We start from the raw sequence: 72,089 nt of genomic DNA on the forward strand, positions 1-72,089 counted from the left end.
CAGCCATGGCGGAACCACCTCTCAGACGTACCAGAACCACCTGCCGGAGAAGCTGGAAACACGTCCTGGACAAACTGGAACCACGTGACGACCACGCCTGAACCACCTGCCGAGCACGGCGGAACCACCTGCCGGACACGCCAAAATCACCTGCGGGCTACGCCAGAACCACTTGGACGACTCTCCGAAATGACCTGCCGGGCATGTTGGAACCACCTCTCAGACGTGCCAGAAGCACGTGGCGGACAGTCCGGAATCACCTGTTGGGCATACGCAACCACCTCTGACACGTACCAGAACCACGTGCCGTGCACGCTGGAACCACCTACCGGACAGACCGGAATCAACTTTTGGGCATGCCGGAACCACCAGTCAGATGTGCCAGAAACACGTGCCGGAGACGCCGGAAGCACCTGCCGAGCACGTCGCAACCACCTGCTCAACTCGCCTGAACCACCTGCCGGACACGCCAAAATCACCTGCCCGCTACACCAGCACCACTTCGGGGACAAGCCGGAATCACGTGAGGGGCATGCCGGTACAGCCTCTCAGACTGAACCTCGTGCCGGACACCGCAGAACCACCTGCCAGACAGACCGGAACCACCTGCCGGACACGCCGGAACCACCGGCTCGACCCGCCGGAACGACCGCTGGACATGCAAAATCACCTGCCGGCTACGCCGGAAACACTTGGCGAACACTCCGGAATCACCTGCCGGGCATGCCGGAACCACCTCTCAGATATGCCAGAACCACGTGCCAATGACCCCGGAAGCACCTGCCGAGCACGCCGGAACCACCTGCTCGACTCGCCAGAACCACCTGCCGGACACGCAAAAATCACCTGCCGGCTACGCCACAACCAGTTGGGGAACACTTCGGAATCACCTGCTGGGCTTGCTGGAACCAGCTGCCGGTCATGCCAAAATCACCTGCCAACTACGCCAGTACCACTTGGCGGACACTGTGGAAACACCTGTCGGGCCGGCCGGAACCACATCTCAGACGTGCCAGAACCATGTGCATGAGATGCTGGAACCACACCCCGAACAGACGGAAAACACCTGCCAGACCCGTCTGAACAACCTGCCGAGCACGCCGGAGCCACCTGCTCGACTCACTGGAACCACCTACCTGACATGCCCAAATCACCAGCCGGGTATGCCAGAACCACTTGGCGGACACTCCGGAATCATCTGCCGGACATGCCGGAACCAGCTCTCAGACACACCAGAACCACGTGCCGGAGACGCCGAAGCACCTGCCGAGCATGCCGGAGCCACCTGCTCGACTCGCCAGAAACACCTGCCGGACACGCCAAAATCACCTGCCGGGTACGCCAGAACCACCTGGCGGACACTCCGAAATCACCTGTCGCGCATGCCGGAACCACCTCTCAGACGTGCCGGAAGCACGTGCCGGACACGCCGGAATCACCTACCGGACAGACCGGAACCACATGCCGAGCACGCCGGAGCCACCTGTTCGACTCGCTGGAACCCCCTGCCGGACAGGCCAATATCAACTGCTGGCTATGCCAGAACCACCTGGGGGACGGTCCGGAATCACCTGCCAGCCATGGCGGAACCACCTCTCAGACGTACCAGAACCACCTGCCGGAGAAGCTGGAAACACGTCCTGGACAGTCTGGAACCACCTGCCGGCCAAGCCTGAACCACCTGCCAAGCACAACGGAACAACCTGCCAGACACGCCAAAATCACCTGCGTGTTATGCCAGAACCACTTGGAGGACTCTCTGGGATGACCTGCCGGGCATGCCGGAACCACCTCTCAGACGTGCCAGAACCATGTGGCGGACAGTCCGGAATCACCTGTTGGGCATGCGCAACCACCTCTGAGACGTACCAGAACCACATGCCGTGCAGGCTGGAACCACCTACCGGACAGACCGGAATCACCTTTCGGGCATGCCGGAACCACCTGTCAGATGTGCCAGAAACACGTGCCGGAGACGCCGGAAGCACCTGCCAAGCACGTTGGAACCACCTGATCAACTCGCCTGAACCACCTGCCGGACATGCCAAAATCACCTGCCGACTATGCCAGAACCACTTGGCGAACACTCCGGAATCACTTGCCGGGCATGCAGGAACCACCTCTCAGACATGCCAGAACCCCGTGCCAATGACCCCGGAAGCACCAGCCGAGCACGCCGGAACCACCTGCTCGACTCGCCAGAACCACCTGCCGATCACGCAAAAATCACCTGCCGGCTATGCCACAACCAGTTGGTGAACACTTTGGAATCACCTGCCAGGCTTGCTGGAACCACCTGCCAGTCATGCCAAAATCACCTGCCAACTACGCCAGAACCGCTTGGCGGACACTGCGGAAACACCTGTCGGGCCGGCTGGAACCACATCTCAGACGTGCCAGAAACGTGTTCATGAGATGCTGGAACCACACCCCGAACAGACGGATACCACCTGCCAGAACCGCCTGAACCACCTGCTGAGCACGCCGGAACCACCTGCTCGACTCGCCAGAAACACCTGCCGGACACGCCAAAATCACCTGCCGGGTATGCCAGAACCACCTGGCGGACACTACGGAATCACCTGCCGCGCATGCCGGAACAACCTCTCAGACGTGCCGGAAGCACGTGCCGGACACGCCAGAAACACCTACCGGACAGACCGGAACCACCTTCCAAGAATGCCACAGCCACCTGTTCGACTCGCTGGAACCACCTGCCGGACAGGCCAATATCAACTGCTGGCTATGCCAGAACCACCTGGGGGACAGTCCGGGATCACCTGCCAGCCATGGCGGAACCACCTCTCAGACGTACCAGAACCACCTGCCGGAGAAGCTGGAAACACGTCCTGGACAAACTGGAACCACGTGACGACCACGCCTGAACCACCTGCCGAGCACGGCGGAACCACCTGCCGGACACGCCAAAATCACCTGCGGGCTACGCCAGAACCACTTGGACGACTCTCCGAAATGACCTGCCGGGCATGTTGGAACCACATCTCAGACGTGCCAGAAGCACGTGGTGGACAGTCCGGAATCACCTGTTGGGCATACGCAACCACGTCTGAGACGTACCAGAACCACGTGCCGTGCACGCCGGAACCACATACCGGACAGACCGGAATCAACTTTTGGGCATGCCGGAACCACCAGTCAGATGTGCCAGAAACACGTGCCGGAGACGCCGGAAGCACCTGCCGAGCACGTCGCAACCACCTGCTCAACTCGCCTGAACCACCTGCCGGACACGCCAAAATCAGCTGCCCGCTACACCAGCACCACTTCGGGGACAAGCCGGAATCACGTGAGGGGCATGCCGGCACAGACTCTCAGACTGAACCTCGTGCCGGACACCACAGAACCACCTGCCGGACAGACCGGAACCACCTGCCGGACACGCCGGAACCACCGGCTCGACCCGAAGGAACGACCGCTGGACATGCAAAATCACCTGCCGGCTACGCCGGAAACACTTGGCGAACACTCCGGAATCACCTGCCGGGCATTCCGGAACCACCTCTCAGATATGCCAGTACCACGTGCCAATGACCCCGGAAGCACCTGCCGAGCACGCCGGAACCATCTGCTCGACTCGCCAGAACCACCTGCCGGACACGCAAAAAGCACCTGCCGGCTACGCCACAACCAGTTGGGGAACACTTCGGAATCACCTGCCGGGCTTGCTGTAACCAGCTGCCGGTCATGCCAAAATCACCTGCCAACTACGCCAGTACCACTTGGCGGACACTGTGGAAACACCTGTCGGGCCGGCCGGAACCACCTCTCAGACGTGCCAGAACCATGTGCATGAGATGCTGGAACCACACCCCGAACAGACGGAAAACACCTGCCAGACCCGTCTGAACAACCTGCCGAGCACGCCGGAGCCACCTGCTCGACTCGCCGGAACCACCTACCTGACATGCCCAAATCACCAGCCGGGTATGCCAGAACGACTTGGTGGACACTCCGGAATCATCTGCCGGACATGCCTGTACCAGCTCTCAGACACACCAGAACCACGTGCCGGAGACGCCGGAAGCACCTGCCGAGCATGCCGGAGCCACCTGCTCGACTCGCCAGAAACACCTGCCGGACACGCCAAAATCACCTGCCGGGTACGCCAGAACCACCTGGCGGACACTCCGAAATCACCTGTCGCGCATGCCGGAACCACCTCTCAGACGTGCCGGAAGCACGTGCCGGACACGCCGGAATCACCTACCGGACAGACCGGAACCACCTGCCGAGCACGCCGGAGCCACCTGTTCGACTCGCTGGAACCACCTGCCGGACAGGCCAATATCAACTGCTGGTTATTCCAGAACCACCTGCGGGACGGTCCGGAATCACCTGCCAGCCATGGCGGAACCACCTCTCAAACGTACCAGGACCACCTGCCGGAGAAGCTGGAAACACGTCCTGGACAGTCTGGAACCACCTGCCGGCCAAGCCTGAACCACCTGCCAAGCACAACGGAACAACCTGCCAGACACGCCAAAATCACCTGCGTGTTATGCCAGAACCACTTGGAGGACTCTCTGGGATGACCTGCCGGGCATGCCGGAACCACCTCTCAGACGTGCCAGAACCATGTGGCGGACAGTCCGGAATCACCTGTTGGGCATGCGCAACCACCTCTGAGACCTACCAGAACCACATGCCGTGCAGGCTGGAACCACCTACCGGACAGACCGGAATCACCTTTCGGGCATGCCGGAACCACCTGTCAGATGTGCCAGAAACACGTGCCGGAGACGCCGGAAGCACCTGCCAAGCACGTTGGAACCACCTGCTCAACTCGCCTGAACCACCTGCCGGACATGCCAAAATCACCTGCCGACTATGCCAGAACCACTTGGCGAACACTCCGGAATCACTTGCCGGGCATGCAGGAACCACCTCTCAGACATGCCAGAACCCCGTGCCAATGACCCCGGAAGCACCAGCCGAGCACGCCGGAACCACCTGCTCGACTCGCCAGAACCACCTGCCGATCACGCAAAAATCACCTGCCGGCTACGCCACAACCAGTTGGTGAACACTTTGGAATCACCTGCCAGGCTTGCTGGAACCACCTGCCAGTCATGCCAAAATCACCTGCCAACTACGCCAGAACCGCTTGGCGGACACTGCGGAAACACCTGTCGGGCTGGCTGGAACCACATCTCAGACGTGCCAGAAACGTGTTCATGAGATGCTGGAACCACACCCCGAACAGACGGATACCACCTGCCAGAACCGCCTGAACCACCTGCTGAGCACGCCGGAACCACCTGCTCGACTCACCGGTACCACCTCCCTGACACGCCAAAATCACCTGCTGGGTATGCCAGAACCACTTGGCGGACACTCCGGAATCATCTGCCGGACATGCCGGAACCAGCTCTCAGACACACCAGAACCAAGTGCCGGAGACGCCGGAAGCACCTGCCGAGCATGCCGGAGCCACCTGCTCGACTCGCCAGAAACACCTGCCGGACACGCCAAAATCACCTGCCGGGTATGCCAGAACCACCTGGCGGACACTACGGAATCACCTGCCGCGCATGCCGGAACCACCTCTCAGACGTGCCGGAAGCACGTGCCGGACACGCCAGAAACACCTACCGGACAGACCGGAACCACCTTCCAAGAATGCCACAGCCACCTGTTCGACTCGCTGGAACCACCTGCCGGACAGGCCAATATCAACTGCTGGCTATGCCAGAACCACCTGGGGGACAGTCCGGGATCACCTGCCAGCCATGGCGGAACCACCTCTCAGACGTACCAGAACCACCTGCCGGAGAAGCTGGAAACACGTCCTAGACAAACTGGAACCACGTGACGACCACGACTGAACCACCTGCCGAGCACGGCGGAACCACCTGCCGGACACGCCAAAATCACCTGCGGGCTACGCCAGAACCACTTGGACGACTCTCCGAAATGACCTGCCGGGCATGTTGGAACCACCTCTCAGACGTGCCAGAAGCACGTGGCGGACAGTCCGGAATCACCTGTTGGGCATACGCAACCACCTCTGAGACGTACCAGAACCACGTGCCGTGCACGCCGGAACCACATACCGGACAGACCGGAATCAACTTTTGGGCATGCCGGAACCACCAGTCAGATGTGCCAGAAACACGTGCCGGAGACGCCGGAAGCACCTGCCGAGCACGTCGCAACCACCTGCTCAACTCGCCTGAACCACCTGCCGGACACGCCAAAATCACCTGCCCGCTACACCAGCACCACTTCGGGGACAAGCCGGAATCACGTGAGGGGCATGCCGGCACAGCCTCTCAGACTGAACCTCGTGCCGGACACCACAGAACCACCTGCCGGACAGACCGGAACCACCTGCCGGATACGCCGGAACCACCGGCTCGACCCGCCGGAACGACCGCTGGACATTCAAAATCACCTGCCGGCTACGCCGGAAACACTTGGCGAACACTCTGGAATCACCTGCCGGGCATGCCGGAACCACCTCTCAGATATGCCAGAACCACGTGCCAATGACCCCGGAAGCACCTGCCGAGCACGCCGGAACCACCTGCTCGACTCGCCAGAACCACCTGCCGGACACGCAAAAATCACCTTCAGGCTACGCCACAACCAGTTGGGGAACACTTCGGAATCACCTGCCGGGCTTGCTGGAACCAGCTGCCGGTCATGCCAAAATCACCTGCCAACTACGCCAGTACCACTTGGCGGACACTGTGGAAACACCTGTCGGGCCGGCCGGAACCACATCTCAGACGTGCCAGAACCATGTGCATGAGATGCTGGAACCACACCCCGAACAGACGGAAAACACCTGCCAGACCCGTCTGAACAACCTGCCGAGCACGCCGGAGCCACCTGCTCGACTCGCCGGAACCACCTACCTGACATGCCAAAATCACCAGCCGGGTATGCCAGAACCACTTGGCGGACACTCCGGAATCGTCTGCTGGACATGCCGGAACCAGCTCTCAGACACACCAGAACCACGTGCCGGAGACACCGGAAGCACCTGCCGAGCATGCCGGAGCCACCTGCTCGACTCGCCAGAAACACCTGCCGGACACGCCAAAATCAGCTGCCGGGTATGCCAGAACCACCTGGCGGACACTCCGAAATAACCTGTCGCGCATGTCGGAACCACCTCTCAGACGTGCCGGAAGCACGTGCCGGACACGCCGGAATCACCTACCGGACAGACCGGAACCACCTGCCGAGCACGCCGGAGCCACCTGTTCGACTCGCTGGAACCACCTGCCGGACAGGCCAATATCAACTGCTGGCTATGCCAGAACCACCTGGGGGACGGTCCGGAATCACCTGCCAGCCATGGCGGAACCACCTCTCAGACGTACCAGAACCACCTTCCGGAGAAGCTGGAAACACGTCCTGACAGTCTGGAACCACCTGCCGGCCAAGCCTGAACCACCTGTCAAGCACAACGGAACCACCTGCCAGACACGCCAAAATCACCTGCGTGTTATGCCAGAACCACTTGGAGGACTCTCTGGGATGACCTGCCGGGCATGCCGGAACCACCTCTCAGACGTGCCAGAACCATGTGGCGGACAGTCCGGAATCACCTGTTGGGCATGCGCAACCACCTCTGAGACGTACCAGAACCACATGCCATGCAGGCTGGAACCACCTACCGGACAGACCGGAATCACCTTTCGGGCATGCCGGAACCACCTGTCAGATGTGCCAGAAACACGTGCCGGAGACGCCGGAAGCACCTGCCAAGCACGTTGGAACCACCTGCTCAACTCGCCTGAACCACCTGCCGGACATGCCAAAATCACCTGCCGACTATGCCAGAACCACTTGGCGAACACTCCGGAATCACTTGCCGGGCATGCAGGAACCACCTCTCAGACATGCCAGAACCCCGTGCCAATGACCCCGGAAGCACCAGCCGAGCACGCCGGAACCACCTGCTCGACTCGCCAGAACCACCTGCCGATCACGCAAAAATCACCTGCCGGCTACGCCACAACCAGTTGGTGAACACTTTGGAATCACCTGCCAGGCTTGCTGGAACCACCTGCCAGTCATGCCAAAATCACCTGCCAACTACGCCAGAACCGCTTGGCGGACACTGCGGAAACACCTGTCGGGCCGGCTGGAACCACATCTCAGACGTGCCAGAAACGTGTTCATGAGATGCTGGAACCACACCCCGAACAGACGGATACCACCTGCCAGAACCGCCTGAACCACCTGCTGAGCACGCCTGAACCACCTGCTCGACTCACCGGTACCACCTCCCTGACACGCCAAAATCACCTGCTGGGTATGCCAGAACCACTTGGCGGACACTCCGGAATCATCTGCCGGACATGCCGGAACCAGCTCTCAGACACACCAGAACCAAGTGCCGGAGACGCCGGAAGCACCTGCCGAGCATGCCGGAGCCACCTGCTCGACTCGCCAGAAACACCTGCCGGACACGCCAAAATCACCTGCCGGGTATGCCAGAACCACCTGGCGGACACTACGGAATCACCTGCCGCGCATGCCGGAACCACCTCTCAGACGTACCCGAACCACCTGCCGGAGAAGCTGGAAACACGTCCTGGACAAACTGGAACCACGTGACGACCACGCCTGAACCACCTGCCGAGCATGGCGGAACCACCTGCCGGACACGCCAAAATCACCTGCGGGCTACGCCAGAACCACTTGGACGACTCTCCGAAATGACCTGCCGGGCATGTTGGAACCACCTCTCAGACGTGCCAGAAGCACGTGGCGGACAGTCCGGAATCACCTGTTGGGCATACGCAACCACATCTGAGATGTACCAGAACCACGTGCCGTGCACGCCGGAACCACCTACCGGACAGACCGGAATCAACTTTTGGGCATGCCGGAACCACCAGTCTGATGTGCCAGAAACACGTGCCGGAGACGCCGGAAGCACCTGCCGAGCACGTCGCAACCACCTGCTCAACTCGCCTGAACCACCTGCCGGACACGCCAAAATCACCTGCCCGCTACACCAGCACCACTTCGGGGACAAGCCGGAATCATGTGAGGGGCATGCCGGCACAGCCTCTCAGACTGAACCTCGTGCCGGACACCACAGAGCCACCTGCCGGACAGACCGGAACCACCTGCCGGACACGCCGGAACCACCGGCTCGACCCGCCGGAACGACCGCTGGACATTCAAAATCACCTGCCGGCTACGCCGGAAACACTTGGCGAACACTCCGGAATCACCTGCCGGGCATGCCGGAACCACCTCTCAGATATGCCAGAACCACGTGCCAATGACCCCGGAAGCACCTGCCGAGCACGCCGGAACCACCTGCTCGACTCGCCAGAACCACCTGCCGGACACGCAAAAATCACCTGCCGGCTACGCCACAACCAGTTGGGGAACACTTCGGAATCACCTGCCGGGCTTGCTGGAACCAGCTGCCGGTCATGCCAAAATCACCTGCCAACTACGCCAGTACCACTTGGCGGACACTGTGGAAACACCTGTCGGGCCGGCCGGAACCACATCTCAGACGTGCCAGAACCATGTGCATGAGATGCTGGAACCACACCCCGAACAGACGGAAAACACCTGCCAGACACGTCTGAACAACCTGCCGAGCACGCCGGAGCCACCTGCTCGACTCGCCGGAACCACCTACCTGACATGCCCAAATCACCAGCCGGGTATGCCAGAACCACTTGGCGGACACTCCGGAATCATCTGCCGGACATGCCGGAACCAGCTCTCAGACACACCAGAACCACGTGCCGGAGACGCCGGAAGCACCTGCCGAGCATGCCGGAGCCACCTGCTCGACTCGCCAGAAACACCTGCCGGACATGCCAAAATCACCTGCCGGGTACGCCAGAACCACCTGGCGGACACTCCGAAATCACCTGTCGCGCATGCCGTAACCACCTCTCAGACGTGCCGGAAGCACGTGCCGGACACGCCGGAATCACCTACCGGACAGACCGGAACCACCTGCCGAGCACGCCGGAGCCACCTGTTCGACTCGCTGGAACCACCTGCCGGACAGGCCAATATCAACTGCTGGCTATGCCAGAACCAACTGGGGGAGAGTCCGGGATCACCTGACAGCCATGGCGGAACCACCTCTCAGACGTGCCAGAAGCACCTGCCGGAGAAGCTGGAAACACGTCCTGGACAGTCTGGAACCACCTGCCGGCCAAGCCTGAACCACCTGCCAAGCACAACGGAACAACCTGCCAGACACGCCAAAATCACCTGCGTGTTATGCCAGAACCACTTGGAGGACTCTCTGGGATGACCTGCCGGGCATGCCGGAACCACCTCTCAGACGTGCCAGAACCATGTGGCGGACAGTCCGGAATCACCTGTTGGGCATGCGCAACCACCTCTGAGACCTACCAGAACCACATGCCGTGCAGGCTGGAACCACCTACCGGACAGACCGGAATCACCTTTCGGGCATGCCGGAACCACCTGTCAGATGTGCCAGAAACACGTGCCGGAGACGCCGGAAGCACCTGCCAAGCACGTTGGAACCACCTGCTCAACTCGCCTGAACCACCTGCCGGACATGCCAAAATCACCTGCCGACTATGCCAGAACCACTTGGCGAACACTCCGGAATCACTTGCCGGGCATGCAGGAACCACCTCTCAGACATGCCAGAACCCCGTGCCAATGACCCCGGAAGCACCAGCCGAGCACGCCGGAACCACCTGCTCGACTCGCCAGAACCACCTGCCGATCACGCAAAAATCACCTGCCGGCTACGCCACAACCAGTTGGTGAACACTTTGGAATCACCTGCCAGGCTTGCTGGAACCACCTGCCAGTCATGCCAAAATCACCTGCCAACTACGCCAGAACCGCTTGGCGGACACTGCGGAAACACCTGTCGGGCCGGCTGGAACCACATCTCAGACGTGCCAGAAACGTGTTCATGAGATGCTGGAACCACACCCCGAACAGACGGATACCACCTGCCAGAACCGCCTGAACCACCTGCTGAGCACGCCGGAACCACCTGCTCGACTCACCGGTACCACCTCCCTGACACGCCAAAATCACCTGCTGGGTATGCCAGAACCACTTGGCGGACACTCCGGAATCATCTGCCGGACATGCCGGAACCAGCTCTCAGACACACCAGAACCAAGTGCCGGAGACGCCGGAAGCACCTGCCGAGCATGCCGGAGCCACCTGCTCGACTCGCCAGAAACACCTGCCGGACACGCCAAAATCACCTGCCGGGTATGCCAGAACCACCAGGCGGACACTACGGAATCACCTGCCGCGCATGCCGGAACCACCTCTCAGACGTGCCGGAAGCACGTGCCGGACACGCCGGAAACACCTACCGGACAGACCGGAACCACCTGCCAAGAACGCCGGAGCCACCTGTTCGACTCGCTGGAACCACCTGCCGGACAGGCCAATATCAACTGCTGGCTATGCCAGAACCACCTGGGGGACAGTCCGGGATCACCTGACAGCCATGGCGGAACCACCTCTCAGACGTACCAGAACCACCTGCCGGAGAAGCTGGAAACACGTCCTGGACAAACTGGAACCACGTGACGACCACGCCTGAACCACCTGCCGAGCACGGCGGAACCACCTGCCGGACACGCCAAAATCACCTGCGGGCTACGCCAGAACCACTTGGACGACTCTCCAAAATGACCTGCCGGGCATGTTGAAACCACCTCTCAGACGTGCCAGAAGCACGTGGCGGACAGTCCGGAATCACCTGTTGGGCATACGCAACCACCTCTGAGACGTACCAGAACCACGTGCCGTGCACGCCGGAACCACCTACCGGACAGACCGGAATCAACTTTTGGGCATGCCGGAACCACCAGTCAGATGTGCCAGAAACACGTGCCGGAGACGCCGGAAGCACCTGCCGAGCACGTCGCAACCACCTGCTCAACTCGCCTGAACCACCTGCCGGACACGCCAAAATCACCTGGCCGCTACACCAGCACCACTTCGGGGACAAGCCGGAATCACGTGAGGGGCATGCCGGCACAGCCTCTCAGACTGAACCTCGTGCCGGACACCACAGAACCACCTGCCGGACAGACCGGAACCACCTGCCGGACACGCCGGAACCACCGGCTCGACCCGCCGGAACGACCGCTGGACATTCAAAATCACCTGCGGGCTACGCCGGAAACACTTGGCGAACACTCCGGAATCACCTGCCGGGCATGCCGGAACCACCTCTCAGATACGCCAGAACCACGTGCCAATGACCCCGGAAGCACCTGCCGAGCACGCCGGAACCACCTGCTCGACTCGCCAGAACCACCTGCCGGACACGCAAAAATCACCTGCCGGCTACGCCACAACCAGTTGGGGAACACTTCGGAATCACCTGCCGGGCTTGCTGGAACCAGCTGCCGGTCATGCCAAAATCACCTGCCAACTACGCCAGTACCACTTGGCGGACACTGTGGAAACACCTGTCGGGCCGGCCGGAACCACATCTCAGACGTGCCAGAACCATGTGCATGAGATGCTGGAACCACACCCCGAACAGACGGAAAACACCTGCCAGACCCGTCTGAACAACCTGCCGAGCACGCCGGAGCCACCTGCTCGACTCGCCGGAACCACCTACCTGACATGCCCAAATCACCAGCCGGGTATGCCAGAACCTCTTGGCGGACACTCCGGAATCTTCTGCCGGACATGCCGGAACCAGCTCTCAGACACACCAGAACCACGTGCCGGAGACGCCGGAAGCACCTGCCGAGCATGCCGGAGCCACCTGCTCGACTCGCCAGAAACACCTGCCGGACACGCCAAAATCACCTGCCGGGTACGCCAGAACCACCTGGCGGACACTCAGAAATCACCTGTCGCGCATGCCGAAACCACCTCTCAGACGTGCCGGAAGCACGTGCCAGACACGCCGGAATCACCTACCGGACAGACCGGAACCACCTGCCGAGCACGCCGGAGCCACCTGTTCGACTCGCTGGAACCACCTGCCGGACAGGCCAATATCAACTGCTGGCTATGCCAGAACCACCTGGGGGACGGTCCGGAATCACCTGCCAGCCATGGCGGAACCACCTCTCAGACGTACCAGAACCACCTGCCGGAGAAGCTGGAAACACGTCCTGGACAGTCTGGAACCACCTGCCGGCCAAGCCTGAACCACCTGCCAAGCACAACGGAACAACCTGCCAGACACGCCAAAATCACCTGCGTGTTATGCCAGAACCACTTGGAGGACTCTCTGGGATGACCTGCCGGGCATGCCGGAACCATCTCTCAGACTTGCCAGAACCATGTGGCGGACAGTCCGGAATCACCTGTTGGGCATGCGCAACCACCTCTGAGACGTACCAGAACCACATGCCGTGCAGGCTGGAACCACCTACCGGACAGACCGGAATCACCTTTCGGGCATGCCGGAACCACCTGTCAGATGTGCCAGAAACACGTGCCGGAGACGCCGGAAGCACCTGCCAAGCACGTTGGAACCACCTGCTCAACTCGCCTGAACCACCTGCCGAACATGCCAAAATCACCTGCCGACTATGCCAGAACCACTTGGGGAACACTCCGGAATCACTTGCCGGGCATGCAGGAACCACCTCTCAGACATGCCAGAACCCCGTGCCAATGACCCCGGAAGCACCAGCCGAGCACGCCGGAACCACCTGCTCGACTCGCCAGAACCACCTGCCGATCACGCAAAAATCACCTGCCGGCTACGCCACAACCAGTTGGTGAACACTTTGGAATCACCTGCCAGGCTTGCTGGAACCACCTGCCAGTCATGCCAAAATCACCTGCCAACTACGCCAGAACCGCTTGGCGGACACTGCGGAAACACCTGTCGGGCCGGCTGGAACCACATCTCAGACGTGCCAGAAACGTGTTCATGAGATGCTGGAACCACACCCCGAACAGACGGATACCACCTGCCAGAACCGCCTGAACCACCTGCTGAGCACGCCGGAACCACCTGCTCGACTCACCGGTACCACCTCCCTGACACGCCAAAATCACCTGCTGGGTATGCCAGAACCACTTGGCGGACACTCCGGAATCATCTGCCGGACATGCCGGAACCAGCTCTCAGACACACCAGAACCAAGTGCCGGAGACGCCGGAAGCACCTGCCGAGCATGCCGGAGCCACCTGCTCGACTCGCCAGAAACACCTGCCGGACACGCCAAAATCACCTGCCGGGTATGCCAGAACCACCAGGCGGACACTACGGAATCACCTGCAACGCATGCCGGAACCACCTCTCAGACGTGCCGGAAGCACGTGCCGGACACGCCGGAAACACCTACCGGACAGACCGGAACCACCTGCCAAGAACGCCGGAGCCACCTGTTCGACTCGCTGGAACCACCTGCCGGACAGGCCAATATCAACTGCTGGCTATGCCAGAACCACCTGGGGGACAGTCCGGGATCACCTGCCAGCCATGGCGGAACCACCTCTCAGACGTACCAGAACCACCTGCCGGAGAAGCTGGAAACACGTCCTGGACACACTGGAACCACGTGACGACCACGCCTGAACCACCTGCCGAGCACGGCGGAACCACCTGCCGGACACGCCAAAATCACCTGCGGGCTACGCCAGAACCACTTGGACGACTCTCCAAAATGACCTGCCGGGCATGTTGAAACCACCTCTCAGACGTGCCAGAAGCATGTGGCGGACAGTCCGGAATCACCTGTTGGGCATACGCAACCACCTCTGAGACGTACCAGAACCACGTGCCGTGCATGCCGGAACCACCTACCGGACAGACCGGAATCAACTTTTGGGCATGCCGGAACCACCAGTCAGATGTGCCAGAAACACGTGCCGGAGACGCCGGAAGCACCTGCCGAGCACGTCGCAACCACCTGCTCAACTCGCCTGAACCACCTGCCGGACACGCCAAAATCACCTGCCCGCTACACCAGCACCACTTCGGGGACAAGCCGGAATCACGTGAGGGGCATGCCGGCACAGCCTCTCAGACTGAACCTCGTGCCGGACACCACAGAAACACCTGCCGGACAGACCGGAACCACCTGCCGGACACGCCGGAACCACCGGCTCGACCCGCCGGAACGACCGCTGGACATTCAAAATCACCTGCCGGCTACGCCGGAAACACTTGGCGAACACTCCGGAATCACCTGCCGGGCATGCCGGAACCACCTCTCAGATATGCCAGAACCACGTGCCAATGACCCCGGAAGCACCTGCCGAGCACGCCGGAACCACCTGCTCGACTCGCCAGAACCACCTGCCGGACACGCAAAAATCACCTGCCGGCTACGCCACAACCAGTTGGGGAACACTTCGGAATCACCTGCCGGGCTTGCTGGAACCAGCTGCCGGTCATGCCAAAATCACCTGCCAACTACGCCAGTACCACTTGGCGGACACTGTGGAAACACCTGTCGGGCCGGCCGGAACCACATCTCAGACGTGCCAGAACCATGTGCATGAGATGCTGGAACCACACCCCGAACAGACGGAAAACACCTGCCAGACCCGTCTGAACAACCTGCCGAGCACGCCGGAGCCACCTGCTCGACTCGCCGGAACCACCTACCTGACATGCCCAAATCACCAGCCGGGTATGCCAGAACCACTTGGCGGACACTCCGGAATCATCTGCCGGACATGCCGGAACCAGCTCTCAGACACACCAGAACCACGTGCCGGAGACGCCGGAAGCACCTGCCGAGCACGCCGGAGCCACCTGTTCGACTCGCTGGAACCACCTGCCAGACAGGCCAATATCAACTGCTGGCTATGCCAGAACCACCTGTGGGACGGTCCGGAATCACCTGCCAGCCATGGCGGAACCACCTCTCAGACGTACCAGAACCACCTGCCGGAGAAGCTGGAAACACGTCCTGGACAGTCTGGAACCACCTGCCGGCCAAGCCTGAACCACCTGCCAAGCACAACGGAACAACCTGCCAGACACGCCAAAATCACCTGCGTGTTCTGCCAGAACCACTTGGAGGACTCTCTGGGATGACCTGCCGGGCATGCCGGAACCACCTCTCAGACGTGCCAGAACCATGTGGCGGACAGTCCGGAATCACCTGTTGGGCATGCGCAACCACCTCTGAGACGTACCAGAACCACATGCCGTGCAGGCTGGAACCACCTACCGGACAGACCGGAATCACCTTTCGGGCATGCCGGAACCACCTGTCAGATGTGCCAGAAACACGTGCCGGAGACGCCGGAAGCACCTGCCAAGCACGTTGGAACCACCTGCTCAACTCGCCTGAACCACCTGCCGGACATGCCAAAATCACCTGCCGACTATGCCAGAACCACTTGGCGAACACTCCGGAATCACTTGCCGGGCATGCAGGAACCACCTCTCAGACATGCCAGAACCCCGTGCCAATGACCCCGGAAGCACCTGCCGAGCATGCCGGAACCACCTGCTCGACTCGCCAGAACCACCTGCCGGACACGCAAAAATCACCTGCCGGCTACGCCACAACCAGTTGGGGAACACTTCGGAATCACCTGCCGGGCTTGCTGGAACCAGCTGCCGGTCATGCCAAAATCACCTGCCAACTACGCCAGTACCACTTGGCGGACACTGTGGAAACACCTGTCGGGCCGGCCGGAACCACATCTCAGACGTGCCAGAACCATGTGCATGAGATGCTGGAACCACACCCCGAACAGACGGAAAACACCTGCCAGACCCGTCTGAACAACCTGCCGAGCACGCCGGAGCCACCTGCTCGACTCGCCGGAACCACCTACCTGACATGCCCAAATCACCAGCCGGGTATGCCAGAACCACTTGGCGGACACTCCGGAATCATCTGCCGGACATGCCGGAACCAGCTCTAAGACACACCAGAACCAAGTGCCGGAGACGCCGGAAGCACCTGCCGAGCATGGCGGAGCCACCTGCTCGACTCGCCAGAAACACCTGCCGGACACGCCAAAATCACCTGCCGGGTACGCCAGAACCACCTGGCGGACACTCCGAAATCACCTGTCGCGCATGCCGGAACCACCTCTCAGACGTGCCGGAAGCACGTGCCAGACACGCCGGAAACACCTACCGGACAGACCGGAACCACCTGCCAAGAACGCCGGAGCCACCTGTTCGACTCGCTGGAACCACCTGCCGGACAGGCCAATATCAACTGCTGGCTATGCCAGAACCACCTGGGGTCAGTCCGGGATCACCTGCCAGCCATGGCTGAACCACCTCTCAGACGTACCAGAACCACCTGCCGGAGAAGCTGGAAACACGTCCTGGACAGACTGGAACCACGTGACGGCCATGCCTGAACCACCTGCCGAGCACGGCGGAACCACCTGCCGGACACGCCAAAATCACCTGCGGGCTACGCCAGAACCACTTGGACGACTCTCCGAAATGACCTGCCGGGCATGTTGGAACCACCTCTCAGACGTGCCAGTAGATCGTGGCGGACAGTCCGGAATCACCTGTTGGGCATACGCAACCACCTCTGAGACGTACCAGAACCACGTGCCGTGCACGCCGGAACCACCTACCGGACAGACCGGAATCAACTTTTGGGCATGCCGGAACCACCAGTCAGATGTGCCAGAAACACGTGCCGGAGACGCCGCAAGCACCTGCCGAGCACGTCGCAACCACATGCTCAACTCGCCTGAACCACCTGCCGGACACGCCAAAATCACCTACCCGCTACACCAGCACCACTTCGGGGACAAGCCGGAATCACGTGAGGGGCATGGCGGCACAGCCTCTCAGACTGAACCTCGTGCCGGACACCACAGAACCACCTGCCGGACAGACCGGAACCACCTGCCGGACACGCCGGAACCACCGGCTCGACCCGCCGGAACGACCGCTAGACATGCAAAATCACCTGCCGGCTACGCCGGAAACACTTGGCGAACACTCCGGAATCACCTGCCGGGCATGCCGGAACCACCTCTCAGATATGCCAGAACCACGTGCCAATGACCCCGGAAGCACCGGCCGAGCACGCCGGAACCACGTGCTCGACTCGCCAGAACCACCTGCCGGACACGCAGAAATCACCTGCCGGCTACGCCACAACCAGTTGGTGAACACTTCGGAATCACCTGCCGGGCTTGCTGGAACCACCTGCTGGTCATGCCAAAATCACCTGCCAACTACGCCAGTACCACTTGGCGGACACTGTGGAAACACCTGTCGGGCCGGCCGGAACCACATCTCAGACGTGCCAGAACCATGTGCATGAGATGCTGGAACCACACCCCGAACAGACGGAAAACACCTGCCAGACCCGTCTGAACAACCTGCCGAGCACGCCGGAGCCACCTGCTCGACTCGCCGGAACCACCTACCTGACATGCCCAAATCACCAGCCGGGTATGCCAGAACCACTTGGCGGACACTCCGGAATCATCTGCCGGACATGCCGGAACCAGCTCTCAGACACACCAGAACCACGTGCCGGAGACGCCGGAAACACCTGCCGAGCATGCCGGAGCCACCTGCTCGACTCGCCAGAAACACCTGCCGGACACGCCAAAATCACCTGCCGGGTACGCCAGAACCACCTGGCGGACACTCCGAAATCACCTGTCGCGCATGCCGGAACCACATCTCAGACGTGCCGGAAGCACGTGCCGGACACGCCGGAAACACCTACCGGACAGACCGGAACCACCTGCCGAGCACGCCGGAGCCACCTGTTCGACTCGCTGGAACCACCTGCCGGACAGGCCAACATCAACTGCTGGCTATGCCAGAACCACCTGGGGGACGGTCCGGAATCACCTGCCAGCCATGGCGGAACCACCTGTCAGACGTACCAGAACCACCTGCCGGAGAAGCTGGAAACACGTCCTGGACAGTCTGGAACCACCTGCCGGCCAAGCCTGAACCACCTGCCAAGCACAACGGAACAACCTGCCAGACACGCCAAAATCACCTGCGTGTTCTGCCAGAACCACTTGGAGGACTCTCTGGGATGACCTGCCGGGCATGCCGGAACCACCTCTCAGACGTGCCAGAACCATGTGGCGGACAGTCCGGAATCACCTGTTGGGCATGCGCAACCACCTCTGAGACGTACCAGAACCACATGCCGTGCAGGCTGGAACCACCTACCGGACAGACCGGAATCACCTTTCGGGCATGCCGGAACCACCTGTCAGATGTGCCAGAAACACGTGCCGGAGACGCCGGAAGCACCTGCCAAGCACGTTGGAACCACCTGCTCAACTCGCCTGAACCACCTGCCGGACATGCCAAAATCACCTGCCGACTATGCCAGAACCACTTGGCGAACACTCCGGAATCACTTGCCGGGCATGCAGGAACCACCTCTCAGACATGCCAGAACCCCGTGCCAATGACCCCGGAAGCACCAGCCGAGCACGCCGGAACCACCTGCTCGACTCGCCAGAACCACCTGCCGATCACGCAAAAATCACCTGCCGGCTATGCCACAACCAGTTGGTGAACACTTTGGAATCACCTGCCAGGCTTGCTGGAACCACCTGCCAGTCATGCCAAAATCACCTGCCAACAACGCCAGAACCGCTTGGCGGACACTGCGGAAACACCTGTCGGGCCGGCTGGAACCACATCTCAGACGTGCCAGAAACGTGTTCATGAGATGCTGGAACCACACCCCGAACAGACGGATACCACCTGCCAGAAAAGCCTGAACCACCTGCTGAGCACGCCGGAACCACCTGCTCGACTCACCGGTACCACCTCCCTGACACGCCAAAATCACCTGCTGGGTATGCCAGAACCACTTGGCGGACACTCCGGAATCATCTGCCGGACATGCCGGAACCAGCTCTCAGACACACCAGAACCAAGTGCCGGAGACGCCAGAAGCACCTGCCGAGCATGCCGGAGCCGCCTGCTCCACTTGCCAGAAACACCTGCCGGACACGCCAAAATCACCTGCCGGGTATGCCAGAACCACCTGGCGGACACTACGGAATCACCTGCCGCGCATGCCGGAACCACCTCTCAGACGTGCCGGAAGCACGTGCCGGACTCGCCGGAAACACCTACCGGACAGACCGGAACCACCTGCCAAGAACGCCGGAGCCACCTGTTCGACTCGCTGGAACCACCTGCCGGACAGGCCAATATCAACTGCTGGCTATGCCAGAACCACCTGGGGGACAGTCCGGGATCACCTGCCAGCCATGGCGGAACCACCTCTCAGACGTACCAGAACCACCTGCCGGAGAAGCTGGAAACACGTCCTGGACAGACTGGAACCACGTGACGGCCATGCCTGAACCACCTGCCGAGCACGGCGGAACCACCTGCCGGACACGCCAAAATCACCTGCGGGCTACGCCAGAACCACTTGGACGACTCTCCGAAATGACCTGCCGGGCATGTTGGAACCACCTCTCAGACGTGCCAGAAGCACGTGGCGGACAGTCCGGAATCACCTGTTGGGCATACGCAACCACCTCTGACACGTACCAGAAACACGTGCCGTGCACGCCGGAACCACATACCGGACAGACCGGAATCAACTTTTGGGCATGCCGGAACCACCAGTCAGATGTGCCAGAAACACGTGCCGGAGACGCCGGAAGCACCTGCCGAGCACGTCGCAACCACCTGCTCAACTCGCCTGAACCACCTGCCGGACACGCCAAAATCACCTGCCCGCTACACCAGCACCACTTCGGGGACAAGCCGGAATCACGTGAGGGGCATGCCGGCACAGCCTCTCAGACTGAACCTCGTGCCGGACACCACAGAACCACCTGGCGGACAGACCGGAACCACCTGCCGGACACGCCGGAACAACCGGCTCGACCCGCTGGAACGACAGCTGGACATGCAAAATCACCTGCCGGCTACGCCGGAAACACTTGGCGAACACTCCGGAATCACCTGCTGGGCATGCCGGAACCACCTCTCAGATATGCCAGAACCACGTGCCAATGACCCAGGAAGCACCTGCCGAGCACGCCGGAACCACCTGCTCGACTCGCCAGAACCACCTGCCGGACACGCAGAAATCACCTGCCGGCTACGCCACAACCAGTTGGGGAACACTTCGGAATAACCTGCCGGGCTTGATGGAACCACCTGCCGGTCATGCCAAAATCACCTGCCAACTACGCCAGTACCACTTGGCGGACACTGTGGAAACAATTGTTGGGCCGGCCGGAACCACATCTCAGACGTGCCAGAACCATGTGCATGAGATGCTGGAACCACAGCCCGAACAGACGGAAAACACCTGCCAGACCCGTCTGAACAACCTGCCGAGCACGCCGGAGCCACCTGCTCGACTCGCCGGAACCACCTACCTGACATGCCCAAATCACCAGCCGGGTATGCCAGAACCACTTGGCGGACACTCCGGAATCATCTGCCGGACATGCCGGAACCAGCTCTCAGACACACCAGAACCAAGTGCCGGAGACGCCGGAAGCACCTGCCGAGCATGCCGGAGCCACCTGCTCGACTCGCCAGAAACACCTGCCGGACACGCCAAAATCACCTGCCGGGTACGCCAGAACCACCTGGCGGAAACTCCGAAATCACCTGTCGCGCATGCCGGAACCACCTCTCAGACGTGCTGCAAGCACGTGCCGGACACGCCAGAGTCACCTACCGGACAGACCGGAACCACCTGCCGAGCACGCCAGAGCCACCTGTTCGACTTGCTGGAACCACCTGCCGGACAGGCCAATATCAACTGCTGGCTATGCCAGAACCACCTGGGGGACGGTCCGGAATCACCTGCCAGCCATGGCGGAACCACCTCTCAGACGTTCCGGAAGCACGTGCCAGACACGCCGGAATCACCTACCGGACAGACCGGAACCACCTGCCAGCCATGGCGGAACCACCTCTCAGACGTACCAGAACCACCTGCCGGAGAAGCTGGAAACACGTCCTGGACAGTCTGGAACCACCTGCCGGCCAAGCCTGAACCACCTGCCAAGCACAACGGAACAACCTGCCAGACACGCCAAAATCACCTGCGTGTTATGCCAGAACCACTTGGAGGACTCTCTGGGATGACCTGCCGGGCATGCCGGAACCACCTCTCAGACGTGCCAGAACCATGTGGCGGACAGTCCGGAATCACCTGTTGGGCATGCGCAACCACCTCTGAGACGTACCAGAACCACATGCCGTGCAGGCTGGAACCACCTACCGGACAGACCGGAATCAACTTTCGGGCATGCCGGAACCACCTGTCAGATGTGCCAGAAACACGTGCCGGAGACGCCGGAAGCACCTGCCAAGCACGTTGGAACCACCTGCTCAACTCGCCTGAACCACCTGCCGGACATGCCAAAATCACCTGCCGACTATGCCAGAACCACTTGGCGAACACTCCGGAATCACTTGCCGGGCATGCAGGAACCACCTCTCAGACATGCCAGAACCCCGTGCCAATGACCCCGGAAGCACCAGCCGAGCACGCCGGAACCACCTGCTCGACTCGCCAGAACCACCTGCCGATCACGCAAAAATCACCTGCCGGCTACGCCACAACCAGTTGGTGAACACTTTGGAATCACCTGCCAGGCTTGCTGGAACCACCTGCCAGTCATGCCAAAATCACCTGCCAACAACGCCAGAACCGCTTGGCGGACACTGCGGAAACACCTGTCGGGCCGGCTGGAACCACATCTCAGACGTGCCAGAAACGTGTTCATGAGATGCTGGAACCACACCCCGAACAGACGGATACCACCTGCCAGAAAAGCCTGAACCACCTGCTGAGCACGCCGGAACCACCTGCTCGACTCACCGGTACCACCTCCCTGACACGCCAAAATCACCTGCTGGGTATGCCAGAACCACTTGGCGGACACTCCGGAATCATCTGCCGGACATGCCGGAACCAGCTCTCAGACACACCAGAACCAAGTGCCGGAGACGCCAGAAGCACCTGCCGAGCATGCCGGAGCCGCCTGCTCCACTTGCCAGAAACACCTGCCGGACACGCCAAAATCACCTGCCGGGTATGCCAGAACCACCTGGCGGACACTACGGAATCACCTGCCGCGCATGCCGGAACCACCTCTCAGACGTGCCGGAAGCACGTGCCGGACTCGCCGGAAACACCTACCGGACAGACCGGAACCACCTGCCAAGAACGCCGGAGCCACCTGTTCGACTCGCTGGAACCACCTGCCGGACAGGCCAATATCAACTGCTGGCTATGCCAGAACCACCTGGGGGACAGTCCGGGATCACCTGCCAGCCATGGCGGAACCACCTCTCAGACGTACCAGAACCACCTGCCGGAGAAGCTGGAAACACGTCCTGGACAGACTGGAACCACGTGACGGCCATGCCTGAACCACCTGCCGAGCACGGCGGAACCACCTGCCGGACACGCCAAAATCACCTGCGGGCTACGCCAGAACCACTTGGACGACTCTCCGAAATGACCTGCCGGGCATGTTGGAACCACCTCTCAGACGTGCCAGAAGCACGTGGCGGACAGTCCGGAATCACCTGTTGGGCATACGCAACCACCTCTGACACGTACCAGAAACACGTGCCGTGCACGCCGGAACCACATACCGGACAGACCGGAATCAACTTTTGGGCATGCCGGAACCACCAGTCAGATGTGCCAGAAACACGTGCCGGAGACGCCGGAAGCACCTGCCGAGCACGTCGCAACCACCTGCTCAACTCGCCTGAACCACCTGCCGGACACGCCAAAATCACCTGCCCGCTACACCAGCACCACTTCGGGGACAAGCCGGAATCACGTGAGGGGCATGCCGGCACAGCCTCTCAGACTGAACCTCGTGCCGGACACCACAGAACCACCTGGCGGACAGACCGGAACCACCTGCCGGACACGCCGGAACAACCGGCTCGACCCGCTGGAACGACAGCTGGACATGCAAAATCACCTGCCGGCTACGCCGGAAACACTTGGCGAACACTCCGGAATCACCTGCTGGGCATGCCGGAACCACCTCTCAGATATGCCAGAACCACGTGCCAATGACCCAGGAAGCACCTGCCGAGCACGCCGGAACCACCTGCTCGACTCGCCAGAACCACCTGCCGGACACGCAGAAATCACCTGCCGGCTACGCCACAACCAGTTGGGGAACACTTCGGAATAACCTGCCGGGCTTGATGGAACCACCTGCCGGTCATGCCAAAATCACCTGCCAACTACGCCAGTACCACTTGGCGGACACTGTGGAAACAATTGTTGGGCCGGCCGGAACCACATCTCAGACGTGCCAGAACCATGTGCATGAGATGCTGGAACCACAGCCCGAACAGACGGAAAACACCTGCCAGACCCGTCTGAACAACCTGCCGAGCACGCCGGAGCCACCTGCTCGACTCGCCGGAACCACCTACCTGACATGCCCAAATCACCAGCCGGGTATGCCAGAACCACTTGGCGGACACTCCGGAATCATCTGCCGGACATGCCGGAACCAGCTCTCAGACACACCAGAACCAAGTGCCGGAGACGCCGGAAGCACCTGCCGAGCATGCCGGAGCCACCTGCTCGACTCGCCAGAAACACCTGCCGGACACGCCAAAATCACCTGCCGGGTACGCCAGAACCACCTGGCGGAAACTCCGAAATCACCTGTCGCGCATGCCGGAACCACCTCTCAGACGTGCTGCAAGCACGTGCCGGACACGCCAGAGTCACCTACCGGACAGACCGGAACCACCTGCCGAGCACGCCAGAGCCACCTGTTCGACTTGCTGGAACCACCTGCCGGACAGGCCAATATCAACTGCTGGCTATGCCAGAACCACCTGGGGGACGGTCCGGAATCACCTGCCAGCCATGGCGGAACCACCTCTCAGACGTTCCGGAAGCACGTGCCAGACACGCCGGAATCACCTACCGGACAGACCGGAACCACCTGCCAGCCATGGCGGAACCACCTCTCAGACGTACCAGAACCACCTGCCGGAGAAGCTGGAAACACGTCCTGGACAGTCTGGAACCACCTGCCGGCCAAGCCTGAACCACCTGCCAAGCACAACGGAACAACCTGCCAGACACGCCAAAATCACCTGCGTGTTATGCCAGAACCACTTGGAGGACTCTCTGGGATGACCTGCCGGGCATGCCGGAACCACCTCTCAGACGTGCCAGAACCATGTGGCGGACAGTCCGGAATCACCTGTTGGGCATGCGCAACCACCTCTGAGACGTACCAGAACCACATGCCGTGCAGGCTGGAACCACCTACCGGACAGACCGGAATCAACTTTCGGGCATGCCGGAACCACCTGTCAGATGTGCCAGAAACACGTGCCGGAGACGCCGGAAGCACCTGCCAAGCACGTTGGAACCACCTGCTCAACTCGCCTGAACCACCTGCCGGACATGCCAAAATCACCTGCCGACTATGCCAGAACCACTTGGCGAACACTCCGGAATCACTTGCCGGGCATGCAGGAACCACCTCTCAGACATGCCAGAACCCCGTGCCAATGACCCCGGAAGCACCAGCCGAGCACGCCGGAACCACCTGCTCGACTCGCCAGAACCACCTGCCGATCACGCAAAAATCACCTGCCGGCTACGCCACAACCAGTTGGTGAACACTTTGGAATCACCTGCCAGGCTTGCTGGAACCGCCTGCCAGTCATGCCAAAATCACCTGCCAACTACGCCAGAACCGCTTGGCGGACACTGCGGAAACACCTGTCGGGCCGGCTGGAACCACATCTCAGACTTGCCAGAAACGTGTTCATGAGATGCTGGAACCACACCCCGAACAGACGGATACCACCTGCCAGAACCGCCTGAACCACCTGCCGCGCATGCCGGAACCACCTCTCAGACGTGCCGGAAGCACGTGCCAGACACGCCGGAAACACCTACCGGACAGACCGGAACCACCTGCCAAGAACGCCGGAGCCACCTGTTCGACTCGCTGGAACCACCTGCCGGACAGGCCAATATCAACGGCTGGCTATGCCAGAACCACCTGGGGGACAGTCCGGGATCACCTGCCAGCCATGGCGGAACCACCTCTCAGACGTACCAGAACCACCTGCCGGAGAAGCTGGAAACACGTCCTGGACAGACTGGAACCACGTGACGGCCATGCCTGAACCACCTGCCGAGCACGGCGGAACCACCTGCCGGACACGCCAAAATCACCTGCGGGCTACGCCCGAACCACTCGGCAGACACTCCGGAATCACATGCCAGGCATTCCGGAACCACCTCTCAGAGGTGCCATAACCAAATGCCGGACACTCCGGTATCACCTGCCTGGCATGCCGGAACCACCTCTCAGAGGTGCCAGAACCACATGCCGAACACTCCGGAATCATCTGCCGGGCATGCTGGAACCACGTGCTGGACATGCCGGAACCAACTGCCGGACATGCCGGAACCACCTGCCTGGCATGCCGGAACCACCTCTCAGAGGTGCCAGAACCACATGCCGGACACTCCGGAATCATCTGCCGGGCATGCCGGAACCATCTCTCAGACGTGCCAGAACCATGTTCCGGACATGCCGGAACCACCTGCCGAGCTCGCCGGAACCACCTGTCTGACACGCCAAAATCACCTCCCGGCTACGCCAGAACCACTCGGCAGACACTCCGGAATCACATGCCAGGCATTCCGGAACCACCTCTCACAGGTGCCAGAACCAAATGCTGGACACTCTGGTATCACCTGCCGGGCATGCCGGAACCACCTCTCAGAGGTGCCAGAACCACATGCCGGACACTCCGGAATCACCTGCCGGGCATGCCGGAACCACCTGCCGGACATGCCGGAACGACCGGCTCGACTCGCCGGAACCATTGCCGGACATGCAAAATCACCTGCCGGCTACGCCAGAATCACTTGGCGAACACTCCGGAATCACCTGCCGGGCACGGCGGAACCACCTCTCAGACATGCCGGAACCACATGCCAATGACACCGGAAGCACCTGCCGAGCACTCCAGAACCACCTGCTCGACTCGCCAAAACCACCTGCTGGACATGCCAAAATCACCTGCCGGGTACACCAGAACCACGTGGCGGACACTCCGGGAATCACCTGTCGGTCAAGCCGGAACCAACTCTCAGACGTGCCAGAACCTCGTGCCGGACACGCCAGAACCACCTGCCGGACAGACCCGAAACACCTGCCGGACATGCCAAAATCACCTGCCGGCTACGCCACAACCATTTGGTGAACTTTTCGGAATCACCTGCCGGGCATGGCGGAACCACCTCTCAGACATGCCGGAACCACATGCCAATGACACCGGAAGCACCTGCCGAGCACGCCAGAACCACCTGCTCGACTCGCCAAAACCACCCGCTGGACACGCCAAAATCACCTGCCGGCTACACCAGAACCACTCGGCAGACACTCCGGAATCACCTGCCGGGCTGGCTGGAACCACCTGCCAGTCACGCCAACATCACCTTTCAGCTACGGCAGAACCACTTGGCAGACACTCCGGAAACACCTGTCGGGCCGGCCGGAACCAACTCTCAGACGTGCCACAACCATGTGCCGGAGATGCCGGAACCACTCCCTGAACAGACAGTAACCACCTGCCAGACCCGCCTGAACCCCCTGGCGAGCACGCCTGATCCACCTGCTCAAATAGCCGGAACCACCTTCCTGACACGCCAAAATCACCTGCCAGGTCTACCAGAACCACTTGGTGGACACTCCGGAATCATCTGCCGGACATGCCAGAACCAGCTCTCAGACACACCAGAACCACGTGCCAGAGATGCCGGAAGCACCAGCTGAGCGTGCCTGAGCCACATGCTCGACTCGCAAGAAACACCTGTCGGACATGCCAAAATCACCTGCCGGGTACGCCAGAAACACTTGGCGGACGCTCCGGAATCACCTGTCGGGCGTGCCGGAACCACCTCTCAGACTTGCCAGAACCATGTTCTGGACACGCCGGTACCACCTGCCGAGTATGCCGGAACCAGCTGATCCACTCCCGAGAACCACCTAGTGGACACGCCAAAATCAACTGCCGGCTACGCCGGAACCACCGGCTCGACTCGCCGGAACCACCGCTGGACATGCAAAATGACCTGCCGGCTACGCCAGAACCACTTGGCGAACACTCCGGAATCACCTGTCGGGCATGCCGGAACCACCTCTCAGACTTGCCAGAACCATGTTCCGGACACGCCGGTACCACCTGCCGAGTATGCCGGAACCACCTGATCCACTCCCCAGAACCACCTGCTGGACACGCCAGAATCACCTGCCGTCTACGCGAGAACCACTCGGCAGACACTCCGGAACCACCTGCCGGGCATGCCGGAACCACCTCTCAGAGGTGCCAGAACCACATGCCGGACACTCCGGAATCACCTGCCGGGCATGCCGGAACCATCTCTCAGACGTGCCAGAACAAGGTTCCGGACACGCCGGTAGCACCTGCCGAGCTCGCCGGAGCCACCTGCTGGACACGCCAAAATCACCTGCCGGCTACGCCAGAACCACTCAGCAGACACTCCGGAATCACCTGCCGGGCTGGCTGGAACCACCTGCCGTTCACGCCAACATCACATTTCAGCTACGCCGGAACCACTTGGCGGACACTCCGGAAACACCTGTAGGGCCGGCCGGAACCACATCTCAGACGTGCCAGAACCATGTGCCTGAGATGCCGGAACCACACCCCGAACAGACCGAAACCACCTGCCAGACCCGCCTGAACCCCCTGGCGAGCACGCCTGATCCACCTGCTCAACTAGCCGGAACCACCTTCCAGACACGCCAAAATCACCTGCCAGGTCTACCAGAACCACTTGGTGGACACTCCGGAATCATCTGCCGGAAATGCCAGAACCAGCCCTCTGACACACCAGAACCACGTGCCGGACACGCCGGAAGCACCTGCTGATAATGCCTGAGCCACATGCTCGATTTGCAAGAAACACCTGCCAGAAACGCCAAAATCACCTGCCGGGTAAGCCAGAACCACGTGGCGGACACTCCGGAATCACCTGCCGGGCATGCCGGAACCACCTCTCAGATGTGCCAGAACCACATGCCGGACACTCCGGAATCACCTGCGAGGCATGCTGGAGCCACCTCTCAGAGGTGCCAGAACCACATGCCGGACACTCCGGAATCACCTGCCTCACATGCCGGAACCATCTCTCAGACGTGCCAGAACCATGTTCCGGACACGCTGGTACCACATGCCGAGCTCGCCGGAACCACCTGCTGGACACGCCAAAATCATCTGCCAGCTACGCAAGAACCACACGGCAGACACTCCGGAAACACCTGTCGGGCCGGCCGGAACCACCTCTCAGACATGCCAGAACCATGTGCCTGAGATGCCGCAACCACTCCCCGAACAGACCGAAACCACCTGCCAGACCCGCCTGAACACCCTGGTGAGCACGCCTGATCCACCTGCTCTACTAGCCGTAACCACCTTCCTGACACACCAAAATCACCTGCCGGCTACGCCACAACCATTTGGTGAACTCTTCGGAATCACCTGCCGGGCTGGCTCCAGAACCACTCGGCAGACTCTCCGGAACCACCTGCCGGGCATGCTGGAACCACCTCTCAGACATGCCGGATCCACATGCCAATGACACCGGAAGCACCTGCCGAGCACGCCAGACCCACCTGCTCGACTCACCAAAACCACCTGCTGGACACGCCAAAATCACCTGCCGGCTACGCCACAACCATTTGGTGAACTCTACGGAATCATCTGCCGGGCTTGCTGGAACCACCTGCTGGTCACGCCAACATCACCTGCCAGCTATGCCAGAACCACTTGGCGGACACCATGGAAACACCAGTCGGGCCGGCCAGAACCACCTCTAAGAGGTGCCAGAACCATGAGCCTGAGATGCCGGAACCACTCCCCGAACAGACCGAAACCTCCTGCCAGACCCTCCTGAACCCCCTGGCGAGCACGCCTGATTCACCTGCTCAACTAGCCGGAGCCAACTTCCTGACACGCCAAAATCACCTGCCAGGTGTACCAGAACCAGTTGGTGGACACTCCGGAATCATCTGCTGGACATGCCAGAACCAGCTCTCAGACACACCAGCACCACGTGCCGGACAGGCCGGAAGCACCTGCTGATCATGCCTGAGCCAAATGCTCGACTTGCAAGAAACGCCTGCCAGACACGCCAAAATCACCTGCCGGGTACACTACAACCACGTGGCGGACACTCCGGAATCACCTGCCGGGCATGCCGGAACCATCTGATCCACTCCCCAGAACCACCCGCCAGACAGACCGGAAACACCTGCTGGACACGCCAGAACCACTCGGCAGACACTCCGGAATCACATGCCAGGCATCCCGGAACCACCTCTCAGAGGTGCCAGAACCAAATGCCGGACACTCCGGTATCACCAGCCGGGCAAACCAGAACAACTTCTCAGAGGTGCCAGAACCACATGCCGGACACTCCGGAATCACCTGCCGGGCATGCCGGAACCACCTGATCCACTGCCCAGAACCACCTGCTGGACAGGCCGGAATCACCTGCGGGCATGCTGGAACCACTGGCTCGACTCGACGGAACCATTGCCGGACATGCAAAATCTCCTGCCGGCTACGCCAGAACCACTTGGCGAACACTCCAGAATCACCTGCCAGGCATAGCGGAACCACCTCTCAGACGTGCCGGAACCACATGCCAATGACAACGGAAGCACCTGCCGAGCACGCCAGAACCACCTGCTCGACTCGCCAAAACCACCTGCTGGACACGCCAAAATCACCTGCCGGGTATGCCACAACCACTTGTTGGAGACTCCGGAATCATCTGTCGGACATGCCAGAACCAGCTCTCAGACACACCAGAACAACGTGCCAGAGACGCCGGAAGCACCAGCTGAACATGCCTGAGCCACCTGCTCGACTCACAAGAAACACCTGTCGGACATGCCAAAATTACCTGCCGGGTACGCCAGAATGAATTGGCGGCCGCTCCGGAATCACCTGTCGGGCGTGCCGGAACCACCTCTCAGACTTGCCAGAACCATGTTCTGGACACGCTAGGACCACCTGCCGAGTATGCCGGAACCAGCTGATCCACTCCCCAGAACCACCTAGTGGACACGCCAAAATCAACTGCCGGCTACGCCAGAACCACTCGGCAGACAGTCCGGAATCACATGCCAGGCATTCCGGTACCACCTCTCAGAGGTGCCAGAACCACATGTCGGACACTCCGGAATCACCTGCCGGGCATGGCGGAACCACCTCTCAGACATGCCGGAACCACATACCAATGACACCGGAAGCACCTGCCGAGCACGCCAGAACCACCTACTCGACTCGCCGGAACCACCTACCTGACACGCCAAAATCAACTGCCGGCTATGCCAGAACCACACGGCAGACACTCCGGAATCACATGCCAGGCATTCCGGAACCACCTCTCAGAGGTGCCAGAACCACATGCCGGAGACTCCGGAATCACCTGCCGGGCATGCCGGAACCACATATCAAAGGTGGCAGAACCACATGCCGGAGACTCTGGAATCACCTGCCGGGCATGCCGGAACCTTCTCTCAGACGTGCCACAACGACGTGCCGGAGAGACCGGAAGCACCTGCCGAGCTCTCCGGGACCACCTGCTGGACATGCCGGAACCACCTGCCTCACAGGCCAAAATCATATGCCGGCTACGCCAAAACCACTGGGTGGACACTCCAGAATCACCTTGCGGGCATGCCGGAACCACGTCATGGACAGACGGCAAACACCTGCCGGACATGCCGGAACCACCTGCCGAGCACGCTGGAACCACCTGCTCGACTCATCAGAGCCACCTGCCGGACACACCAGAAACACCTGCGGGGTACGCCAGAACCACTTTGAGGACTCTCTGGGATCACCTGCCGGGCATGCCGGAACCACCTCTCAGAGGTGCCAGAACCATGTGCTGGACACGCCGGGACCACCTGCCGAGTATGCCGGAACCAGCTGATCCACTCCCCAGAACCACCTACTGGACACGCCAAAATCAACTGCCGGCTATGCCAGAACCACACGGCAGACACTCCGGAATCACATGCCAGGCATTCCGGAACCACCTCTCAGAGGTGCCAGAACCACATGCCGGAGACTCCGGAATCACCTGCCGGGCATGCCGGAACCACCTATCAAAGGTGCCAGAACCACATGCCGAAGACTCTGGAATCACCTGCCGGGCATGCCGGAACCTTCTCTCAGACGTGCCACAACGACGTGCCGGAGAGACCGGAAGCACCTGCCGAGCTCTCCAGAACCACCTGCTCGACTCACCAGAGCCACCTGCTGGACACACCAGAGACACCTGCGGGGTACGCCATAACCACTTGGAGGACTCTCCGGGATCACCTGCCGGGCATGAGGGAACCACCTCTCAGAGGTGCCAGAACCATGTGCCGGACACGCCGGGACCACATGCCAAGTATGCCGGAACCACCTGCTCCACTCCCCAGAACCACCTGCTGGACACGCCAAAATCACCTGCCGGCTACGCCAGAACCACTCGGCAGACACTCCGGAACCACCTCCAGGACAGACCGGAACCAGCTGCCGGACACGCCGGGACCACCTGCTCAACTCGCCAGAACCACCTGCCGGACACGCCAGTATCACCAGCCGGCTACGCCACAACCACTTGTCGCACACTCCGGAATCACCTGCCGGGCATGCCGGAACCACCTCTCAGACATGCCGGATCCACATGCCAATGACACCGGAAGCACCTGCCGAGCACGCCAGAACCACCTGCTCGACTCGCCAAAACCAACTGCCGGACATGCAAAATGACCTGCCGGCTACGCCAGAACCACTTGGCGAACAGTCCGGAATCACCTGCCGGGCATGGCGGAACCACCTCTCAGACATGCCGGAACCACATACCAATGACACCGGAAGCACCTGCCGAGCACGCCAGAACCACCTACTCGACTCGCCGGAACCACCTACCTGACACGCCAAAATCAACTGCCGGCTATGCCAGAACCACACGGCAGACACTCCGGAATCACATGCCAGGCATTCCGGAACCACCTCTCAGAGGTGCCAGAACCACATGCCGGAGACTCCGGAATCACCTGCCGGGCATGCCGGAACCACATATCAAAGGTGGCAGAACCACATGCCGGACACTCTGGAATCACCTGCCGGGCATGCCAGAAACTTCTCTCAGACGTGCCACAACGACGTGCCGGAGAGACCGGAAGCACCTGCCGAGCTCTCCGGGACCACCTGCTGGACATGCCGGAACCACCTGCCTCACAGGCCAAAATCATATGCCGGCTACGCCAAAACCACTGGGTGGACACTCCAGAATCACCTTGCGGGCATGCCGGAACCACGTCATGGACAGACGGCAAACACCTGCCGGACATGCCGGAACCACCTGCCGAGCACGCCGGAACCACCTGCCGGACACGCCAGTATCACCAGCCGGCTACGCCACAACCACTTGTCGCACACTCCGGAATCACCTGCCGGGCATGCTGGAACCACCTCTCAGAGGTGCCACAACCTCATGCCAGAGACGGCGGAAGCACCTGCCGAGAATGCCGGAAGTTCAAGATCCACTCCCCAGAACCACCTGCCGGACACGCCAAAATCACCTGCCGGCTACGCCAGAACCACTTGGGGGACACTCCAGAATCACCTGCCGGGCATGCCAGCACAACGTCTCAGAAGTGCCAGAAGCACGTGCCGGACAGGCCGGAACCATCTCCCGGACAGACCGGAAACACAGGAAACACTCGCCGGAACCACCTGCTTGACTCACCGGTCCCACCTGCCGGACACGCCAAAATCACCTGCCCGCTACACCAGAACCAGTTGGTCGACAAGCCGGAATCACGTGAACGGCATGCCGACACAACCTCTCAGACGTGCCAGAACCTCGTGCCGGACACCCCAGAACCACCTGCTGGACAGACTGGAACCACCTGCCGGACACGCCGGAACCACCGGCTCGACTCGCCGTAACCATTGCCGCACATGCAAAAATCACCTGCCGGCTACGCCAGAACCACGTGGCGGACACTCCGGAATCACCTGACGGGCATGCCGGAACCACCTGCTGGACTTGCCGGAATCACCTGCCGGACATGCCGGAAACACTGGCACGACTCGCCGGAACCATTGCCTGACATGCAAAATCACCTGCCGGCTATGCCAGAACCACTTGGGGAACACTCGGGAATCACCTGCCGGCTATGGCGGAACCACCTCTCAGACATGTCGGAACCACATGCCAATGACACCGGAAGCCCCTGCCGAGCACGCCAGAACCACCTTCTCGACTCGCCAAAACCACCTGCTGGACACGCCAAAATCATCTTCCGGCTATGCCACAACCATTTGGTGAACACTTCGGACACACCTGCCGGGCTGGCTGGAACCACATGCGGGTCACGCCAACATCACCTGCAAGCTATGCCAGAACCACTTGGCGGACACCATGGAAACACCTGTCGGGCCAGCCAGAACCACCTATCAGACGTGCCAGAACCATGTGACTGAGATGCCAGAACCACACCCCGAACAGACCGAAATCACCTGCCAGACCCGCCTGAACCACCTGCCGAGAACGCCGGAACCACCTACTCGACTCGCTGGAACCACCTACCTGACACGCTAAAATCACCTGCCGGGTATGCCACAACCACTTGTTGGACACTCCGGAATCATCTGCCGGACATGCCAGATCCAGCTCTCAGACACACCAGAACCACGTGCCAGACACGCCGGAAGCACCTGCTGAGCATGCCTGAGCCACATGCTCGACTTGCAAGAAACACCTGCCAGAGACGCCAAAATCACCTGCCGGGTACGCCAGAACCACGTGGCGGACACTCCGGAATCACCTGTCGGGCATGCGGGAACCAACTCTCAGACGTGCCAGAACCTCGTGCCGGTCACGCCAGAACCACCTGCCGGACACACCGGAACCACCGGCTCGACTCGCCGGAACCACCGCCGGACATGCAAAATGACCTGCCGGCTACGCCAGAACCACTTGGCGGACACTCCGGAATCACCTGCCGGGCTGGCTGGAACCACCTGCCGGTCACGCCAACATCACCTTTCAGCTACGCCACAACCACTTGGCGGACACTCCGGAAACACCTGTCGGGCCGGCCGGAACCACCTCTCAGACGTGCCAGAACCATGTGCCTGAGATGCCGGAACCACACCACGAACAGACCAAAACCACCTGCCAGACCCACCTGACCCACCTGCCGAGCACGCCGGAACCACCTACTCGACTCGCCGGAACCACCTACCTGACACGCCAAAATCACCTGCCGGGTATGCCAGAACCACTTGGTGGACACTCCGGAATCATCTGCCGGACTTGCCAGAACCAGCTCTCAGACACACCAGAAACACGTGCCGGAGACGCCGGAAGCACGTGCTGAGCATGCCTGAGCCACATGCTCGACTTGCAAGAAACACCTGCCAGACACGCCAAAATCACCTGCCGGGTACGCCAGAACCACGTGGCGGACACTCCGGAATCACCTGTCGGGCATGCCGGAACCACCTCTCCGACGTGCCAGAACCTCATGCCGGACACGCCAGAACCACCTGCCGGACAGACCGGAACCACCTGCCGGACACGCCGGAACCACCAGCTCGACTTGCCGGAACCATTGCCGGACATGCAAAATCACCTGCCGGCTACGCCAGAACCACTTGGCGAACACTCCCGAATCACCTGCCGGGCATGCCGGAACCACCTATCAGGCTTGCCAGAACCATGTTCCGGACACGCCGGTACCACCTGCCGAGTATGCCGGAACCACCTGATCCATTCACCAGAACCACCTGCTGGACACGCCAGAATCACCTGCCGTCTACGCCAGAACCACTCGGCAGACACTCCGGAACCACCTGCCGGGCATGCCGGAACCACCTATCAGAGGTGCCAGAACCACATGCCGGACACTCCGGAATCACCTGCCGGGCAAGCCGGAACCATCTCTCAGACGTGCCAGAACCATGTTCCGGACACGCCGCTGCCACCTGCCGAGCTCGCCAGGACCACCTGCTGGACACGCCAAAATCACCTGCCGGCTACGCCAGAACCACTTGGCGGACACTCCAGAATCACCTGCCGGGCTTGCTGGAACCACCTGCCGGTCACACCAACATCACCTGCCAGCTACGCCAGAACCACTTGGAGGACTCTCCGGGATCACCTGCCGGGCATGCCGGAACCACCTCTCAGAGGTGCCAGAACCATGTGCCGGACACACCGAAACCACCTGATGAGTATGCCGGAACCACCTTCTCCACTCCCCAGAACCACCTGCTGGACACGCCAAAATCACCTGCCGGCTATGCCAGAACCACTCGGCAGACACTCCGGAACCACCTCCAGGACAGGCCGGAACCAGCTGCCAGACACGCCGGGACCACCTGCTGGACTCGCCAGAACCACCTTCCGGACACGCCAGAATCGGCAGCCGGCTACGCCACAACCACTTGTCGCACACTCCGGAATCACCTGCCGGGCATGCTGGAAACACCTCTCAGAGGTGCCACAACCACATGCCGGAGACGGCGGAAGCACCTGCCGAGAATGCCGGAAGTTCCTGATCCACTCCCCAGAACCACCTGCTGGACACGCCAAAATCACCTGCCCGCTACACCAGAACCACTTGGTGGACAAGCCGCAATCACGTGAAGGGCATGCCGAAACAACCTCTCAGACGTGCCAGAACCTCGTGCCGGGCACCGCAGAACCACCTGCTGGACAGACCAGAACCACCTGCCGGACACGCCAGAACCACCGGCTCGAATCTCCGGAACCATTGCCGGACATGCAAAATCACCTGCCGGCTACGCCAGAACCACTTGGCGAACACTCCGGAATCACCTGCCGGGTATGGCGGAACCACCTCTCAGACATGCCGGAACGACATGCCAATGACACCGGAAGCACCTGCCGAGCACGCCAGAACCACCTGCTCGACTCGCCAAAACCACCTGCCGGACACGCCAAAATCACCTGCCGTCTACGCCACAACCATTTGGTGAACACTTCGGAATCACCTGCCGGGCTGGCTGGAACCACCTGCCGGTCACGCCAACATCACCTGCCATCTACGCCAGAACCACGTGGCAGACACTCCTGAACCACCTGCCGGGCATGCCGGAACCAACTCTCTGAGGTGCCAGAACCACATGCCAGACACTCCGGAATCACCTGCCGGGCATGCCGGAACCATCTCTCAGACGTGCCAGAACCATGTTCCGGACACGCCGCTACCACCTGACGAGCTCGCCGGAACCACCTGCTGGACACGCCAAAATCACCTGCCGGCTACGCCAGAACCACTTGCCGGACACTCCAGAATCACCTGCCGGGCTTGCTGGAAACACCTGCCGGTCACGCCAACATCACCTGCCAGCTACGCCAGAACCACTTGGCGGACACTCCGGAAACACCTGTCGGGCCGGCCGCAACCACCTCTCAGACGTGCCAGAACCACGTGCCTGAGATGCCGGAACCACACCCCGAACAGACCGAAACCACCTGCCAGACCCGCCTGAACCCCCTGGCGAGCACACCTGATCCACCTGTTCAACTAGCCGGAACCACCTTCCTGACACGCCAAAATCACCTGCCAGGTATACCAGAACCACTTGGTGGAGACTCTGGAATCATCTGCCGGACATGCCAGAACCAGCTCTCAGACACACCAGAACCACGTGCCAGAGACGCCGGAAGCACCAGCTGAGCATGCCTGAGCCACCTGCACGACTCGCAAGAAACACCTGTCGGACAGGCCAAAATCACCTGCCGGGTACGCCAGAAACACTTGGCGGACACTCCGGAATCAACTGTCGGGCATGCCAGAACCACCTCTCAGACTTGCCAGAACCATGTTCTGGACACGCCGGTACCACCTGCCGAGTATGCCGGAACCAGCTGATCCATTCCCCAGAACCACCTACTGGACACGCCAAAATCAACTGCCGGCTATGCCAGAACCACACGGCAGACCCTCCGGAATCACATGCCAGGCATTCCGGAACCACCTCTCAGAGGTGCCAGAACCACATGCCGGAGACTCCGGAATCACCTGCCTGGCATGCCGGAACCACCTATCAAAGGTGCCAGAACCACATGCCGGAGACTCTGGAATCACCTGCCGGGCATGCCGGAACCTTCTCTCAGACGTTACACAACCACGTGCCGGAGAGACCAGAAGCACCTGCCGAGCTCTCCGGAACCACCTGCTGGACATGCCGGAACCTCCTGCCTCACAGGCCAAAATCATATGCCGGCCTCGCCAAAACCACTGGGTGGACACTCCAGAATCACCTTGCGGGCATGCCGGAACCACGTCATGGACAGATGGCAAACACCTGCCGGACCTGCCGGAACCACCTGCCGAGCACGCCGGAACCACATGCTCGACTCAACAGAGCCACCTGCCGGACACACGAGAAACACCTGCGGGGTACGCCAGAACCTCTTGGAGGACTCTCCGGGATCACCTGCCGGGCATGCCGGAACCACCTCTCAGACGTGCGAGAAACATGTGCCGGACACGCCGGGACCACCTGCCGAGTATGCCGGAACCACCTTCTCCACTCCCCAGAACCACCTGCGGGACATGCCAAAATCACCTGCCGGGTACGCCAGAACCACGTGGCGGACACTCCGGAATCACCTGTCGGGCATGTCGTAACCACCTCTCAGACTTGCCAGAACCATGTTCTGGACACGCCGGTACCACCTGCCGAGTATGCCGGAACCACCTGATCCACTCCCCAGAACCACCTGCTGGACACGCCAGAATCACCTGCCGTCTACGTCAGAACCACTCGGCAGACACTCCGGAACCACCTGCCGGGCATGCCGGAACCACCTCTCACAGGTGCCAGAACCACATGCCGGACACTCCGGAATCACCTGCCGGGCATGCCGGAACCATCTCTCAGACGTGCCAGAACCATGTTCTGGACACGCCGCTACTACGTGCCGAGCTCGCCGGAACCACCTGATGGACACGCGAAAATCACCTGCCGGCTACGCCAGAACCACGTGGCTGGACACTCCAGAGTCACCTGCCTGGCTTGCTGGAACCACCTGCCGGTCACGCCAACATCACCTGCCAGCTACGCCAGAACCACTTGGCGGACACTCCGGAAACACCTGTCGGGCCGGCCGCAACCACCTCTCAGACGTGCCAGAACCACGTGCCTGAGATGCTGGAACCACACCCCGAACAGGACGAAACCACCTGCCAGACCCGCCTGAACCCCCTGGCGAGCACGCCTGATCCACCTGCTCAACTAGCCATAACCACCTTCCTGACACGCCAAAATCACCTGCCAGGTATACCAGAACCACTTGGTGGACACTCCGGAATCATCTGCCGGACATGCCACAACCAGCTCTCAGACACACCAGAACCACGTGCCAGAGACGCCGGAAGCACCTGCTGAGCATGCCTGAGCCACATGCTCGACTTGCAAGAAACACCTGCCAGACACGCCAAAATCACCTGCCGGGTATGCCAGAACGACGTGGTGGACACTCCGGAATCACCTGTCGGGCATGCCGGAACCAACTCTCAGACGTGCCAGAACCTTGTGCCGGACACGCCAGAACCCCCTGCCGGACAGACCGGAAACACATGCCGGACACGCCGGAACCACCGGCTTGACTCGCCGGAACCACCCCCGGACATGCAAAATGACCTGCCGGCTACGCCAGAACCAGTTGGCGAACACTCCGGAATCACCTGTCGGGCATGCCGGAACCACCTCTCAGATTTGCCAGAACCATGGTCCGGAGACGACGGTACCACCTGCCGAGTATGCCGGAACCACCTGATCCACTCCCCAGAACCACCTGCTGGACACGCCAGAATCACCTGCCGACTACGCCAGAACCACTCGGCAGACACTCCGGAACCACCTGCCGGGCATGCCGGAACCATCTCTCAGACGTGCCAGAACCATGTTCCGGACACGCCGGTACCAGCTGCCGAGCTCCACGAAACCACCTTCTGGACACGCAAAAATCACCTGCCGGCTACGCCAGAACCACTCGGCAGACACTCCGGAATCACCTGCCGGGCTGGCTGGAACCACCTGCCGGTCACGCCAACATCACCTTTCAGCTATGCCATAACCACTTGGCGGACACTCCGGAAACACCTGTCGGGCGGGCCGGAACCACCTATCAGACGTGCCAGAACCATGTGCCTGAGATGCAGGAACCACACCCCGAACAGACCGAAACCACCTGCCAGACCCGCCTGAACCACCTGCCGAGCACGCCGGAACCACCTACTCGACTCGCTGGAACCACCTACCTGACACGCTAAAATCACCTGCCGGGTATGCAACAACCACTTGGTGGACACTCCGGAATCATCTGCCGGACATGCCTGAACCAGCTCTCAGACACACCAGAACCACGTGCCAGACACGCCGGAAGCACCTGCTGAGCATGCCTGAGCCACATGCTCGACTTGAAAGAAACACCTGCCAGACACGCCAAAATCACCTGCCGGGAACGCCGGAACCACGTGGCGGACACTCCGGAATCAGCTGCCTGGCATGCCGGAACCATCTCTCAGACTTGCCAGAACCATGTTCCGGACACGCCGGTAGCACCTGCCGAGCTCGCCGGAGCCACCTGCTGGACACGCCAAAACCACCTTCTGGACACGCCAAAATCACCTGCCGGCTACGCCACAACCATTTGGTGAACTCTTCGGAATCACCTGCCGGGCTTGCTGGAACCACCTGCTGGTCACGCCAACATCACCTGCCAGCTATGCCAGAACCACTTGGCGGACACCATGGAAACACCAGTCGGGCCGAACGGAACCACCTCTCAGACGTGCCAGAACCATGTGCCTGAGATGCCGGAACCACACCCCGAACAGACCGAAACCACCTGCCAGACCCGCCTGAACCCCCTGGCTAGCACGCCTGATCCACCTGCTCAACTAGCCGGAACCACATTCCAGACACGCCAAAATCACCTGCCAGGTCTACCAGAACCACTTGGTGGACACTCCGGAATCATCTGCCGGACATGCCAGAACCAGCCCTCTGACACACCAGAACCACGTGCCGGACAGGCCAGAAGCACCTGCTGATCATGCCTGAGCCACATGCTCGACTTGCAAGAAACACCTGCCAGACACGCCAAAATCACCTGCCAGGTACGCCAGAACCACGTGGCAGACACTCCGGAATCACCTGCCGGGCATGCCGGAACCACCTGCTGGACTTGCCGGAATCACCTGCCGGACATGCCGGAAACACTGGCACGAATCGCCGGAACCATTGCCTGACATGCAAAATCACCTGCCGGCTATGCCAGAACCACTTGGGGAACACTCGGGAATCACCTGCCGGCTATGGCGGAACCACCTCTCAGACATGCCCGAACCACATGCCAATGACACCGGAAGCCCCTGCCGAGCACGCCAGAACCACCTTCTTGACTCGCCAAAACCACCTGCTGGACATGCCAAAATCATCTTCCGGCTACGCCACAACCATTTGGTGAACACTTCGGACACACCTGCCGGGCTGGCTGGAACCACCTGCGGGTCACGCCAACATCACCTGCAAGCTATGCCAGAACCACTTGGCGGACACCATGGAAACACCTGTCGGGCCAGCCAGAACCACCTATCAGACGTGCCAGAACCATGAGCCTGAGATGCCGGAACCACTCCCCGAACAGACCGAAACCACCTGCCAGACGCGCCTGAACCCCCTGGCGAGCACGCCTGATCCACCTGCTCAACTAGCCGGAACCACCTTCCTGACACGCCAAAATCACCTGCCAGGTATACCAGAACCACTTGGTGGACACTCCGGAATCATCTGCCGGACATGCCAGAACCAGCTCTCAGACACACCAGAACCACGTGCCAGACACGCCGGAAGCACCTGCTGATCATGCCTGAGCCAAATGCTCGACTTGCCAGAAACATCTGCCAGACACGCCAAAATCACCTTCCGGGTACGCCAGAACCACGTGGTGGACACTCCGGAATCACCTGCCGGGCATGCCGGAACCAACTCTCAGACGTGCCAGAACCTTGTGCCAGACACGCCAGAACCACCTGCCAGACAGACCAGAAACAGCTGCCGGACACGCAGGAACCACCAGCCCGACTCGCCGGAACCACCGCCGGACATGCAAAATGACCTGCCGGCTACGCCAGAACCCCTTGGCGAACACTCCGGAACCACCTGCCGGGCATGCCGGAACCACCTCTCAGAGGTGCCAGAACCAAATGCCGGACACTCCGGCATCACCTGCCGGGCATGCCGGAACCACCTCTCAGAGGTGCCAGAACCACATGCCGGACACTCCGGAATCACCTGCCGGGCATGCCGGAACCACCTGCTGGACATGCCGGAATCACCTGCCGGACATGCCGGATCCACCCGCTCGATTCGCCGGAACCACCGCCGGACATGCAAAATGACCTGCCGGCTACGCCAGAACCCGTTGGCGAACACTCCGGAATCACCTGTCGGGCATGCCGGAACCACCTCTCAGACTAGCCAGAACCATGTTCCGGACACGCCGGTACCACCTGCCTAGTATGCCGGAACCACCTGATCCACTCCCCAGAACCACCTGCTGGACACGCCAGAATCTCCTGCCGACTACGCAAGAACCACTCGGCAGACACTCCGTAACCAACTGCCGGGCATGCCGGAACCACCTCTCAGAGGTGCCAGAACCACATGCCAGACACTCCGGAATCACCTGCCGGGCATGCCGGAACCACCTGCCGGACATGCCGCAACCACCGGCTCGACTGGCCGGAACCATTGCCGGACATGCAAAAAAACCTGCCGGCTATGCCAGAACCACTTGGCGAACACTCTGGAATCAGCTGCCGGGCATGGCGGAACCACCTCTCAGACATGCCGGAACCACATGCCAATGACACCGGAAGCACCTGCCGAGCACGCCAGAACCACCTAATCGACTCGCCAAAACCACCTGCTGGACACGCCAAAATCACCTTCCGGCTACGCCACAACCATTTGGTGAACACTTAGGAATCACCTGCCCGGCTGGCTGGAAACTTCTGCCGGTCACGCCAACATCACCTGCCGGCTATGCCAGAACCACTTGGCGGACACCATGGAAACACCTGTCGGGCAGGCCGGAACCACCTCTCAGACGTGCCAGAACCATGTGCCTGAGATGCCGGAACCACACCCCGAACAGACGGAAACCACCTGCCAGACCCGCCTGAACCACCTGCCGAGCACGCCAGAACCACCTACTCGACTCGCTGGAACCACCTACCTGACACGCTAAAATCACCTGCCGGGTATGCCAGAACCACTTGGTGGACACTCCGGAATCATCTGCCGGACATGCCAGAACCAGCTCTCAGACACACCAGAACCACGTGCCAGACACGCCGGCAGCACCTGCTGAGCATGCCTGACTCGCTCTGCACAGTGCTCTTACAGCCTACCAGGAACATCTCTTCCAAAGGCCTGTGAAACGCAGTTTCTTTGCAGGCCTGATCTGGCTGAAGTAGGACTTCTGCTCTGGGTGTGCTACTTTGCCCTAGAGCTGAAAGGCACAACGTGCAGGCTTCTTTCCAAAGGGCGAGTTGGGCCCCACAGCATCTTGCTTCCAGCTCTTTGGGAAGCTAAGAAACAACTCGCTCTGCACAGTGCTCTTACAGCCTACCGGGAACATCTCTTCCAAAGGCCTGTGAAACGCAGTTTCTTTGCAGGCCTGATCTGGCTGAAGTAGGACTTCTGCTCTGGGTGTGCTACTTTGCCCTAGAGCTGAAAGGCACAACGTGCAGGCTTCTTTCCAAAGGGCGAGTTGGGCCCCACAGCATCTTGCTTCCAGCTCTTTGGGAAGCTAAGATACAACTCGCTCTGCACAGTGCTCTTACAGCCTACCGGGAACATCTCTTCCAAAGGCCTGTGAGACGCAGTTTCTTTGCAGGCCTGATCTGGCTGAAGTAGGACTTCTGCTCTGGGTGTGCTACTTTGCCCTAGAGCTGAAAGGCACAACGTGCAGGCTTCTTTCCAAAGGGCGAGTTGGGCCCCACAGCATCTTGCTTCCAGCTCTTTGGGAAGCTAAGAAACAACTCGCTCTGCACAGTGCTCTTACAGCCTACCGGGAACATCTCTTCCAAAGGCCTGTGAAACGCAGTTTCTTTGCAGGCCTGATCTGGCTGAAGTAGGACTTCTGCTCTGGGTGTGCTACTTTGCCCTAGAGCTGAAAGGCACAACGTGCAGGCTTCTTTAGAAAGGGCGAGTTGGGCCCCACAGCATCTTGCTTCCAGCTCTTTGGGAAGCTAAGAAACAACTCGCTCTGCACAGTGCTCTTACAGCCTACCAGGAACATCTCTTCCAAAGGCCTGTGAAACGCAGTTTCTTTGCAGGCCTGATCTGGCTGAAGTAGGACTTCTGCTCTGGGTGTGCTACTTTGCCCTAGAGCTGAAAGGCACAAGGTGCAGGCTTCTTTCCAAAGGGCGAGTTGGGCCCCACAGCATCTTGCTTCCAGCTCTTTGGGAAGCTAAGATACAACTCGCTCTGCACAGTGCTCTTACAGCCTACCGGGAACATCTCTTCCAAAGGCCTGTGAAACGCAGTTTCTTTGCAGGCCTGATATGGCTGAAGTAGGACTTCTGCTCTGGGTGTGCTACTTTGCCCTAGAGCTGAAAGGCACAACGTGCAGGCTTCTTTCCAAAGGGCGAGTTGGGCCCCACAGCATCTTGCTTCCAGCTCTTTGGGAAGCTAAGAAACAACTCGCTCTGCACAGTGCTCTTACAGCCTAGTGGGAACATCTCTTCCAAAGGCCTGTGAAACGCAGTTTCTTTGCAGGCCTGATCTGGCTGAAGTAGGACTTCTGCTCTGGGTGTGCTACTTTGCCCTAGAGCTGAAAGGCACAACGTGCAGGCTTCTTTCCAAAGGGCGAGTTGGGCCCCACAGCATCTTGCTTCCAGCTCTTTGGGAAGCTAAGAAACAACTCGCTCTGCACAGTGCTCTTACAGCCTACCGGGAACATCTCTTCCAAAGGCCTGTGAAACGCAGTTTCTTTGCAGGCCTGATGTGGCTGAAGTAGGACTTCTGCTCTGGGTGTGCTACTTTGCCCTAGAGCTGAAAGGCACAACGTGCAGGCTTCTTTCCAAAGGGCGAGTTGGGCCCCACAGCATCTTGCTTCCAGCTCTTTGGGAAGCTAAGAAACAACTCGCTCTGCACAGTGCTCTTACAGCCTACCGGGAACATCTCTTCCAAAGGCCTGTGAAACGCAGTTTCTTTGCAGGCCTGATCTGGCTGAAGTAGGACATCTGCGCTGGGTGTGCTACTTTGACCTAGAGCTGAAAGGCACAACGTGCAGGCTTCTTTCCAAAGGGCGAGTTGGGCCCCACAGCATCTTGCTTCCAGCTCTTTGGGAAGATAAGAAACAACTCGCTCTGCACAGTGCTCTTACAGCCTACCGGGAACATCTCTTCCAAAGGCCTGTGAAATGCAGTTTCTTTGAAGGCCTGATCTGTCTGAAGTAGGATTTCTGCTCTGGGTGTGCTACTTTGCCCTAGAGCTGAAAGGCACAACGTGCAGGCTTCTTTCCAAAGGGCGAGTTGGGCCCCACAGCATCTTGCTTCCAGCTCTTTGGGAAGCGAAGAAACAACTCGCTCTGCACAGTGCTCTTACAGCCTAGTGGGAACATCTCTTCCAAAGGCCTGTGAAACGCAGTTTCTTTGCAGGCCTGATCTGGCTGAAGTAGGACTTCTGCTCTGGGTGTGCTACTTTGCCCTAGAGCTGAAAGGCACAACATGCAGGCTTCTTTCCAAAGGGCGAGTTGGGCCCCACAGCATCTTGCTTCCAGCTCTTTGGGAAGCTAAGAAACAACTCGCTCTGCACAGTGCTCTTACAGCCTACCGGGAACATCTCCTCCAAAGGCCTGTGAAACGCAGTTTCTTTGCAGGCCTGATCTGGCTGAAGTAGGACTTCTGCTCTGGGTGTGCTACTTTGCCCTAGAGCTGAAAGGCACAACGTGCAGGCTTCTTTCCAAAGGGCGAGTTGGGCCCCACAGTATCTTGCTGCCAGCTCTTTGGGAAGCTAAGATACAACTCGCTCTGCACAGTGCTCTTACAGCCTACCGGGAACATCTCTTCCAAAGGCCTGTGAAACGCAGTTTCTTTGCAGGCCTGATCTGGCTGAAGTAGGACTTCTGCTCTGGGTGTGCTACTTTGCCCTAGAGCTGAAAGGCACAACGTGCAGGCTTCTTTCCAAAGGGCGAGTTGGGCCCCACAGCATCTTGCTTCCAGCTCTTTGGGAAGCTAAGAAACAACTCGCTCTGCACAGTGCTCTTACAGCCTAGTGGGAACATCTCTTCCAAAGGCCTGTGAAACGCAGTTTCTTTGCAGGCCTGATCTGGCTGAAGTAGGACTTCTGCTCTGGGTGTGCTACTTTGCCCTACAGCTGAAAGGCACAACGTGCAGGCTTCTTTCCAAAGGGCGAGTTGGGCCCCACAACATCTTGCTTCCAGCTCTTTGGGAAGCTAAGAAACAACTCGCTCTGCACAGTGCTCTTACAGCCTACCGGGAACATCTCTTCCAAAGGCCTGTGAAACGCAGTTTCTTTGCAGGCCTGATCTGGCTGAAGTAGGACTTCTGCTCTGGGTGTGCTACTTTGCCCTAGAGCTGAAAGGCACAACGTGCAGGCTTCTTTCCAAAGGGCGAGTTGGGCCCCACAGCATCTTGCTTCCAGCTCTTTGGGAAGCTAAGAAACAACTCGCTCTGCACAGTGCTCTTACAGCCTACCGGGAACATCTCTTCCAAAGGCCTGTGAAACGCAGTTTCTTTGCAGGCCTGATCTGGCTGAAGTAGGACTTCTGCTCTGGGTGTGCTACTTTGCCCTAGAGCTGAAAGGCACAACGTGCAGGCTTCTTTCCAAAGGGCGAGTTGGGCCCCACAGCATCTTGCTTCCAGCTCTTTGGGAAGCTAAGAAACAACTCGCTCTGCACAGTGCTCTTACAGCCTACCGGGAACATCTCTTCCAAAGGCTTGTGAAACGCAGTTTCTTTGCAGGCCTGATCTGGTTGAAGTAGGACTTCTGCTCTGGGTGTGCTACTTTGCCCTAGAGCTGAAAGGCACAACGTGCAGGCTTCTTTCCAAAGGGCGAGTTGGGCCCCACAGCATCTTGCTTCCAGCTCTTTGGGAAGCTAAGAAACAACTCGCTCTGCACAGTACTCTTACAGCCTACCTTGAACATCTCTTCTAAAGGCCTGTGAAACGCAGTTTCTTTGCAGGCCTGATCTGGCTGAAGTAGGACTTCTGCTCTGGGTGTGCTACTTTGCCCTAGAGCTGAAAGGCACAAGGTGCAGGCTTCTTTACAAAGGGCGAGTTGGGCCCCACAGCATCTTGCTTCCAGCTCTTTGGGAAGCTAAGATACAACTCGCTCTGCACAGTGCTCTTACAGCCTACCGGGAACATCTCTTCCAAAGGCCTGTGAAACGCAGTTTCTTTGCAGGCCTGATCTGGCTGAAGTAGGACTTCTGCTCTGGGTGTGCTACTTTGCCCTAGAGCTGAAAGGCACAACGTGCAGGCTTCTTTCCAAAGGGCGAGTTGGGCCCCACAGCATCTTGCTTCCAGCTCTTTGGGAAGCTAAGAAACAACTCGCTCTGCACAGTGCTCTTACACCCTACCGGGAACATCTCTTCCAAAGGCCTGTGAAACGCAGTTTCTTTGCAGGCCTGATCTGGCTGAAGTAGGACTTCTGCTCTGGGTGTGCTACTTTGCCCTAGAGCTGAAAGGCACAACGTGCAGGCTTCTTTCCAAAGGGCGAGTTGGGCCCCACAGCATCTTGCTTCCAGCTCTTTGGGAAGATAAGAAACAACTCGCTCTGCACAGTGCTCTTACAGCCTACCGGGAACATCTCTTCCAAAGGCCTGTGAAACGCAGTTTCTTTGCAGGCCTGATCTGGCTGAAGTAGGACTTCTGCGCTGGGTGTGCTACTTTGACCTAGAGCTGAAAGGCACAATGTGCAGGCTTCTTTCCAAAGGGCGAGTTGGGCCCCACAGCATCTTGGTTCCAGCTCTTTGGGAAGATAAGAAACAACTCGCTCTGCACAGTGCTCTTACAGCCTACCGGGAACATCTCTTCCAAAGGCCTGTGAAACGCAGTTTCTTTGCAGGCCTGATCTGGCTGAAGTAGGACTTCTGCTCTGGGTGTGCTACTTTGCCCTAGAGCTGAAAGGCACAACGTGCAGGCTTCTTTCCAAAGGGCGAGTTGGGCCCCACAGCATCTTGCTTCCAGCTCTTTGGGAAGCGAAGAAACAACTCGCTCTGCACAGTGCTCTTACAGCCTAGTGGGAACATCTCTTCCAAAGGCCTGTGAAACGCAGTTTCTTTGCAGGCCTGATCTGGCTGAAGTAGGACTTCTGCTCTGGGTGTGCTACTTTGCCCTAGAGCTGAAAGGCACAACGTGCAGGCTTCTTTCCAAAGGGCGAGTTGGGCCCCACAGCATCTTGCTTCCAGCTCTTTGGGAAGCTAAGAAACAACTCGCTCTGCACAGTGCTCTTACAGCCTACCGGGAAGATCTCCTCCAAAGGCCTGTGAAACGCAGTTTCTTTGCAGGCCTGATCTGGCTGAAGTAGGACTTCTGCTCTGGGTGTGCTACTTTGCCCTAGAGCTGAAAGGCACAACGTGCAGGCTTCTTTCCAAAGGGCGAGTTGGGCCCCACAGCATCTTGCTTCCAGCTCTTTGGGAAGCTAAGATACAACTCGCTCTGCACAGTGCTCTTACAGCCTACCGGGAACATCTCTTCCAAAGGCCTGTGAAATGCAGTTTCTTTGCAGGCCTGATCTGGCTGAAGTAGGACTTCTGCTCTGGGTGTGCTACTTTGCCCTAGAGCTGAAAGGCACAACGTGCAGGCTTCTTTCCAAAGGGCGAGTTGGGCCCCACAGCATCTTGCTTCCAGCTCTTTGGGAACTGAGAAACAACTCGCTCTGCACAGTGCTCTTACAGCCTAGTGGGAACATCTCTTCCAAAGGCCTGTGAAACGCAGTTTCTTTGCAGGCCTGATCTGGCTGAAGTAGGACTTCTGCTCTGGGTGTGCTACTTTGCCCTAGAGCTGAAAGGCACAACGTGCAGGCTTCTTTCCAAAGGGCGAGTTGGGCCCCACAGCATCTTGCTTCCAGCTCTTTGGGAAGCTAAGAAAAAACTCGCTCTGCACAGTGCTCTTACAGCCTACCGGGAACATCTCTTCCAAAGGCCTGTGAAACGCAGTTTCTTTGCAGGCCTGATCTGGCTGAAGTAGGACTTCTGCTCTGGGTGTGCTACTTTGCCCTCGAGCTGAAAGGCACAACGAGAAGGCTTCTTTCCAAAGGGTGAGTTGGGCCCCACAGCATCTTGCTTCCAGCTCTTTGGGAAGCTAAGAAACAACTCGCTCTGCACAGTGCTCTTACAGCCTACCGGGAACATCTCTTCCAAAGGCCTGTGAAACGCAGTTTCTTTGCAGGCCTGATCTGGCTGAAGTAGGACTTCTGCTCTGGGTGTGCTACTTTGCCCTAGAGCTGAAAGGCACAACGTGCAGGCTTCTTTCCAAAGGGCGAGTTGGGCCCCACAGCATCTTGCTTCCAGCTCTTTGGGAACCTAAGAAACAACTCGCTCTGCACAGTGCTCTTACAGCCTACCGGGAACATCTCTTCCAAAGGCCTGTGAAACGCAGTTTCTTTGCAGGCCTGATCTGGCTGAAGTAGGACTTCTGCTCTGGGTGTGCTACTTTGCCCTAGAGTTGAAAGGCACGACGTGCAGGCTTCTTTCCAAAGGGCGAGTTGGGCCCCACAGCATCTTGCTTCCAGCTCTTTGGGAAGCTAAGAAACAACTCGCTCTGCACAGTGCTCTTACAGCCTACCGGGAACATCTCTTCCAAAGGCCTGTGAAACGCAGTTTCTTTGCAGGCCTGATCTGGCTGAAGTAGGACTTCTGCTCTGGGTGTGCTACTTTGCCCTAGAGCTGAAAGGCACAACGTGCAGGCTTCTTTCCAAAGGGCGAGTTGGGCCCCACAGCATCTTGCTTCCAGCTCTTTGGGAAGCTAAGAAACAACTCGCTCTGCACAGTGCTCTTACAGCCTACCGGGAACATCTCTTCCAAAGGCCTGTGAAACGCAGTTTCTTTGCAGGCCTGATCTGGCTGAAGTAGGACTTCTGCTCTGGGTGTGCTACTTTGCCCTAGAGCTGAAAGGCACAACGTGCAGGCTTCTTTCCAAAGGGCGAGTTGGGCCCCACAGCATCTTGCTTCCAGCTCTTTGGGAAGCTAAGAAACAACTCGCTCTGCACAGTGCTCTTACAGCCTACCGGGAACATCTCTTCCAAAGGCCTGTGAAACGCAGTTTCTTTGCAGGCCTGATCTGGCTGAAGTAGGACTTCTGCGCTGGGTGTGCTACTTTGACCTAGAGCTGAAAGGCACAATGTGCAGGCTTCTTTCCAAAGGGCGAGTTGGGCCCCACAGCATCTTGGTTCCAGCTCTTTGGGAAGATAAGAAACAACTCGCTCTGCACAGTGCTCTTACAGCCTACCGGGAACATCTCTTCCAAAGGCCTGTGAAATGCAGTTTCTTAGCAGGCCTGATCTGGCTGAAGTAGGACTTCTGCTCTGGGTGTGCTACTTTGCCCTAGAGCTGAAAGGCACAACGTGCAGGCTTCTTTCCAAAGGGCGAGTTGGGCCCCACAGCATCTTGCTTCCAGCTCTTTGGGAAGCTAAGAAACAACTCGCTCTGCACAGTGCTCTTACAGCCTACCGGGAACATCTCTTCCAAAGGCCTGTGAAACGCAGTTTCTTTGCAGGCCTGATCTGGCTGAAGTAGGACTTCTGCTCTGGGTGTGCTACTTTGCCCTAGAGCTGAAAGGCACAACGTGCAGGCTTCTTTCCAAAGGGCGAGTTGGGCCCCACAGCATCTTGCTTCCAGCTCTTTGGGAAGCTAAGAAACAACTCGCTCTGCACAGTGCTCTTACAGCCTACCGGGAACATCTCTTCCAAAGGCCTGTGAAACGCAGTTTCTTTGCAGGCCTGATCTGGCTGAAGTAGGACTTCTGCTCTGGGTGTGCTACTTTGCCCTAGAGCTGAAAGGCACAACGTGCAGGCTTCTTTCCAAAGGGCGAGTTGGGCCCCACAGCATCTTGCTTCCAGCTCTTTGGGAAGCTAAGAAACAACTCGCTCTGCACAGTGCTCTTACAGCCTACCGGGAACATCTCTTCCAAAGGCCTGTGAAACGCAGTTTCTTTGCAGGCCTGATCTGGCTGAAGTAGGACTTCTGCGCTGGGTGTGCTACTTTGACCTAGAGCTGAAAGGCACAATGTGCAGGCTTCTTTCCAAAGGGCGAGTTGGGCCCCACAGCATCTTGGTTCCAGCTCTTTGGGAAGATAAGAAACAACTCGCTCTGCACAGTGCTCTTACAGCCTACCGGGAACATCTCTTCCAAAGGCCTGTGAAATGCAGTTTCTTTGCAGGCTTGATCTGGCTGAAGTAGGACTTCTGCTCTGGGTGTGCTACTTTGCCCTAGAGCTGAAAGGCACAACGTGCAGGCTTCTTTCCAAAGGGCGAGTTGGGCCCCACAGCATCTTGCTTCCAGCTCTTTGGGAAGCGAAGAAACAACTCGCTCTGCACAGTGCTCTTACAGCCTAGTGGGAACATCTCTTCCAAAGGCCTGTGAAACGCAGTTTCTTTGCAGGCCTGATCTGGCTGAAGTAGGACTTCTGCTCTGGGTGTGCTACTTTGCCCTAGAGCTGAAAGGCACAACGTGCAGGCTTCTTTCCAAAGGGCGAGTTGGGCCCCACAGCATCTTGCTTCCAGCTCTTTGGGAAGCTAAGAAACAACTCGCTCTGCACAGTGCTCTTACAGCCTACCGGGAAGATCTCCTCCAAAGGCCTGTGAAACGCAGTTTCTTTGCAGGCCTGATCTGGCTGAAGTAGGACTTCTGCTCTGGGTGTGCTACTTTGCCCTAGAGCTGAAAGGCACAACGTGCAGGCTTCTTTCCAAAGGGCGAGTTGGGCCCCACAGCATCTTGCTTCCAGCTCTTTGGGAAGCTAAGATACAACTCGCTCTGCACAGTGCTCTTACAGCCTACCGGGAACATCTCTTCCAAAGGCCTGTGAAATGCAGTTTCTTTGCAGGCCTGATCTGGCTGAAGTAGGACTTCTGCTCTGGGTGTGCTACTTTGCCCTAGAGCTGAAAGGCACAACGTGCAGGCTTCTTTCCAAAGGGCGAGTTGGGCCCCACAGCATCTTGCTTCCAGCTCTTTGGGAAGCTGAGAAACAACTCGCTCTGCACAGTGCTCTTACAGCCTAGTGGGAACATCTCTTCCAAAGGCCTGTGAAACGCAGTTTCTTTGCAGGCCTGATCTGGCTGAAGTAGGACTTCTGCTCTGGGTGTGCTACTTTGCCCTAGAGCTGAAAGGCACAACGTGCAGGCTTCTTTCCAAAGGGCGAGTTGGGCCCCACAGCATCTTGCTTCCAGCTCTTTGGGAAGCTAAGAAAAAACTCGCTCTGCACAGTGCTCTTACAGCCTACCGGGAACATCTCTTCCAAAGGCCTGTGAAACGCAGTTTCTTTGCAGGCCTGATCTGGCTGAAGTAGGACTTCTGCTCTGGGTGTGCTACTTTGCCCTCGAGCTGAAAGGCACAACGTGAAGGCTTCTTTCCAAAGGGCGAGTTGGGCCCCACAGCATCTTGCTTCCAGCTCTTTGGGAAGCTAAGAAACAACTCGCTCTGCACAGTGCTCTTACAGCCTACCGGGAACATCTCTTCCAAAGGCCTGTGAAACGCAGTTTCTTTGCAGGCCTGATCTGGCTGAAGTAGGACTTCTGCTCTGGGTGTGCTACTTTGCCCTAGAGCTGAAAGGCACAACGTGCAGGCTTCTTTCGAAAGGGCGAGTTGGGCCCCACAGCATCTTGCTTCCAGCTCTTTGGGAAGCTAAGAAACAACTCGCTCTGCACAGTGCTCTTACAGCCTACCGGGAACATCTCTTCCAAAGGCCTGTGAAACGCAGTTTCTTTGCAGGCCTGATCTGGCTGAAGTAGGACTTCTGCTCTGGGTGTGCTACTTTGCCCTAGAGTTGAAAGGCACGACGTGCAGGCTTCTTTCCAAAGGGCGAGTTGGGCCCCACAGCATCTTGCTTCCAGCTCTTTGGGTAGCTAAGAAACAACTCGCTCTGCACAGTGCTCTTACAGCCTACCGGGAACATCTCTTCCAAAGGCCTGTGAAACGCAGTTTCCTTGCAGGCCTGATCTGGCTGAAGTAGGACTTCTGCTCTGGGTGTGCTACTTTGCACTAGAGCTGAAAGGCACAACGTGCAGGCTTCTTTCCAAAGGGCGAGTTGGGCCCCACAGCATCTTGCTTCCAGCTCTTTGGGAAGCTAAGAAACAACTCGCTCTGCACAGTGCTCTTACAGCCTAGTGGGAACAACTCTTCCAAAGGCCTGTGAAACGCAGTTTCTTTGCAGGCCTGATCTGGCTGAAGTAGGACTTCTGCTCTGGGTGTGCTACTTTGCCCTAGAGCTGAAAGGCAAAACGTGCAGGCTTCTTTCCAAAGGGCGAGTTGGGCCCCACAGCATCTTGCATCCAGCTCTTTGGGAAGCTAAGAAACCACTCGCTCTGCACAGTGCTCTTACAGCCTACCGGGAACATCTCTTCCAAAGGCCTGTGAAACGCAGTTTCTTTGCAGGCCTGATCTGGCTGAAGTAGGACTTCTGCTCTGGGTGTGCTACTTTGCCCTAGAGCTGAAAGGCACAACGTGCAGGCTTCTTTCCAAAGGGCGAGTTGGGCCCCACAGCATCTTGCTTCCAGCTCTTTGGGAAGCTAAGAAACAACTCGCTCTGCACAGTGCTCTTACAGCCTACCGGGAACATCTCTTCCAAAGGCCTGTGAAACGCAGTTTCTTTGCAGGCCTGATCTGGCTGAAGTAGGACTTCTGCTCTGGGTGTGCTACTTTGCCCTAGAGCTGAAAGGCACAACGTGCAGGCTTCTTTCCAAAGGGCGAGTTGGGCCCCACAGCATCTTGCTTCCAGCTCTTTGGGAAGCTAAGAAACAACTCGCTCTGCACAGTGCTCTTACAGCCTACCGGGAACATCTCTTCCAAAGGCCTGTGAAACGCAGTTTCTTTGCAGGCCTGATCTGGCTGAAGTAGGACTTCTGCTCTGGGTGTGCTACTTTGCCCTAGAGCTGAAAGGCACAACGTGCAGGCTTCTTTCCAAAGGGCGAGTTGGGCCCCACAGCATCTTGCTTCCAGCTCTTTGGGAAGCTAAGAAACAACACGCTCTGCACAGTGCTCTTACAGCCTACCGGGAACATCTCTTCCAAAGGCCTGTGAAACGCAGTTTCTTTGCAGGCCTGATCTGGCTGAAGTAGGACTTCTGCTCTGGGTGTGCTACTTTGCCCTAGAGCTGAAAGGCACAACGTGCAGGCTTCTTTCCAAAGGGCGAGTTGGGCCCCACAGCATCTTGCTTCCAGCTCTTTGGGAAGCTAAGAAACAACTCGCTCTGCACAGTGCTCTTACAGCCTACCTTGAACATCTCTTCTAAAGGCCGGTGAAACGCAGTTTCTTTGCAGGCCTGATCTGGCTGAAGTAGGACTTCTGCTCTGGGTGTGCTACTTTGCCCTAGAGCTGAAAGGCACAACGTGCAGGCTTCTTTAGAAAGGGCGAGTTGGGCCCCACAGCATCTTGCTTCCAGCTCTTTGGGAAGCTAAGAAACAACTCGCTCTGCACAGTGCTCTTACAGCCTACCGGGAACATCTCTTCCAAAGGCCTGTGAAACGCAGTTTCTTTGCAGGCCTGATCTGGCTGAAGTAGGACTTCTGCTCTGGGTGTGCTACTTTGCCCTAGAGCTGAAAGGCACAACGTGCAGGCTTCTTTCCAAAGGGCGAGTTGGGCCCCACAGCATCTTGCTTCCAGCTCTTTGGGAAGCTAAGATACAACTCGCTCTGCACAGTGCTCTTACAGCCTACCGGGAACATCTCTTCCAAAGGCCTGTGAAACGCAGTTTCTTTGCAGGCCTGATCTGGCTGAAGTAGGACTTCTGCTCTGGGTGTGCTACTTTGCCCTAGAGCTGAAAGGCACAACGTGCAGGCTTCTTTCCAAAGGGCGAGTTGGGCCCCACAGCATCTTGCTTCCAGCTCTTTGGGAAGCTAAGAAACAACTCGCTCTGCACAGTGCTCTTACAGCCTAGTGGGAACATCTCTTCCAAAGGCCTGTGAAACGCAGTTTCTTTGCAGGCCTGATCTGGCGGAAGTAGGACTTCTGCTCTGGGTGTGCTACTTTGCCCTATAGCTGAAAGGCACAACGTGCAGGCTTCTTTCCAAAGGGCGAGTTGGGCCCCACAGCATCTTGCTTTCAGCTCTTTGGGAAGCTAAGAAACAACTCGCTCTGCACAGTGCTCTTACAGCCTAGTGGGAACATCTCTTCCAAAGGCCTGTGAAACGCAGTTTCTTTGCAGGCCTGATCTGGCTGAAGTAGGACTTCTGCTCTGGGTGTGCTACTTTGCCCTAGAGCTGAAAGGCACAACGTGCAGGCTTCTTTCCAAAGGGCGAGTTGGGCCCCACAGCATCTTGCTTCCAGCTCTTTGGGAAGCGAAGAAACAACTTGCTCTGCACAGTGCTCTTACAGCCTACCGGGAACATCTCTTCCAAAGGCCTGTGAAACGCAGTTTCTTTGCAGGCCTGATCTGGCTGAAGCAGGACTTCTGCTCTGGGTGTGCTGCTTTGCCCTAGAGCTGAAAGGCACAACGTGCAGGCTTCTTTCCAAAGGGCGAGTTGGGCCCCACAGCATCTTGCTGCCAGCTCTTTGGCAAGCTAAGATACAACTCGCTCTGCACAGTGCTCTTACAGCCTACCGGGAACATCTCTTCCAAAGGCCTGTGAAATGCAGTTTCTTTGCAGGCCTGATCTGGCTGAAGTAGGACTTCTGCTCTGGGTGTGCTACTTTGCCCTAGAGCTGAAAGGCACAACGTGCAGGCTTCTTTCCAAAGGGCGAGTTGGGCCCCACAGCATCTTGCTTCCAGCTCTTTGGGAAGCTAAGAAACAACTCGCTCTGCACAGTGCTCTTACAGCCTACCGGGAACATCTCTTCCAAAGGCCTGTGAAACGCAGTTTCTTTGCAGGCCTGATCTGGCTGAAGTAGGACTTCTGCTCTGGGTGTGCTACTTTGCCCTACAGCTGAAAGGCACAACGTGCAGGCTTCTTTCCAAAGGGCGAGTTGGGCCCCACAGCATCTTGCTTCCAGCTCTTTGGGAAGCTAAGAAACAACTCGCTCTGCACAGTGCTCTTACAGCCTACCGGGAACATCTCTTCCAAAGGCCTGTGAAACGCAGTTTCTTTGCAGGCCTGATCTGGCTGAAGTAGGACTTCTGCTCTGGGTGTGCTACTTTGCCCTCGAGCTGAAAGGCACAACGTGAAGGCTTCTTTCCAAAGGGCGAGTTGGGCCCCACAGCATCTTGCTTCCAGCTCTTTGGGAAGCTAAGAAACAACTCGCTCTGCACAGTGCTCTTACAGCCTACCGGGAACATCTCTTCCAAAGGCCTGTGAAACGCAGTTTCTTTGCAGGCCTGATCTGGCTGAAGTAGGACTTCTGCTCTGGGTGTGCTACTTTGCCCTAGAGCTGAAAGGCACAACGTGCAGGCTTCTTTCCAAAGGGCGAGTTGGGCCCCACAGCATCTTGCTTCCAGCTCTTTGGGAAGCTAAGAAACAACTCGCTCTGCACAGTGCTCTTACAGCCTACCGGGAACATCTCTTCCAAAGGCCTGTGAAACGCAGTTTCTTTGCAGGCCTGATCTGGCTGAAGTAGGACTTCTGCTCTGGGTGTGCTACTTTGCCCTAGAGTTGAAAGGCACGACGTGCAGGCTTCTTTCCAAAGGGCGAGTTGGGCCCCACAGCACCTTGCTTCCAGCTCTTTGGGAAGCTAAGAAACAACTCGCTCTGCACAGTGCTCTTACAGCCTACCGGGAACATCTCTTCCAAAGGCCTGTGAAACGCAGTTTCTTTGCAGGCCTGATCTGGCTGAAGTAGGACTTCTGCTCTGGGTGTGCTACTTTGCCCTAGAGCTGAAAGGCACAACGTGCAGGCTTCTTTCCAAAGGGCGAGTTGGGCCCCACAGCATCTTTCTTCCAGCTCTTTGGGAAGCTAAGAAACAACTCGCTCTGCACAGTGCTCTTACAGCCTACCGGGAACATCTCTTCCAAAGGCCTGTGAAACGCAATTTCTTTGCAGGCCTGATCTGGCTGAAGTAGGACTTCTGCACTGGGTGTGCTACTTTGCCCTAGAGCTGAAAGGCACAACGTGCAGGCTTCTTTCCAAAGGGCGAGTTGGGCCCCACAGCATCTTGCTTCCAGCTCTTTGGGAAGCTAAGAAACAACTCGCTCTGCACAGTGCTCTTACAGCCTAGTGGGAACATCTCTTCCAAAGGACTGTGAAACGCAGTTTCTTTGCAGGCCTGATCTGGCTGAAGTAGGACTTCTGCTCTGGGTGTGCTACTTTGCCCTAGAGCTGAAAGGCACAACATGCAGGCTTCTTTCCAAAGGGCGAGATGGGCCCCACAGCATCTTTCTTCCAGCTCTTTGGGAAGCTAAGAAACAACTCGCTCTGCACAGTGCTCTTACAGCCTACCGGGAACATCTCTTCCAAAGGCCTGTGAAACGCAGTTTCTTTGCAGGCCTGATCTGGCTGAAGTAGGACTTCTGCTCTGGGTGTGCTACTTTGCCCTACAGCTGAAAGGCACAACGTGCAGGCTTCTTTCCAAAGGGCGAGTTGGGCCCCACAGCATCTTGCTTCCAGCTCTTTGGGAAGCTAAGAAACAACTCGCTCTGCACAGTGCTCTTACAGCCTAGTGGGAGCATCTCTTCCAAAGGCCTGTGAAACGCAGTTTCTTTGCAGGCCTGATCTGGCTGAAGTAGGACTTCTGCTCTGGGTGTGCTACTTTGCCCTAGAGCCGAAAGGCACAACGTGCAAGCTTCTTTCCAAAGGGCGAGTTGGGCCCCACAGCATCTTGCTTCCAGCTCTTTGGGAACCTAAGAAACAACTCGGTCTGCACAGTGCTCTTACAGCCTACCGGGAACATCTCTTCCAAAGGCCTGTGAAACGCAGTTTCTTTGCAGGCCTGATCTGGCTGAAGTAGGACTTCTGCTCTGGGTGTGCTACTTTGCCCTAGAGTTGAAAGGCACGACGTGCAGGCTTCTTTCCAAAGGGCGAGTTGGGCCCCACAGCACCTTGCTTCCAGCTCTTTGGGAAGCTAAGAAACAACTCGCTCTGCACAGTGCTCTTACAGCCTACCGGGAACATCTCTTCCAAAGGCCTGTGAAACGCAGTTTCTTTGCAGGCCTGATCTGGCTGAAGTAGGACTTCTGCTCTGGGTGTGCTACTTTGCCCTACAGCTGAAAGGCACAACGTGCAGGCTTCTTTCCAAAGGGCGAGTTGGGCCCCACAGCATCTTGCTTCCAGCTCTTTGGGAAGCTAAGAAACAACTCGCTCTGCACAGTGCTCTTACAGCCTACCGGGAACATCTCTTCCAAAGGCCTGTGAAACGCAGTTTCTTTGCAGGCCTGATCTGGCTGAAGTAGGACTTCTGCTCTGGGTGTGCTACTTTGCCCTCGAGCTGAAAGGCACAACGTGAAGGCTTCTTTCCAAAGGGCGAGTTGGGCCCCACAGCATCTTGCTTCCAGCTCTTTGGGAAGCTAAGAAACAACTCGCTCTGCACAGTGCTCTTACAGCCTACCGGGAACATCTCTTCCAAAGGCCTGTGAAACGCAGTTTCTTTGCAGGCCTGATCTGGCTGAAGTAGGACTTCTGCTCTGGGTGTGCTACTTTGCCCTAGAGCTGAAAGGCACAACGTGCAGGCTTCTTTCCAAAGGGCGAGTTGGGCCCCACAGCATCTTGCTTCCAGCTCTTTGGGAAGCTAAGAAACAACTCGCTCTGCACAGTGCTCTTACAGCCTACCGGGAACATCTCTTCCAAAGGCCTGTGAAACGCAGTTTCTTTGCAGGCCTGATCTGGCTGAAGTAGGACTTCTGCTCTGGGTGTGCTACTTTGCCCTAGAGTTGAAAGGCACGACGTGCAGGCTTCTTTCCAAAGGGCGAGTTGGGCCCCACAGCACCTTGCTTCCAGCTCTTTGGGAAGCTAAGAAACAACTCGCTCTGCACAGTGCTCTTACAGCCTACCGGGAACATCTCTTCCAAAGGCCTGTGAAACGCAGTTTCTTTGCAGGCCTGATCTGGCTGAAGTAGGACTTCTGCTCTGGGTGTGCTACTTTGCCCTAGAGCTGAAAGGCACAACGTGCAGGCTTCTTTCCAAAGGGCGAGTTGGGCCCCACAGCATCTTTCTTCCAGCTCTTTGGGAAGCTAAGAAACAACTCGCTCTGCACAGTGCTCTTACAGCCTACCGGGAACATCTCTTCCAAAGGCCTGTGAAACGCAATTTCTTTGCAGGCCTGATCTGGCTGAAGTAGGACTTCTGCACTGGGTGTGCTACTTTGCCCTAGAGCTGAAAGGCACAACGTGCAGGCTTCTTTCCAAAGGGCGAGTTGGGCCCCACAGCATCTTGCTTCCAGCTCTTTGGGAAGCTAAGAAACAACTCGCTCTGCACAGTGCTCTTACAGCCTAGTGGGAACATCTCTTCCAAAGGACTGTGAAACGCAGTTTCTTTGCAGGCCTGATCTGGCTGAAGTAGGACTTCTGCTCTGGGTGTGCTACTTTGCCCTAGAGCTGAAAGGCACAACATGCAGGCTTCTTTCCAAAGGGCGAGATGGGCCCCACAGCATCTTTCTTCCAGCTCTTTGGGAAGCTAATAAACAACTCGCTCTGCACAGTGCTCTTACAGCCTACCGGGAACATCTCTTCCAAAGGCCTGTGAAACGCAGTTTCTTTGCAGGCCTGATCTGGCTGAAGTAGGACTTCTGCTCTGGGTGTGCTACTTTGCCCTAGAGCTGAAAGGCACAACGTGCAGGCTTCTTTCCAAAGGGCGAGTTGGGCCCCACAGCATCTTGCTTCCAGCTCTTTGGGAAGCTAAGAAACAACTCGCTCTGCACAGTGCTCTTACAGCCTAGTGGGAGCATCTCTTCCAAAGGCCTGTGAAACGCAGTTTCTTTGCAGGCCTGATCTGGCTGAAGTAGGACTTCTGCTCTGGGTGTGCTACTTTGCCCTAGAGCCGAAAGGCACAACGTGCAAGCTTCTTTCCAAAGGGCGAGTTGGGCCCCACAGCATCTTGCTTCCAGCTCTTTGGGAACCTAAGAAACAACTCGGTCTGCACAGTGCTCTTACAGCCTACCGGGAACATCTCTTCCAAAGGCCTGTGAAACGCAGTTTCTTTGCAGGCCTGATCTGGCTGAAGTAGGACTTCTGCTCTGGGTGTGCTACTTTGCCCTAGAGCTGAAAGGCACAACGTGCAGGCTTCTTTCCAAAGGGCGAGTTGGGCCCCACAGCATCTTGCTTCCAGCTCTTTGGGAAGCTAAGAAACAACTCGCTCTGCACAGTGCTCTTACAGCCTACCGGGAACATCTCTTCCAAAGGCCTGTGAAACGCAATTTCTTTGCAGGCCTGATCTGGCTGAAGTAGGACTTCTGCACTGGGTGTGCTACTTTGCCCTAGAGCTGAAAGGCACAACGTGCAGGCTTCTTTCCAAAGGGCGAGTTGGGCCCCACAGCATCTTGCTTCCAGCTCTTTGGGAAGCTAAGAAACAACTCGCTCTGCACAGTGCTCTTACAGCCTAGTGGGAACATCTCTTCCAAAGGACTGTGAAACGCAGTTTCTTTGCAGGCCTGATCTGGCTGAAGTAGGACTTCTGCTCTGGGTGTGCTACTTTGCCCTAGAGCTGAAAGGCACAACATGCAGGCTTCTTTCCAAAGGGCGAGATGGGCCCCACAGCATCTTTCTTCCAGCTCTTTGGGAAGCTAAGAAACAACTCGCTCTGCACAGTGCTCTTACAGCCTACCGGGAACATCTCTTCCAAAGGCCTGTGAAACGCAGTTTCTTTGCAGGCCTGATCTGGCTGAAGTAGGACTTCTGCTCTGGGTGTGCTACTTTGCCCTAGAGCTGAAAGGCACAACGTGCAGGCTTCTTTCCAAAGGGCGAGTTGGGCCCCACAGCATCTTGCTTCCAGCTCTTTGGGAAGCTAAGAAACAACTCGCTCTGCACAGTGCTCTTACAGCCTAGTGGGAGCATCTCTTCCAAAGGCCTGTGAAACGCAGTTTCTTTGCAGGCCTGATCTGGCTGAAGTAGGACTTCTGCTCTGGGTGTGCTACTTTGCCCTAGAGCCGAAAGGCACAACGTGCAAGCTTCTTTCCAAAGGGCGAGTTGGGCCCCACAGCATCTTGCTTCCAGCTCTTTGGGAACCTAAGAAACAACTCGGTCTGCACAGTGCTCTTACAGCCTACCGGGAACATCTCTTCCAAAGGCCTGTGAAACGCAGTTTCTTTGCAGGCCTGATCTGGCTGAAGTAGGACTTCTGCTCTGGGTGTGCTACTTTGCCCTAGAGTTGAAAGGCACGACGTGCAGGCTTCTTTCCAAAGGGCGAGTTGGGCCCCACAGCACCTTGCTTCCAGCTCTTTGGGAAGCTAAGAAACAACTCGCTCTGCACAGTGCTCTTACAGCCTACCGGGAACATCTCTTCCAAAGGCCTGTGAAACGCAGTTTCTTTGCAGGCCTGATCTGGCTGAAGTAGGACTTCTGCTCTGGGTGTGCTACTTTGCCCTAGAGCTGAAAGGCACAACGTGCAGGCTTCTTTCCAAAGGGCGAGTTGGGCCCCACAGCATCTTGCTTCCAGCTCTTTGGGAAGCTAAGAAACAACTCGCTCTGCACAGTGCTCTTACAGCCTACCGGGAACATCTCTTCCAAAGGCCTGTGAAACGCAGTTTCTTTGCAGGCCTGATCTGGCTGAAGTAGGACTTCTGCTCTGGGTGTGCTACTTTGCCCTAGAGCTGAAAGGCACAACGTGCAGGCTTCTTTCCAAAGGCCGAGTTGGGCCCCACAGCATCTTGCTTCCAGCTCTTTGGGAAGCTAAGATACAACTCGCTCTGCACAGTGCTCTTACAGCCTACCGGGAACATCTCTTCCAAAGGCCTGTGAAACGCAGTTTCTTTGCAGGCCTGATCTGGCTGAAGTAGGACTTCTGCTCTGGGTGTGCTACTTTGCCCTAGAGTTGAAAGGCACGACGTGCAGGCTTCTTTCCAAAGGGCGAGTTGGGAGCCACAGCACCTTGCTTCCAGCTCTTTGGGAAGCTAAGAAACAACTCGCTCTGCACAGTTCTCTTACAGCCTACCGGGAACATCTCTTCCAAAGGCCTGTGAAACGCAGTTTCTTTGCAGGCCTTATCTGGCTGAAGTAGGACTTCTGCTCTGGGTGTGCTACTTTGCCCTAGAGCTGAAAGGCACAACGTGCAGGCTTCTTTCCAAAGGGCGAGTTGGGCCCCACAGCATCTTGCTTCCAGCTCTTTGGGAAGCTAAGAAACAACTCGCTCTGCACAGTGCTCTTACAGCCTACCGGGAACACCTCTTCCAAAGGCCTGTGAAACGCAGTTTCTTTGCAGGCCTGATCTGGCTGAAGTAGGACTTCTGCTCTGGGTGTGCTACTTTGCCCTACAGCTGAAAGGCACAACGTGCAGGCTTCTTTCCAAAGGGCGAGTTGGGCCCCACAGCATCTTGCTTCCAGCTCTTTGGGAAGCTAAGAAACAACTCGCTCTGCACAGTGCTCTTACAGCCTACCGGGAACATCTCTTCCAAAGGCCTGTGAAACGCAGTTTCTTTGCAGGCCTGATCTGGCTGAAGTAGGACTTCTGCTCTGGGTGTGCTACTTTGCCCTAGAGCTGAAAGGCACAACGTGCAGGCTTCTTTCCAAAGAGCGAGTTGGGCCCCACAGCATCTTGCTTCCAGCTCTTTGGGAAGCTAAGAAACAACTCGCTCTGCACAGTGCTCTTACAGCCTACCGGGAACACCTCTTCCAAAGGCCTGTGAAACGCAGTTTCTTTGCAGGCCTGATCTGGCTGAAGTAGGACTTCTGCTCTGGGTGTGCTACTTTGCCCTACAGCTGAAAGGCACAACGTGCAGGCTTCTTTCCAAAGGGCGAGTTGGGCCCCACAGCATCTTGCTTCCAGCTCTTTGGGAAGCTAAGAAACAACTCGCTCTGCACAGTGCTCTTACAGCCTACCGGGAACATCTCTTCCAAAGGCCTGTGAAACGCAGTTTCTTTGCAGGCCTGATCTGGCTGAAGTAGGACTTATGCTCTGGGTGTGCTACTTTGCCCTAGAGCTGAAAGGCACAACGTGCAGGCTTCTTTCCAAAGAGCGAGTTGGGCCCCACAGCATCTTGCTTCCAGCTCTTTGGGAAGCTAAGAAACAACTCGCTCTGCACAGTGCTCTTACAGCCTACCGGGAACATCTCTTCCAAAGGCCTGTGAAACGCAGTTTCTTTGCAGGCCTGATCTGGCTTAAGTAGGACTTCTGCTCTGGGTGTGCTACTTTGCCCTAGAGCTGAAAGGCACAACGTGCAGGCTTCTTTCCAAAGGGCGAGTTGGGCCCCACAGCATCTTGCTTCCAGCTCTTTGGGAAGCTAAGAAACAACTCGCTCTGCACAGTGCTCTTACAGCCTACCGGGAACATCTCTTCCAAAGGCCTGTGAAACGCAGTTTCTTTGCAGGCCTGATCTGGCTGAAGTAGGACTTCTGCTCTGGGTGTGCTACTTTGCCCTAGAGCTGAAAGGCACAACGTGCAGGCTTCTTTCCAAAGGGCGAGTTGGGCCCCACAGCATCTTGCTTCCAGCTCTTTGGGAAGCTAAGAAACAACTCGCTCTGCACAGTGCTCTTACAGCCTACCTTGAACATCTCTTCTAAAGGCCTGTGAAACGCAGTTTCTTTGCAGGCCTGATCTGGCTGAAGTAGGACTTCTGCTCTGGGTGTGCTACTTTGCCCTAGAGCTGAAAGGCACAACGTGCAGGCTTCTTTAGAAAGGGCGAGTTGGGCCCCACAGCATCTTGCTTCCAGCTCTTTGGGAAGCTAAGAAACAACTCGCTCTGCACAGTGCTCTTACAGCCTACCAGGAACATCTCTTCCAAAGGCCTGTGAAACGCAGTTTCTTTGCAGGCCTGATCTGGCTGAAGTAGGACTTCTGCTCTGGGTGTGCTACTTTGCCCTAGAGCTGAAAGGCACAAGGTGCAGGCTTCTTTCCAAAGGGCGAGTTGGGCCCCACAGCATCTTGCTTCCAGCTCTTTGGGAAGCTAAGATACAACTCGCTCTGCACAGTGCTCTTATAGCCTACCGGGAACATCTCTTCCAAAGGCCTGTGAGACGCAGTTTCTTTGCAGGCCTGATCTGGCTGAAGTAGGACTTCTGCTCTGGGTGTGCTACTTTGCCCTAGAGCTGAAAGGCACAACGTGCAGGCTTCTTTCCAAAGGGCGAGTTGGGCCCCACAGCATCTTGCTTCCAGCTCTTTGGGAAGCTAAGAAACAACTCGCTCTGCACAGTGCTCTTACAGCCTAGTGGGAACATCTCTTCCAAAGGCCTGTGAAACGCAGTTTCTTTGCAGGCCTGATCTGGCTGAAGTAGGACTTCTGCTCTGGGTGTGCTACTTTGCCCTAGAGCTGAAAGGCACAACGTGCAGGCTTCTTTCCAAAGGGCGAGTTGGGCCCCACAGCATCTTGCTTCCAGCTCTTTGGGAAGCTAAGAAACAACTCGCTCTGCACAGTGCTCTTACAGCCTACCGGGAACATCTCTTCCAAAGGCCTGTGAAACGCAGTTTCTTTGCAGGCCTGATGTGGCTGAAGTAGGACTTCTGCTCTGGGTGTGCTACTTTGCCCTAGAGCTGAAAGGCACAACGTGCAGGCTTCTTTCCAAAGGGCGAGTTGGGCCCCACAGCATCTTGCTTCCAGCTCTTTGGGAAGCTAAGAAACAACTCGCTCTGCACAGTGCTCTTACAGCCTACCGGGAACATCTCTTCCAAAGGCCTGTGAAACGCAGTTTCTTTGCAGGCCTGATCTGGCTGAAGTAGGACATCTGCGCTGAGTGTGCTACTTTGACCTAGAGCTGAAAGGCACAACGTGCAGGCTTCTTTCCAAAGGGCGAGTTGGGCCCCACAGCATCTTGCTTCCAGCTCTTTGGGAAGATAAGAAACAACTCGCTCTGCACAGTGCTCTTACAGCCTACCGGGAACATCTCTTCCAAAGGCCTGTGAAATGCAGTTTCTTTGAAGGCCTGATCTGTCTGAAGTAGGATTTCTGCTCTGGGTGTGCTACTTTGCCCTAGAGCTGAAAGGCACAACGTGCAGGCTTCTTTCCAAAGGGCGAGTTGGGCCCCACAGCATCTTGCTTCCAGCTCTTTGGGAAGCGAAGAAACAACTCGCTCTGCACAGTGCTCTTACAGCCTAGTGGGAACATCTCTTCCAAAGGCCTGTGAAACGCAGTTTCTTTGCAGGCCTGATCTGGCTGAAGTAGGACTTCTGCTCTGGGTGTGCTACTTTGCCCTAGAGCTGAAAGGCACAACGTGCAGGCTTCTTTCCAAAGGGCGAGTTGGGCCCCACAGCATCTTGCTTCCAGCTCTTTGGGAAGCTAAGAAACAACTCGCTCTGCACAGTGCTCTTACAGCCTACCGGGAACATCTCCTCCAAAGGCCTGTGAAACGCAGTTTCTTTGCAGGCCTGATCTGGCTGAAGTAGGACTTCTGCTCTGGGTGTGCTACTTTGCCCTAGAGCTGAAAGGCACAACGTGCAGGCTTCTTTCCAAAGGGCGAGTTGGGCCCCACAGTATCTTGCTGCCAGCTCTTTGGGAAGCTAAGATACAACTCGCTCTGCACAGTGCTCTTACAGCCTACCGGGAACATCTCTTCCAAAGGCCTGTGAAACGCAGTTTCTTTGCAGGCCTGATCTGGCTGAAGTAGGACTTCTGCTCTGGGTGTGCTACTTTGCCCTAGAGCTGAAAGGCACAACGTGCAGGCTTCTTTCCAAAGGGCGAGTTGGGCCCCACAGCATCTTGCTTCCAGCTCTTTGGGAAGCTAAGAAACAACTCGCTCTGCACAGTGCTCTTACAGCCTAGTGGGAACATCTCTTCCAAAGGCCTGTGAAACGCAGTTTCTTTGCAGGCCTGATCTGGCTGAAGTAGGACTTCTGCTCTGGGTGTGCTACTTTGCCCTACAGCTGAAAGGCACAACGTGCAGGCTTCTTTCCAAAGGGCGAGTTGGGCCCCACAACATCTTGCTTCCAGCTCTTTGGGAAGCTAAGAAACAACTCGCTCTGCACAGTGCTCTTACAGCCTACCGGGAACATCTCTTCCAAAGGCCTGTGAAACGCAGTTTCTTTGCAGGCCTGATCTGGCTGAAGTAGGACTTCTGCTCTGGGTGTGCTACTTTGCCCTAGAGCTGAAAGGCACAACGTGCAGGCTTCTTTCCAAAGGCCGAGTTGGGCCCCACAGCATCTTGCTTCCAGCTCTTTGGGAAGCTAAGAAACAACTCGCTCTGCACAGTGCTCTTACAGCCTACCGGGAACATCTCTTCCAAAGGCCTGTGAAACGCAGTTTCTTTGCAGGCCTGATCTGGCTGAAGTAGGACTTCTGCTCTGGGTGTGCTACTTTGCCCTAGAGCTGAAAGGCACAACGTGCAGGCTTCTTTCCAAAGGGTGAGTTGGGCCCCACAGCATCTTGCTTCCAGCTCTTTGGGAAGCTAAGAAACAACTCGCTCTGCACAGTGCTCTTACAGCCTACCGGGAACATCTCTTCCAAAGGCTTGTGAAACGCAGTTTCTTTGCAGGCCTGATCTGGTTGAAGTAGGACTTCTGCTCTGGGTGTGCTACTTTGCCCTAGAGCTGAAAGGCACAACGTGCAGGCTTCTTTCCAAAGGGCGAGTTGGGCCCCACAGCATCTTGCTTCCAGCTCTTTGGGAAGCTAAGAAACAACTCGCTCTGCACAGTGCTCTTACAGCCTACCTTGAACATCTCTTCTAAAGGCCTGTGAAACGCAGTTTCTTTGCAGGCCTGATCTGGCTGAAGTAGGACTTCTGCTCTGGGTGTGCTACTTTGCCCTAGAGCTGAAAGGCACAAGGTGCAGGCTTCTTTACAAAGGGCGAGTTGGGCCCCACAGCATCTTGCTTCCAGCTCTTTGGGAAGCTAAGATACAACTCGCTCTGCACAGTGCTCTTACAGCCTACCGGGAACATCTCTTCCAAAGGCCTGTGAAACGCAGTTTCTTTGCAGGCCTGATCTGGCTGAAGTAGGACTTCTGCTCTGGGTGTGCTACTTTGCCCTAGAGCTGAAAGGCACAACGTGCAGGCTTCTTTCCAAAGGGCGAGTTGGGCCCCACAGCATCTTGCTTCCAGCTCTTTGGGAAGCTAAGAAACAACTCGCTCTGCACAGTGCTCTTACACCCTACCGGGAACATCTCTTCCAAAGGCCTGTGAAACGCAGTTTCTTTGCAGGCCTGATCTGGCTGAAGTAGGACTTCTGCTCTGGGTGTGCTACTTTGCCCTAGAGCTGAAAGGCACAACGTGCAGGCTTCTTTCCAAAGGGCGAGTTGGGCCCCACAGCATCTTGCTTCCAGCTCTTTGGGAAGATAAGAAACAACTCGCTCTGCACAGTGCTCTTACAGCCTACCGGGAACATCTCTTCCAAAGGCCTGTGAAACGCAGTTTCTTTGCAGGCCTGATCTGGCTGAAGTAGGACTTCTGCGCTGGGTGTGCTACTTTGACCTAGAGCTGAAAGGCACAATGTGCAGGCTTCTTTCCAAAGGGCGAGTTGGGCCCCACAGCATCTTGGTTCCAGCTCTTTGGGAAGATAAGAAACAACTCGCTCTGCACAGTGCTCTTACAGCCTACCGGGAACATCTCTTCCAAAGGCCTGTGAAACGCAGTTTCTTTGCAGGCCTGATCTGGCTGAAGTAGGACTTCTGCTCTGGGTGTGCTACTTTGCCCTAGAGCTGAAAGGCACAACGTGCAGGCTTCTTTCCAAAGGGCGAGTTGGGCCCCACAGCATCTTGCTTCCAGCTCTTTGGGAAGCTAAGAAACAACTCGCTCTGCACAGTGCTCTTACAGCCTAGTGGGAACATCTCTTCCAAAGGCCTGTGAAACGCAGTTTCTTTGCAGGCCTGATCTGGCTGAAGTAGGACTTCTGCTCTGGGTGTGCTACTTTGCCCTACAGCTGAAAGGCACAACGTGCAGGCTTCTTTCCAAAGGGCGAGTTGGGCCCCACAACATCTTGCTTCCAGCTCTTTGGGAAGCTAAGAAACAACTCGCTCTGCACAGTGCTCTTACAGCCTACCGGGAACATCTCTTCCAAAGGCCTGTGAAACGCAGTTTCTTTGCAGGCCTGATCTGGCTGAAGTAGGACTTCTGCTCTGGGTGTGCTACTTTGCCCTAGAGCTGAAAGGCACAACGTGCAGGCTTCTTTCCAAAGGGCGAGTTGGGCCCCACAGCATCTTGCTTCCAGCTCTTTGGGAAGCTAAGAAACAACTCGCTCTGCACAGTGCTCTTACAGCCTACCGGGAACATCTCTTCCAAAGGCCTGTGAAACGCAGTTTCTTTGCAGGCCTGATCTGGCTGAAGTAGGACTTCTGCTCTGGGTGTGCTACTTTGCCCTAGAGCTGAAAGGCACAACGTGCAGGCTTCTTTCCAAAGGGCGAGTTGGGCCCCACAGCATCTTGCTTCCAGCTCTTTGGGAAGCTAAGAAACAACTCGCTCTGCACAGTGCTCTTACAGCCTACCGGGAACATCTCTTCCAAAGGCTTGTGAAACGCAGTTTCTTTGCAGGCCTGATCTGGTTGAAGTAGGACTTCTGCTCTGGGTGTGCTACTTTGCCCTAGAGCTGAAAGGCACAACGTGCAGGCTTCTTTCCAAAGGGCGAGTTGGGCCCCACAGCATCTTGCTTCCAGCTCTTTGGGAAGCTAAGAAACAACTCGCTCTGCACAGTGCTCTTACAGCCTACCTTGAACATCTCTTCTAAAGGCCTGTGAAACGCAGTTTCTTTGCAGGCCTGATCTGCCTGAAGTAGGACTTCTGCTCTGGGTGTGCTACTTTGCCCTAGAGCTGAAAGGCACAAGGTGCAGGCTTCTTTACAAAGGGCGAGTTGGGCCCCACAGCATCTTGCTTCCAGCTCTTTGGGAAGCTAAGAAACAACTCGCTCTGCACAGTGCTCTTACAGCCTACCGGGAACATCTCTTCCAAAGGCCTGTGAAACGCAGTTTCTTTGCAGGCCTGATCTGGCTGAAGTAGGACTTCTGCTCTGGGTGTGCTACTTTGCCCTAGAGCTGAAAGGCACAACGTGCAGGCTTCTTTCCAAAGGGCGAGTTGGGCCCCACAGCATCTTGCTTCCAGCTCTTTGGGAAGCGAAGAAACAACTCGCTCTGCACAGTGCTCTTACAGCCTAGTGGGAACATCTCTTCCAAAGGCCTGTGAAACGCAGTTTCTTTGCAGGCCTGATCTGGCTGAAGTAGGACTTCTGCTCTGGGTGTGCTACTTTGCCCTAGAGCTGAAAGGCACAACGTGCAGGCTTCTTTCCAAAGGGCGAGTTGGGCCCCACAGCATCTTGCTTCCAGCTCTTTGGGAAGCTAAGAAACAACTCGCTCTGCACAGTGCTCTTACAGCCTACCGGGAAGATCTCCTCCAAAGGCCTGTGAAACGCAGTTTCTTTGCAGGCCTGATCTGGCTGAAGTAGGACTTCTGCTCTGGGTGTGCTACTTTGCCCTAGAGCTGAAAGGCACAACGTGCAGGCTTCTTTCCAAAGGGCGAGTTGGGCCCCACAGCATCTTGCTTCCAGCTCTTTGGGAAGCTAAGATACAACTCGCTCTGCACAGTGCTCTTACAGCCTACCGGGAACATCTCTTCCAAAGGCCTGTGAAATGCAGTTTCTTTGCAGGCCTGATCTGGCTGAAGTAGGACTTCTGCTCTGGGTGTGCTACTTTGCCCTAGAGCTGAAAGGCACAACGTGCAGGCTTCTTTCCAAAGGGCGAGTTGGGCCCCACAGCATCTTGCTTCCAGCTCTTTGGGAAGCTGAGAAACAACTCGCTCTGCACAGTGCTCTTACAGCCTAGTGGGAACATCTCTTCCAAAGGCCTGTGAAACGCAGTTTCTTTGCAGGCCTGATCTGGCTGAAGTAGGACTTCTGCTCTGGGTGTGCTACTTTGCCCTAGAGCTGAAAGGCACAACGTGCAGGCTTCTTTCCAAAGGGCGAGTTGGGCCCCACAGCATCTTGCTTCCAGCTCTTTGGGAAGCTAAGAAAAAACTCGCTCTGCACAGTGCTCTTACAGCCTACCGGGAACATCTCTTCCAAAGGCCTGTGAAACGCAGTTTCTTTGCAGGCCTGATCTGGCTGAAGTAGGACTTCTGCTCTGGGTGTGCTACTTTGCCCTCGAGCTGAAAGGCACAACGAGAAGGCTTCTTTCCAAAGGGCGAGTTGGGCCCCACAGCATCTTGCTTCCAGCTCTTTGGGAAGCTAAGAAACAACTCGCTCTGCACAGTGCTCTTACAGCCTACCGGGAACATCTCTTCCAAAGGCCTGTGAAACGCAGTTTCTTTGCAGGCCTGATCTGGCTGAAGTAGGACTTCTGCTCTGGGTGTGCTACTTTGCCCTAGAGCTGAAAGGCACAACGTGCAGGCTTCTTTCCAAAGGGCGAGTTGGGCCCCACAGCATCTTGCTTCCAGCTCTTTGGGAACCTAAGAAACAACTCGCTCTGCACAGTGCTCTTACAGCCTACCGGGAACATCTCTTCCAAAGGCCTGTGAAACGCAGTTTCTTTGCAGGCCTGATCTGGCTGAAGTAGGACTTCTGCTCTGGGTGTGCTACTTTGCCCTAGAGTTGAAAGGCACGACGTGCAGGCTTCTTTCCAAAGGGCGAGTTGGGCCCCACAGCATCTTGCTTCCAGCTCTTTGGGAAGCTAAGAAACAACTCGCTCTGCACAGTGCTCTTACAGCCTACCGGGAACATCTCTTCCAAAGGCCTGTGAAACGCAGTTTCTTTGCAGGCCTGATCTGGCTGAAGTAGGACTTCTGCTCTGGGTGTGCTACTTTGCCCTAGAGCTGAAAGGCACGACGTGCAGGCCTCTTTCCAAAGGGCGAGTTGGGCCCCACAGCATCTTGCTTCCAGCTCTTTGGGAAGCTAAGAAACAACTCGCTCTGCACAGTGCTCTTACAGCCTACCGGGAACATCTCTTCCAAAGGCCTGTGAAACGCAGTTTCTTTGCAGGCCTGATCTGGCTGAAGTAGGACTTCTGCTCTGGGTGTGCTACTTTGCCCTAGAGCTGAAAGGCACAACGTGCAGGCTTCTTTCCAAAGGGCGAGTTGGGCCCCACAGCATCTTGCTTCCAGCTCTTTGGGAAGCTAAGAAACAACTCGCTCTGCACAGTGCTCTTACAGCCTACCGGGAACATCTCTTCCAAAGGCCTGTGAAACGCAGTTTCTTTGCAGGCCTGATCTGGCTGAAGTAGGACTTCTGCGCTGGGTGTGCTACTTTGACCTAGAGCTGAAAGGCACAATGTGCAGGCTTCTTTCCAAAGGGCGAGTTGGGCCCCACAGCATCTTGGTTCCAGCTCTTTGGGAAGATAAGAAACAACTCGCTCTGCACAGTGCTCTTACAGCCTACCGGGAACATCTCTTCCAAAGGCCTGTGAAATGCAGTTTCTTAGCAGGCCTGATCTGGCTGAAGTAGGACTTCTGCTCTGGGTGTGCTACTTTGCCCTAGAGCTGAAAGGCACAACGTGCAGGCTTCTTTCCAAAGGGCGAGTTGGGCCCCACAGCATCTTGCTTCCAGCTCTTTGGGAAGCTAAGAAACAACTCGCTCTGCACAGTGCTCTTACAGCCTACCGGGAACATCTCTTCCAAAGGCCTGTGAAACGCAGTTTCTTTGCAGGCCTGATCTGGCTGAAGTAGGACTTCTGCTCTGGGTGTGCTACTTTGCCCTAGAGCTGAAAGGCACAACGTGCAGGCTTCTTTCCAAAGGGCGAGTTGGGCCCCACAGCATCTTGCTTCCAGCTCTTTGGGAAGCTAAGAAACAACTCGCTCTGCACAGTGCTCTTACAGCCTACCGGGAACATCTCTTCCAAAGGCCTGTGAAACGCAGTTTCTTTGCAGGCCTGATCTGGCTGAAGTAGGACTTCTGCTCTGGGTGTGCTACTTTGCCCTAGAGCTGAAAGGCACAACGTGCAGGCTTCTTT

The sequence above is a fragment of the Equus caballus genome, chromosome 15 (genome assembly GCF_041296265.1).
Source record: "Equus caballus isolate H_3958 breed thoroughbred chromosome 15, TB-T2T, whole genome shotgun sequence".
In the NCBI taxonomy this organism is placed as follows: domain Eukaryota; kingdom Metazoa; phylum Chordata; class Mammalia; order Perissodactyla; family Equidae; genus Equus; species Equus caballus.